Source organism: Zootoca vivipara, chromosome 13 (assembly GCF_963506605.1).
Source record: "Zootoca vivipara chromosome 13, rZooViv1.1, whole genome shotgun sequence".
Lineage (NCBI taxonomy): Eukaryota > Metazoa > Chordata > Lepidosauria > Squamata > Lacertidae > Zootoca > Zootoca vivipara.
Genome location: NC_083288.1, coordinates 15,076,892 through 15,145,476, shown reverse-complemented (window position 1 = coordinate 15,145,476; position 68,585 = coordinate 15,076,892). Strand labels below are relative to the sequence as shown.

The 68,585-nt window shown below is 43.2% G+C and overlaps 3 protein-coding genes across 3 annotated transcripts; all 3 read right to left on the bottom strand.

Annotated features, from left to right (window-relative positions):
• Positions 1-26,486: 26,486 nt before the first annotated feature.
• On the bottom strand, positions 26,487-33,225 carry LOC132593084 (vomeronasal type-2 receptor 26-like). Its single transcript, XM_060282049.1, has 5 exons — positions 32,971-33,225; positions 30,569-31,417; positions 29,475-29,624; positions 28,161-28,287; positions 26,487-27,385 (listed from the first exon to the last, which is right to left on the bottom strand). Exons 1-5 carry the CDS (start codon positions 33,223-33,225, stop codon positions 26,487-26,489), a joined length of 2,280 nt encoding a protein of 759 aa, XP_060138032.1.
• A 3,193-nt stretch (positions 33,226-36,418) lies between these two features.
• Positions 36,419-46,022, bottom strand: LOC132593083 (vomeronasal type-2 receptor 26-like). The gene is made up of 5 exons (XM_060282047.1): positions 45,474-46,022; positions 39,619-39,689; positions 39,336-39,468; positions 38,088-38,214; positions 36,419-37,317 (listed from the first exon to the last, which is right to left on the bottom strand). The coding sequence occupies exons 1-5, from the start codon at positions 46,020-46,022 to the stop codon at positions 36,419-36,421; spliced, it is 1,779 nt and encodes a 592-aa protein (XP_060138030.1).
• A 3,572-nt stretch (positions 46,023-49,594) lies between these two features.
• LOC132593082 (vomeronasal type-2 receptor 26-like) lies at positions 49,595-67,977 on the bottom strand. Its single transcript, XM_060282046.1, has 8 exons — positions 67,909-67,977; positions 65,894-66,163; positions 63,365-64,213; positions 58,436-58,585; positions 57,290-57,416; positions 55,620-56,514; positions 49,969-50,251; positions 49,595-49,654 (listed from the first exon to the last, which is right to left on the bottom strand). Exons 1-8 carry the CDS (start codon positions 67,975-67,977, stop codon positions 49,595-49,597), a joined length of 2,703 nt encoding a protein of 900 aa, XP_060138029.1.
• Positions 67,978-68,585: the final 608 nt, after the last annotated feature.

Genomic DNA, 68,585 nt, shown 5'->3' with positions numbered 1-68,585 from the left:
ATTAAAGATACGCAGGGAAGGCACCAAGCAAGCCTCCTTAGGGAAAACTGGTTTTATTTATCCTTTAGCCCTCATTTATTTTTTGAATCTTCCTCAATCTAAGAAGTCCATTTCCTCATTCTGCTGTTGGTGACAAAGAACAGCTGCCTACTAACTTCCACGGTCCCTCCTTCCTTCCCTCCGGAGCAACAAACACCTTATTCTTAACAAGAGGCTCATGAAAAACCTTTCGGTGGAAGGAGCTCTGAGCCAAAAGCCACATGCTGTCCTGATGCAGGACAAAACTAGCCATTGGCATTATCCTGGACAAGATAGGCCATTGGCCTGATTCAGCATGGTCATCTTCCATTCTTATGTAGTGTAGAGAAAATATCTTGAATCAGGCTGGAAAGCCAGTGATGAGCTGCACCTATTATCTATAAGTGCAAAAACATTCTCTTTTCCTATCTCTCATGGATGTAGGAATTATGCCTCACCTGGTGAAAGCTTTGGTGCCACACCATTCTGTCATCAATGGAAATCAGCTGGCCTGGGAGAGCCTCCCCACCCAGTCTTCCAACCTTGACTCTCATGAAGGAGTTGTTTGGAAAAGTGACTATGTTGGTAATATCAAAGCCAGCTTCTACTTCCCTGCTCTCACTGAAAGATACCATTTCTCCAGCAGAGTTGTTAAAGGAGACACTGCTAAGGAAGGGATGGAGCTGTATTGGGGAAAAAATAGGAAAAAATATGGCTCTCCTTATTGACACTCAGGATGCCTCCAACATTCAGTACTAGCAGATACTGCTATGCAAACAGAATCCACTCATTGGAAATGGTTCGTAAGGGAGCATTGACAGAGAGAGCCAATGATTTCCTTTCTCTCCTAAAGGGAAACTCCTAATGCATTCCCGACCAAGAAGAAATTAGAAAAAAATCTATGGCTTTCAGTTCCCACTGCTTGGATATTTCCCACCCCACTGAAGAGAATCATAGGGTAACCAGCCTCATATAACCAGCATGCAGACATCTAATCAACACATGAAGGGGGTTAATGCCATGGAGTAAGCTGTCCTATCAGTCTTCGTCTATGTCACTTCACTTTGGGAGGAAATGGGCAACAAAGCCTTTTGGCTTTGGGGAAACTCAGCCTACATGTGAATTCTGTGAACTGCTCTCACCTTCTCCTCTCATTGTAGGCTTGGATCCTCCCCTTAACTTGTGTGCAGAGAAACTGCTTGTAAAGGAGCAGGACAGAGCAAGGTCAGATCCTCCTTCGCCAACAGTTTCTCTGCAAACGTAGGTACTTATTAACAAAGAAGCAGTACAGTGCAGGATTCACACCTACTGCTTAACAGCTGGAGGAGCAGTTTATCTTCGTACGTTAAGCGGAGCATCCTAGTCTACAGTCAGTACTTGAAAATTATCAGCGTAGTCTTCTACATTTCACTGCCCGTGTCCAATAAATTATATGTTATGATAGGCATTACCTGCCAAGGCTGCAGTTTCTGAAGCTCCTGCATCCCTCCTTCCACCGCTGCCCTGTATTTGGTCCCGGGCAAGAGCATGGCATGTAGAGTATGTGCTACAGCATAGACAGCATTATAGACACTGTAGCTGTGGCTTGTTATGCTCATCTCAAAGCCAGAGGAAGGGAGATTTTCCAGCTTTTCCTCGCCAGTGCAGGTGTCACTGGCTTGCTCCTCTGTATTGGAGGTTGGAAATAAACAGAGAAATACCTGTGCCCAAAACTGCTTGAGAAAACCATTTCCATTAGTCTCAAAAGGATTCTGTACCTGAAGAAAGGCTTTGAATCCTCGTACCACATTTGAATGAACTGCAAAGGAGAGGGAACCCTGGAAGACTTGCATATCCCAGCTCATTTGAAAGGTCAGTGCTGTGAAATCCAGCTGTGCTGTCAGAATCCACACCTTGCCCACAGATATTTTGGTGGTATTTTCCATATCACCTAGTGTTAGCATTGTTTGCAAGCGAATCATGGACCTTGTTCCTCCATAGCAAACAACAACCTTGGCTTTACTTTCCATAATAACATGATAGATTTGGGTCAAATGGGAATACGTGACATAATATTCAGCCAAATCAGTCATTTTCAGGGTTTTCTCTGAGAAGGCCAAGCAAATGCCTCTCTGGGACAGCAGAGTTTTCAGAGTCTGAATAAATCTCTCTCCACTGTCATTATCTCCAGCAAGCAACCCAACCCAAGCCCAACCAAAGTGCAGAAGTAACTCAACAATCCCAGTGTACTGATGGGCTTCATTGGGCACCATCCTGTAGAAGGGAGTGGATTGGCTTTGACCAGGATCTTCTGGAGCAAAGGAACCATAAGTGAGCTAAAAGGAATAAAGAGGCATAATTCATAAATGTAGAAGAAGAACTGTATGTGTATTCAGGGCCTGCCTGCCTGCCATGGAGACAAGATGAGCCAGTTGCCTCAAGAAGGAGACTCCAGAAAGTTGGGAGGTTGTCCGATCTGGCCTCCATTGGGTGCAGCCCTGCTTTGCTCTCCTTTCTCCTCATTTTCTATCTCCAGTTCATTTTCCTTGCTTTCCTGCACTGCTGCTGTCCCTCTCCCTAATTTGCCATCTTCATTTCATCCCCTTTGGTTCATCACAACATTTCACCTCCTCATTTTATGACGCCCTACCTTCCCTTTCTTTCCAAACCTCTATTGTGTCACAGACGCACAGAATCTAACAGAAATGCCAGAATGTGTTCACAGCTGCCTCCTGACAGGCAGGCTTCCAGGTTTGCAAAAGAACAGCTTAAGTCTCCAGACAGTAAGCCATAGGCAAAGTTGGAAGAAATGTCAATTCGCAGAATTGAATGTGGAGGGTTTTGTTTTGTATTGTTTTTTGAGGGGTTGTAGTAAGGAAGCAAGGTGAGATGAGCTGTCTCCCACAGGCACAGTACCTTCTCAGTCAGGAGGGTGAAAAGCAGGAATGGTGTGGGAGTGGTGTTCCCCGAGCCCCAACTGTGGGATAAGTTGCAGCCTTATACATGTTTAGCTCTAGTTAATGCATGAGGGTGTAAAGGCCTTGGAGTAGTAAGCTGCTGTTGCCAATTTTGTGTAGGTCATGCCTCCTTCGCCTCCGGTGAAAAGAGGGTATGTTTCTGCCAACACATGAGCCAAAGTGCATAGTTTGTTGGCCAATCCAGACCATTCTCTGCATGCACCAGTTGAAGCCCAGTGGAAGACAAAGCTACTGACATTTGTTTATAATTGGCCCAGGAAACAGGACCATTTCCAAACATAAAGAGAAAGTCACCTACTGAAAATCTTCAGAGCTTTGACTTTTCAAAGCTCTAATTTGTCTGAACCTCATATTTCTAAACGGCTACCTTCTCCCATACTACCCACACGTTTTGGATTATTGGGTTGAGGCCAGGTCACACCTAATACATTCCGCTGCCTGAGATAGAAACCTAGACCTAGAGCAGACATGTTTAAACACTTCTGGTGGCTCACTACTATCTGACTGTTTCATGCTACACGTTACTTAATTTGCAAAGCCCACTGGAAACATTTTGTGAAGAGCAGGGCCATCCTCCTTTTTCAGTCACATCTCTACCAAACATTTTTGGATAGAAAAGATCATGTTGGTTGAGTGTGAAGAGTCCAAGGCAGTAGCTTACCTGGGGAATCTTGTAGATGCTCAATATGTCTCCCATGTAGATGGAGGTATCAAAGTCCAGTCCCCCAATAACTGCCACCAGGTGTTTCTGGGTGTTGCACTTATAATTGGGTATAAGTGTGGAGGGAAGGTTCAGAGCAGCCCTGTAGGTCATTCTTTCATTGAAGTAACTGTCATAGATGTGGAATCCCAAGGTGATATTAGGTAAGATCTTGGGGTTCTCATTGATCTCCTTGACAGTAAACACCAAGGCCAGAATATGCTGGTAGTTCTTTGGCACAACACTGCAATGAGAATTTCATGCTATATTTTAGAAATATATGCTATGCTATTTGACAGCGGGGGGGGGGGCTCAGGACAATTCTTCAGCATTTTAGTGCAAATTGTGCCCTAATGTATATGCAAATGAGTTTCCTCTAAAGGAATACATTGCATTCCATTTGTACTAATATATGCATTTTTAAGGGAATTTTACATTCGTATATGCATTTTTGTATACATGACATGGCTGGAAAATAGCATGGCAAAATCTGGAGAAGTGTAAATTTCAAATGATGGCTCTGTTTTGGTTTTGATAACTTTTTAGAGCAAGCAAATTTTGGTAGGTTCATGTTTAAATGTGAACTGATTTGTATCTTGCCTCCATCCCTAATAAGGGAATACTGGTGTTTACTTTGGGGCCCTACCTATCACTTGGCAACATTTTCTAAAGATTCAAGAGATGCTGTTGCTGACACCAGCCTATAAGGTTTTTACCTCAGACCAAATTCCCTAAACCGCCACTACTGTCTAATCTGCCTCTGACCCCGAACTTCTTCCGAATATGTTTTGGGCTTCTTGGACAGTTGTGGTCATGTAAGAAATCTGCTTTGATGACATTAATCTGGTAAGAACTGGGCAGGTTCCTACCCTGAAATAGACACCAGCTCACCTGTTCTGCTTCAACAAAAAATATGGTTAACACACTGGGGATAAATAGCTTAATATTCAAGCCACTTTCACCTCAGCTTTCTCTGGTCTTTGCCTCACACCTCCCTCCTTCCTTCTCCCAACTGACAGTTAACTGCCGTTTCTTGGCTGACCACAACCTTCAGCCAATCACAGTCTGTTGTTGTCCAGGCCAATTGGAATGAATAGACCTGATCCAGCCCCTGACTGTAAATGAAATTCCCTCTCTTCCCCTGTCACCAGTCAGCTGTCATCGAACAAGCCTGCACCACAGTGACTGTACAAGGCTACAAACATTGACAGTACCACACAGACATCAACAGAATCCAAAAAATATTTTGAAACCACAAAGCTGAATAATAAATATGATATGATATATGATATACCACCTTTCATCCGAAGATCTTAGACATTTATTTACAGGAACTGATCTGATCCAACAAAAAAGCCAGGTAGCCAGGCTTAATGGAGTAGTTCTCATCATTTTCAAACCTGTGGCACATTTTAAACTAGGAGGGTCAAATAGGACTAGCCTGGCTTGGATGAGAACATCTAAATGAGAATTTCACCTCAGAGGAGAGGTGAGCTTTTAAGACGCTTCACCCCAAACTTTCAGAAGTGAAGTTCAATATTCAGAACAGAACAAATGGGCTTTCCATCTTAAACAAGGTAAGTTTAAGTTGTGGCTCCTTTTGTGAAACTCTTCTTGGAAGAAATTTGGTGGGGTGTGGGGAGGAGAGAACACATCAATGAAATAAAGACTCGTCTCATCTCACGAACAACACATTCAGATCACCATTTCCCTCCTTCCAAGCCAACTCTTCAGGTTTGAAACGGTCCCCCACCCCCACCCCGCACTGACACAGCTGCCTGGAAGTAAATCCCAGTGAAATCAGTGGGACTTGCTTTACAGGAAGCCTGGTTAGAGCTGGGGGATGTTTCTATATCACCTGATTACTTGATACATGAAGTATTTACAAGGCATTAAGAAGTTGATGGGTAGTTAGCCTTTCTTTGAAGTCTGCTTTGTCAAAAGAGGTAAAGAGGTGAGAAGCAAGTCCGCCAACAATAAGATCACCAGGTTGGTAGTATTCGTGTGGAATTCTGGACAGATCATGGATGGTGCAACTTGTATGTTTGCACACCATATGTGGCAGATGAAAGAGAATGGGCACAACAAACAGCAACATACTGAGGCAAATATTCTTTCTCATCAGACACCCTCATTTCCATCTAGAAAATGAACCTTAGCTTCAGAACCATGCTCAGTACAATATTCTGCCTTGACAGGAGCAGCATTTCCCTACCAATTCACAGATTAAAGTCCTATTTTACACCTCAACAAAGAGAAAGCAGAAATCCTCCCTCTTCCTCTCCCTTGCTTTGAATGGTAGGAAGGGGTTTTATGCCCATGTTTAGACTTTGGCTGGTATTGTCTGGAAATCTATCGAGACATTATCCAAGGGAGAGTTAGTCATGATGAGACTGATAATTACAGCTGTGATAATAACTAGGTCTCTCTACATCAAGAAAAACAAAAATGACAAGGAAAGTAAACCAGCACGTGCTTGTGTTAGTTCATCGAAATTGGTTTCTGTCTGTTTATGGGACAACAAAAGAGCATGCAAAAATAACTTCAAGGAGAAAGAAAAGAGCAGTGTTCCAGTCTGCTATCAATGCTGAAGAGCTTCATCTCACCAGTGGAAATGATCAACCTGACCTCCCAAATCCCCCTCCCCGAACATCTGTTGATTAATTTACTGTACTGACACTTAAATTAAGGCTGAAGAATTGTGAAAAGGGATTGAGTTACGACAGGTGATTTGTGTTAGTAGCAAGGGAAATTAAGTACAGTGGTACCTCCAGTTGCAAACAGGATCCGTTACGGAGGTCCAGCTGTATCCCGAAGTTTTCTCTACTGGAGGTGCTCATTCTGCGCATGCACATGGCACGGTTTAGTGTTTCTGTGCATGCACACGTGGCAGTAGACCGTTTATGCGCATGCGTGCATGGAGAAACACTTCCGGGTTTGCTTAGCCCTAAGAAATCCCTGCTCACAAGCCACGCCACACCCCCAGGTTGTGACCGAAGCTGCGAAGCAAGAGGTAGATGGTGGTTTATACCCTTTTCCTGGAACCTGATACAGTATCCCCCAATAAGACTGATTAATCACGACAGTAGCAGTTCCTCTGAAACTTTATTTACCAGATAATCACATAGAAAGGAATAAGCAGAAGCTTTTTAAGCATTCCAATATATTGTTTTCTCTCATTCAGCTTCTAATTAACCGTCATCTGGTGTTCAAGTCAGGTCTTAGTACTTTGCAGTACTCATGACAGTTTCTTCGTTTCCCAAATGCACCCTAGTGTTGAAAAAGGTTGGGGACCCCTGTCTCAGAGGATTTTTAAAGGAATTGCACATAGGAATTCTAACAGATAAAACACAACATAGTTATACGATGTGGAAAAGGTGAGTTTAATTTGCCCATATTCTGACAGAACAAATAAACAGAGTTGATAGGTTAATTTATTATTTCTTCTTTATTAACTTTTCCCTGCAGTTCAAATCAGGCCTCACCACAATGATGTAGCATTTGGGGGCAAAGATGGAACCAAGTAAACCAGCACTGGAGGCCAAGATGGAGAAGATCTCCACAGCTACCATGTATTTCCCCTTGGTGCTCAGGTAGACCGGAACAAAGGAGACCCAAACACTACAGAACAACAACATGCTGAAGGTGATGAATTTGGCCTCATTAAAGCTGTCAGGCAGTTTCCTGGCAAAAAAGGCCACAACAAAGCTGATAATGGCCAAAAAGCCCATGTAGCCCAGGACACAGTAAAACAGGGCAACTGACCCTTCGTTACAGCCTAGAATGATTTCCCTCATCGCCGAGTGCATGTCAGAATCAGGGAATGGGGGAGAGGTTCCTAACCACACAGTGCAAATGCCCACTTGGATAAGGGAACAAGAAATCACAATGGAGCTTGCCAGTCTTTTCCCCACCCACTTCCTCATTCTGGATCCTGGTTTGGTGGCCACAAAGGCCAGAACCACTGTGATAGTTTTGGCCAGCACACAAGAAACAGTCACTGTGAAAACAAGGCCAAAAGCCATTTGTCGGAGCAGGCAGCTCACTCTTTCTGGTGAGCTGAGGAAGATCAATGGGCAGAGAAAGCAGAGCAGGAGGAAAGTGAGGAGAGTGTAGGTGAGGTCCCGGTTGTTTGCTCTGACAATGGGTGTGTCCTGATGTTTAATGAAGATTACTAGAACCACCACTGTGAGGAGAGAAAGAGAAAGAGCAAACAATGCCAAGCTCATCCCCAGAGGCTCTTTAAAAGTCAGGAAGCTGATGGTCTTTGGAATGCATTGCGATTGGTCCCTGTTTGGATCGTGATCTTCGGGGCACTCAACACAGTCATCCATATCTGGAGAGAAAATAATATATTAACTACTGCTGTGAATATGAAACTCATAATGTTAAAGTAAAAGTATCACAGATATTTCCAGAGTAACCAGATTGAAAGTGATACATAAGAATCCCACCTCATCCTTTGTGTTGGGTTATGTGGAGTGTCCTGTGATGGCTTGCTAACTCCCCATAAACCACATTGTTATTGTTCAGAACAGGTACAGTCCATGACCTTTTTGCACAGCGGTTCCATTCACAGCCCTGTTCCACCCCCACATCCTATGCTGAACCCACTACACCCTGCCTGGGTGTGCGATCACGCATAATTCAGAGGCATGTTTATTTGTTTTTGTCTGTGCTGTACTAAGGAAGGTGTCTAATACCAAGTCATATCACTGATGCATTTAATTTAAAATTGCCTGCTGTATTTTAACCTGTGACAAAGATTATATCATGGGCGACAAACTGAATCTTTTTAGGAGTGGGAATCAGCTGATTCCCTGGTGGCCTGCTGGAATGTGGTGTTAACCAGGGCTATTGACTGTTTTGCTCCGAAGTGCCCTCTCCGATTGCATGGAGCCCGGACAGCCCCGTAGTTTTCCACGGATCTGTGGGCAATGAAACAATCGCTGAGACGGCTGGAGCACCAGTGGCAGAGAACTCATTCCGAATCTGACCAGACATGGGTTAGAGCTCAATGTCAAGCCTACCAAGTGGCAACAGTGACGGCGAAGACAACCTTCTTCACCGCCTCTATTGCATCTGCAGAAAACAGCAGCAGGATACTTTTTCAGGTGGTGCGCAGTTTAGCGGAACCACCTGCTCCATCAGGGCCCAGTACGGGCCACATGATCTCCTGCAATGAATTTGCAAAGTTTGTTGCAGATAAAGTTGCTCAGATTCAGGAAGAGGTAGACTCCACAGTGGGGGTAGGGCTGGGTCGGGAGAGTCCTGTCTAGTCATGTTGCATGGGATCAATTCCAATCTGTTACCTCTGAGGACGTGGACAGGCTGCTCGGATGAGTGAAACCAAACACCTGTCTCCTTGATCCTTGCCCATCATGGCTCATCAAAGCTAGCTGGGAAGGGCTGAGCAATGGTCTTTGCGGGGTGGTGAATGCTTCTCTCTGTGAGGGAGCCTTCCCAGACCGGCTGAAAGAGGCGGTTATCAAACCGCTTCTTTAAAAACTATATTTAGATGCGGGCAATATGACCAACTATTGCCCAGTCTCAAATCTTCCATTCTTGGGCAAGGTAATTGAGCGAGTGGTTGCTGAACATCTTCAGGCACACCTGGAAGAAGCGGACCATTTGGATCCCTTCCAGTCGGGATTCAGGCCTCATCATGGGACTGAAACTGCCTTGGTCGCACTGGTCGATGATCTCTGGCGGGCTAGGGACAAAGGTGAGAGCTGTTTCCTAGTTCTGCTGGATTTCTTAGCAGCTGTTGATACCATCGACCATAACATCCTTCTGAACCGTCTAGAGGGGCTGGGAGCTGGGGGCAATGTTATACAGTGGTTCCGCTCCTTCCTCCTGGGCCGCGTTCAGAAAGTGGTGGTGGGGGATGAGTGCTCAGACCTCTGGGCTCTCACTTGTGGGGTGCCTCAGGGTTCTGTCCTCCCCCATGCTTTTTAACATCTACATGCAGCCGCTGGGAGAGATCATCAGGGGGTTTGGGCTGGGTGTCCACCAGTATGCGGATGATACCCAGCTCTACCTCTCTTTCAAATCAGAACCAGTAAAGGCAGTGAAGGTCCTGTGAGTGCCTGGAGACAGTTGGAGGATGGATGGCGGCTAACAGATTGAGGTTGAATCCTGACAAGACAGAAGTACTATTTGTGGGGGACAGGAGGCGGGCAGGTGTGGAGGACTCCCTGGTCCTGAATGGGGCAACTGTGCCCCTGAAGGACCAGGTGCTCAGACTGGGAGTCATTTTGGACTCACAGCTGTCCATGGAGACACAGGTCAATTCTGTGTCCAGGGCAGCTGTTTACCAGCTCCATCTGGTACGCAGGCTGAGACCCTACCTGCCCGCGGGCTGTCTCGCCAAAGTGGTGCATGCTCTAGTTATCTCTTACTTCGACTACTGCAATGCACTCTAAGTATGGCTACCTTTGAAGGTGACCCAGAAACTACAACTAATCCAGAATGCGGCAGCTAGACTGGTGACTGGGAGCGGCCGCCGAGACCACATAACACCGGTCTTGAAAGACCTCCATTGGCTCCCAGTACGTTTCCAGGAACAATTCAAAGTGTTGGTGCTGACCTTTAAAACCCTAAACAACCTTGGCCCAGTATACCTGAAGGAGCGTCTCCACCCCCATCGTTCAGCCCGGACACTGAAGTCCAGCGCCGAGGGCCCTCTGGCAGTTCCCTCACTGTGAGAAGCCAAGTTACAGGGAACCAGGCAGAGGGCCTTCTCAGTAGTGGCACCCGCCCTGTAGAACGCCCTCCCACCAGATGTCAGAGAGAAAAACAACTACTAGACTTTTAGAAGACATCTGAAGGCAGCCCTGTTTGGGGAAGGTTTTAATGTTTGAGGTACTATTGTATTTTAATATTTTGTTGGAAGCCACCCGGAGTGGCTGGGGAAACCTACCCAGATGGGTGGGGTATAAATTTTATTGTTGTTGTTGTTGTTGCTATCTGCCAATAGGTATGGAGGAGAAATTTGGTATTTATTCCACTTGGATGAGAAAGATATCTAAATTGCACTCCTTGAATCAACACATAAACCAAAGTAAAATTGCCCTTAAAAATGTGTACTTCTCTAAAAAATTGTGATGCAGTTCTCCAATCAAACAATACCGGTAAATACAAAAATGAACACATTACTAATTATTTATTTCCTCAACTTCTAACATGACTTATTTTTGGAAAATTATATATCCTGTGTCTCTTACCCTTCTGGGATGAAATCTTGCCTTGAGGACATGGAGCACAATCATAGCAGCAGAATGGCTCCCCCTCCTTCTTTTCCTTGCTGGAACCAGGAGGGCAACTTGGGTTACATAGAGAAAGGAGTGGAACCTGCTCATTTAAAGAAACAGATAAACAGGTTAGCACATAGAAGTAAGTAGTGCTTTTGGCTTCTTTTTTCTTCCAGCTAGCAGTAGGAAGACACTAAATTACTTATTCGAGTGCTAAACTACTCATTTGGCTATTCATGGTGGGTTTTTTAAAAAAACGAACAAACAACAACATAAATAATGCAGAAACTGACCATGTTTGAGCCCCTTTCAGGCATTCAGAAAGAATGCATGACAGCTGAAATTGGGAAGGGGATTGAGGGTTTATCTTTGCCGGCCCTGCCCCTATTGTCCCCATATATAAAGTAATACCCTGACCACTGGTCCTGTTAGCTAGGGATCATGGGAGTTGTAGGCCAAAACATCTGGGGGGCTGCAGTTTGGGGATGCCTGCCCATGACCCATTCAACAGCCAGAGGATAAGAGTATCAGAGGGAGAGAGAGAGAGATGGATACTGAGCAAGGTACACAGACCTCCTCTTATACTGTAGTGCAGGCATCCCCAAATTGTGGACCACATGACCGTTGCGATGACTTCCAACTCTAAGATTTGATTATTCTTAAACAGTGCAGAGAAAAATGGCTGGAAAGGCAGGTGTATGCTGGACTGATGATGTGTAAGTACAATAACATTCTCTTTTCCTGTCTCTCATAGATGTAGGAATTATGCCTCACCTGGTGAAAGCTTCTGTGCCAAACCATTTTGTTGTCATCAATGGAGAATTCCTGACCTGGGGCAGCCTCCAAATCCATCCTTCCAACCTTGACTCTCATGAAGGAGTTATTTCGGAAAGTGACCAGGTTGGTAATATCAAAGCCAGCTTCTACTTCCCTGTTCGCACTAAAAGATACTGTTTCCCCAGCAGAGTTGTTAAAGGAGACACTCCTAAGAAAGGGGTGGAGCTGCATTGAGATAAAAAGAGCAACTTTGAAGTAATGCAAATGTCTCCCCTTTCTCACATTCAGGATGCCTCCAGACTGTCAACACGGGGAGGTAGTGCCCTGCAAATATAATCTGTTTTCTGGGAAATGGTTTGTAGGGTGAGCATTCACATATTGAGCCAATGCTCTCCATTGGCTCTATAGGTAAAATCGCAATGCATGACTGACCATGCTTGGATATCTACACACACACACACTGCTCAACTAGCCTCATATAACCAGCATGTTTGAGTCTAATAAATACCATACATAAAGGGTTTAATGCCATAGAATAAGATGTTCTGACAGGCTTGGCCTATGTCCCTTCCCCTTACCTTGGGAGGAAATGGGCAACAAAGCCTATTGTTTTGCTCACTCCATATGTGAATTTCGTGTGTGTGGAGTTCCGAGCTGCTTCCTACAGCCACATGGATTTAAGAAGCCTGTTTTTTCAGATAAGAATGTAATCTGAAATTACCATTTTCTATACCAATAAAAGTTTAGAAACTTCTACCATTTTGTCTTCTACTTCTAGAACATTTTTCTGAGGGCTGTGTTCCGGAAAAACTTTTGAACTTTCAATTGTTTTGTAAGTAAACCATGTTACGATCTGCTAAGCATGTGATCTATTTTTGCGCTAGGGGATATTCTGGGATTCAATGGAATGGGCATATTTTAAGGTTTTACATCCTGTATTTCCATGCTTCTGTTTGCTGCATGTTTTGCCATGCAAGGGAAGATGCTCACAAAAAACTGGATGGCAGGATTGGGTCCTCCTGCTTAACAGCTGTAAGCAGAAGAGTCTGATTCTTCATTGAGCTAGTCCTCAGCGAATGTGGAGCTTAAAAATTTTCAGGGTACTGTTTTACATATCACTGCCTATATCAAATAAATTATATCTCATGATAGGCATTACCTGCCAAGGCCGAAGCTCCTCCATATCTCCTTCCACCTCTACCCTATATTTGGCTTCTGGCAGGAACATGGCATGTAGAGCATGTGCTATGGCATAGACAGAATTATAGAGACTGTAGCTGTGGCCAGACATGGTCATCTCAAAAGCAGATGATAGAAGGTCTTCCAGCTTCTCCTTGCCAGTGCAGGTGTCACTGGCCTGCTCCTCTGTACTGGAGTTTGGAAATAAACAGAGAAAGACTTGTGCCCAGAACTGCTTGACGAAGCCATTTCCATTTGCCTCAAAATGATTTTGTGCCTCAAGAAAGGCTTTGAATCCTTGTGCCATATTTGAATGAACTGCAAAGGAGAGGGAACCCTGGAAGACTTGCATATCCCATCTCATTTGATAGGTTAATGCTGTGAAATCCAGCTGTGCTGTCAGAATCCACACCTTGCCCTCAGATGTATTGGTCACATTTTCCATTTCACCTAGTGCTAACATTGTCTGCAAGCCAAGCATGCACTTTGTTCCTCCATAGACAACCACCACTTTGGCTTTACTTTCCATAATAGTTTGATACACTTGGATGAGCTGGAAACGCATGTCATAATAATCAGCCAAGTATGTCGTTTTCAGCTTTGTCTCTGCGAAGGCCAAGCAAATACCTTTCTGGGAGAGCAGAGGTTTCAGTGTTTGAACAAATCTCTCTCCACTTTCTCTAGCAAGTAATCCAACCCACGTCCAACCAAAGTGCAGAAGTAACTCAACAATCCCAATGTGCTGATGGGCTTCATTGGGCACCATCTTGTAGAAGGGAGTGGATTGGCTTTGACCAGCATCCTCTGGAGAAAAGGAGCCATAAGTGAGCTAAAAGGAAATAAAGGAACATCATCTATAATTGCAGAAGACTGGGCATGTGCATCCAGGGCCTGCCCACCCAGGAGACAAAATGAGCAAATTGCCCCAAGAAAGCAGGTTCTAGAAAGCTGGGAGGGGTGTGTGGAATAATAATGAATGAATGAATGGGAGGAGGAACGACCATGCCTACCATGAGACACTGAGGTTCTGTTAAAAACTCTTTACTCACAAGAGATTCGCAAAGGGCCCCCTCTAAAGAACTTCTTATCTGTGCAAAAGAATATATATGCCACCACTGCAGCTAGAATTTTACTAGCCCAGAAATGGAAATCAGCAGAGTTGCCAACAATTGAAGACTGGAGAACAAAGTTGCTAGAATATTCGGAATTGGCGAAAATGACCGGAAGGATAAGGGACCAAAGAGGTTTCAGACAGACTGGTGTAAATTTATTGATTACTTTAAAAACCATTATAAAGATGTGAAGACACTGACAGGCTTGGTTTAATACCTGTGATTCAAAATGTTAGAGTCTGACCATTATTAAGAGAGGTTTAAAACTTACATAAAGGCCAGAGGTGGTTCTAGAAAAGCAGTAAATTGAGTATAGAATTTAAAACCAATAGAAGAGATGGAGGGAAGTCACAGGCTCGGCGGAGTATCAGTATTAATTTGAAAAATGTAAAGTATGATTATGGAATGTATTTTTGTTATGTTTTCTGTTATTTTTTGTTATTTCTTTGTTATTGCAAAAAAATAAAATAAAAAAAGAATGTATTACAACCTGAGTTTAATTGCTGGAGACACTAAAAAGGACACATAGCAGCTGTGAGGAGTAAACGTGCTAGCTGAATTGGTTAATCCTCCCTAAGAGGCTCCTTTCCTCTTAGTTGCAATTAGATGGCTAGGAACAGCGTTATTATGAAAGAATATATTAGAATCCCATGCTGACCCTGGATTTATAGGGTCTGGGTAACTCGGAATGGCAGGGAATAATTAAAAGAGCATTGTGCATGCTTAAAAGCTTCATGAATATTAGTTAACATGCCCCAGGCAGAGATACAGCTTATTTACATGAACATGGGATGTATGTAAATAGACATGGGATGTATGTAACAGCTGGGGGCACATATCAAGAAGAAGGCATATCAGAAAATTCTGTAACTACAGTTTCCTGACAAATAGGATACTGCAGAAAGGAATTTCAGACTGGTTAGGACAGGGGAAGGCAACCTAAGGCCCGGTGGCCGGATGCCGCCCAATCGCCTTCTAAATCTGGCCCGCGGATGGTCCAGGAATCAGTGTGTCTTTTACATGAGTAGAATGTGTCCTTTTATTTAAAATGCATCTCTGGGTTATAAATGGGTCATAGGAATTTGTTCATTTCCCCCCAAAAAATATAGTCCGGCCCACCACATGGTCTGAGGGACGGTGGACTGGCCCACAGCTGAAAAAGGTTGCTGACCCCTGGGTTAGGATATAAATTATCTATGTGTACACAACAGCCTTGGGGTTTTTTGGCCGCATAGCGCTGTTCAACAATAAATCTGGTTAGACCTGATCTTTGGTGTAAGGCTCCTTTTTCTCACAGAAAAATTTGAATATCTCCGGGGAGGATCCCTGGGGCATTTTTGTCCCACAGGGTGTATTTCTCAGCCTCCACCTCCTCCTCCGCCATCCATCCATGCCCAGTTTCCTGCACTCCTGCTTTCCTCTCCTCCCTCCTCCTTTTCTTTCTTCTCTTTTTCCTCTATGCTTTCCTGTGTTGCTGCTTTCCTCTCCCCTGTTTCCCCCCCCCCACTTTCTTTCACCACAGTGTAACGGATTGACACAGTTTTGAAATACAGTGGTACCTCTACGTACAAATAACTCTACTTGCGAATTTTTCTACTTACAAATGGAGCTCCGTCCGCCATCTTGGATGCAGTTTAGATAGGATTTTCTCTACTTACGAATTTTTAGATAGGGTTGCTTCGACTTACGAATTTTTTCTCCCAATGCATTCCTATGGGATTCGACTTACAAATTTTTTCGACTTACAAATGTGCGTTCGGAACACATTAAATTCGTAAGTAGAGGTACCACTGTATTTATTCCTACCTGGCTGGAAAAGAGTTAATCCACCTCCAGCCTGACTGACATAACATTCTGATGGGGGCGGGTCTGTTCCCAGTTTAAAAGGAGGGAGTAGCGGTTTTGTCAGTTAAGGAGAGGGGGAGGGAGTGGATAGATGTGAAGAAGAAAGTGGAGAGGCCAGGATAGTGGGAATCTAGATGAGGTTCAGGAAGGCTTGATGTTAAGGGTTTGACAGAGATTACCTACAACCGAAATGCTTCTTATAAACTCATGAAACGTTAATTAAATAACTATGTTCTAAGGTTAATAAAATTCTTCTCTTTTGTGCCAAGAAGTATCGTCATTATTTTTCCAGCAAGGTATCAGGACTCACAGAAGTGGTAACTCATTAGAGGACAAAATTTACCTCAGGAAAGGAGGCAAAAGTCCATGTCTTTTAGAGTAACACGGAGGAGGCTTAGAAAGATAACCTGGAGTGTCAACAAGTTGCCAGCGTGGAAAGGGGCCAACTTTTACAGTAAGGGGAATCAGGCCGAGAGGGACCCTTTACTGGCGACAGGAGGTTATTCTAACAAACAGTCTAGAGTTTTTCTTCGATACCAGGCCACGTGAGCTGGAGGGAGAGTCTCTTTACTTATAAACTCCCAAGAATAAAGTGGTTTATTTGGGAGGCGACGGGAAAAGAGTGTGTGTGGCTTCACCTCTGGATTCCTGTGTCGCGTTTTAGTAATAGAGAGAGGGACATTCGTCACACACAGCATTTCAGCTCCTGATTTCATGGCGTCTTCCCTTCCTTTCCTCTCTCAAACCACTAACACACAAAATCCCCCTCAAGTGCCACAAGGTGTGGGCAGCTGACTCCTGATAGGCAGGCTTCCAGCTTTGCAAGAGAGCAGCTTCAGTCTCCAACCAGTAGCCCACGAAGCAAAAGTGAGAGGGTGTCAGTTGGCAGAATGGAATTTGGATACATGTTTTTAGGTGTGTGTGGATAAGGAAGTGGATGAGATGAGCACTCTTCCATCATCACATTACCTTCTCTCCATCCCAAGACACTTTTCAGTCGGTGGGAAAACAAACCAACAAAATACCGAACTCACTCAAGGGATCGGGAGAGCCGGATTGTGGAGAGTGTTTTTAGGGCTGCATTTTGTTCCTGAATAGGATATTCCTAATCCATGCTCTAACTCAGCAGCGTTAGCAAACTGCAAAAACTTAGTTGGTCTTTAAGGTGCTACTGAAGCAAACTGCAGTTTGACAGGGGTATCATTTTCTGGTTTACCTCAGGCAGCAAAGGGTCTTGGGCTGGCCCTGTGTGCATTTCTAATGGCTGTGGTGGTAAAAACATATATACTCGAGTACAAGCCTATTTTTTCAGCACCAAAAATGTGCTGAAAAAGCCATCCTGTGGAAAAAGCACATGAGAAAAACCACATTCCTGCAGCTCCCTGGCATGCAATACAGTGGCAGACCCTCCAAGTGTCCCTATTTTCCAAGGACAGTCCAGATTTACAGTTATCTAACCCCTGAGCCATCTGAAGACAGTCCATATAGGGAGGTTTTTTTTTAATGTTTAATATTTTATTATGTTTTTACATACGATGAAGCCAGCCAGAATGGCTGGGGCAACCCAGTAAGATGTTTGGGGTATAAACAGTAAAATTATTATTATCGGGACTAGATGGTCCCCTGCCCTCGCCCATAGATATACGGATTTTATCCAAGAAAAGTTTCCGGGTGATCAGCCGGACGTAGGAATAGTCCCGCGTGATCCTATTAAGTGTATGAATATTTTTTCTTATCTGATAGAAGTTTTAAATCGCTTTTTTACTTCTCCAGCCTATGGAGTTAAAAACGATTATTTTAAATTTGGCGCCCCTTGGTTCAACTCCTCTTGTAAACAAGCCAGACTCCATCTACATACGATATACAATGATTATAAACTCTCCAGAAATCGACCAAACGGGATTGGTATTTAAATCGTTGGCAGACTATAATTTCTGCCTCAAAATCTCATAACTCCCGGAAATTTTGGTCCTTAATAAAGGGAAGAAACAGGAAATATCCCTTAACGGTGATCCCGGCCCCCACGTGGGAGCAGTTCCTGAGAAAATATTTCGCAGTGGCAGAAGCTCCGGCCACTCACTGGAGACCTTCTAATCCCCTTCCTGTCTGTCCTAACACCGACCCTGCTGAAATCCTAGAATTGATAGCTGAGCTGAAAACTGGTAAGGCCCCTGGGCCGGATTTGGGCCCTGTTGAGGCTATAAAGCTACATTCTGCATGGTGGGCAGGGATTTTAGCTAAAGCCTTCGACGCAATAAATGCCATGGGCATACAAGGAACGTGGAAGGAGGCCATTATAATTCCTATCTACAAAAAAGGCCCCCCCGGTGACCCAGGGAACTACCGCAATATCAGTCTGCTATCGTCCATTGGGAAAATATATGCCCGTTTTTTGCTGGCAAGGTTGATGAAGTGGTCAGTCGAGGCTGACCTGATCGGGCACGAGCAAGCTGGATTTAGACTAAACCGATCCACAACAGATCTTTATCACTTAGCCCGGAAATACTCGACACCTCGACGGGGCCAACTTTGCGCAGCTTTCATAGATTTGAAAGCTGCGTTTGATAGTATTCCAAGGAAATTACTATGGGATAAACTTGCCTGTTGGGGAATAGATAGAAGGCTGCTGTGGCTTATCTCCCAACTTCATGCTGGGTCCGTGGCCAGGGTGAGATTAACCCCTGCTGGAGACCTAACGAACCCAGTGCCAGTAAATAAGGGAGTACGCCAGGGCTGTATTTTAGCGCCACTTCTTTTGAACTTATTTATCAGCGATATGAGGAACCCATTAGCCGACTCACAAAAATTTATCCATGCCCCTCGTATAGCAGATTATAGTTGTCTCTACGCAGATGATGCAGTGCTACTCTCTTACTCCAGAGTGGGTTTAAGGAGGGCACTAAAGATTTTTGCAACTTATTGCCATCTTAATCATCTGTCCATCAACCACACCAAGTCCAAAGTACTGATATTTTCAAGGAGTCGAAAACTATTATTATTATGGAATAGGATATCCCTATGGAGGGGTGCCATCATCAGCTGAACCCGAGACGCCAAGCTAGATAGAGGAGACATGTAGCATTCACTGCTCAGACCTCCAGCAGAGAGAAATGGCCAGTGTGCCTAGGAGTGGAGGAGAGGAATGGCTATAAAGCAGACATGTTTTTATTATGCCAGTGGCTTAATGCTACCTGACAGCTTGTAAATGCATTGTATTTAACTGTGCAAAGCACACTGGGAACACTTTTTGTGAAGGGCAGGATCACTCTCCTTTGTCTCCCACAACTATTTCTCTATTATACAAATCCTTTCTGAACAGAAAACATCATAGTGAATGAGTGTGAAATGCCCAAGGCAGTATCTTACCTGGGGAATCTTGTAGGTGCCCAAGATGTTTGCCAGGTAGACGGAGGTATCAAAGTCCAGTCCCCCAATAACTGCCATCAGGGGTTTCTGGATGTTGCACTTGTAGTTGGGTATAAGTGTGGAGGGAAGGTTCAGAGCAGCCCTGTAGGTCATCCTTTCATCAAAGTAATTGTCATAGATGTGGAATCCCAGTGTGATATTAGGTAAGATCTTGGGGTTCTCATTGATCTCCTTGACAGCAAATACCAAGGCCATAATATGCTGATAGTTCTTTGGCACAATACTGCAATGAGAATTTTATGCTGTATCATTGGTGGATATGCTATGCATTTCCCCCCCCCAAAGTGGCCTCTTTATGATTCTTCAAATTGAAACAGCATGATTTTCAAATGATGACTGTGTTTTGGTTTTGATATATTTTAAGAGTAATTTTTTGGTAGCTTTACATTTAAATATGAACTGATTTGCATTTCCCCCCCTTCCCAATAACAGAATATTGATATTTACTTTTGAGTTCAGTATATACTTGACAACACCTTTTGAACATGCAAGAGATGCTCTTGCTGACACCAGCCTCTAACGCCTTTTGTCTTATACCAACTTCCCTAAGCCTCCACTCCTGTCCAGTTCACACACAGATTAGTTTAGCAGCTAGGTACAATCTGCCTCTGAGTGGCAAACACCTCAGAATATATTCCTGGCTACTTCGACAGCTGAGCTCCTTTAAGAAACGTGCTTTTATAATGTTCTCCTGGTAAGATCTGAGCAGAATTTTAGCTTAATGTAGGGTTCATTCAGACTTCCCCTAATCCTGCCATTTTCCTCCGGGAAAACCTGATCTTTACCACTCAATTGGAACTCACACCTCCCTCATCACTTCCCCCAGCTGACAGTTAACTGAATTTCTTCACTGATCACTACCTTCAGCTGTATACAGTCTGAATATATCTGATCCAGGCCCTGTCTATAAATTATAAACGCAATTGTCTAGCCTGATTTAGATGAGAACATTAGCGGCTCTTTGAGCACCACCTCAAAGGAGAGGTGAACCTTTAAGACGCCTCACATGAGAGTTTCTCAGGTAAAGATTAAGAACAGAGAAGGGCTTTCGATCTTAAACTAGGGAGGTTTAATCTGTGAGTCCTCCCCTAGTTCAACTCTCCTTGGAAGAGATTTGGTGGGATGTGAGGAGGAGAGAACACATCAACAAGACCAGGCTCTCTCATCTCTCTGTCACATTCAGATCTGCATCTCCATTCCTCCAAGCCAACTCTTCAGCTTTGTAAATGTCCCCATCTGCCTAGATATAAATGCCTATATCTGCCTAGATATAAATGCCACTTAAATCCATGGAACTAGCTTCTGAGCAGACCTGGTTAGAGCTAGGGGATATTTCAGTATAATCTAATTATTTGACATTTGAAGTGTTTACAAGGTATTTAGAAGTTGATGGGTAGTTAGCCTTTTTTCAAAGTTTTCTTCATCAAAAACAGTAAGGAGGTGAGAAGCAAGTCCGCCAACAATAAGATGACCAGATTGGTAGTATTCATGAGGAATTCTGGACAGATCATGGATGGTGCAACTTGTATGTTTGCACACCATATGTGGCAGGTGAAAGAGAAGAGGCACAATAAACAACAGCATACTGAAGCACATATTCTTTCTCATCAAACACCCTTATTTCCATCCAGCACATGAACCTTGCTTCACAACCACCCTCAGTACAATATTCTGCCTTATGATGAATGGCATTCTCTAACAATTCACAGATTAAAATCATATTTTACAACTTGATTAAGAGAAAAGTGAAAATCCTTCCTCTTCCTCTGTCCTCTCTCTTGCTTAGAATGGCAGGAAGAGGTTTTCATACCCATGTTTTGACATTGGTTAGTATTCTCTGGAAATCTACTGAGACATTATCCAAGGGAGACTTAGTCATGACAAGAGTGGTAATTATGGGTGAGATTATAACAATCTCTCTTTATATCAGGAACATAAGAAAATGACCCAACAACAAAGAAACCCTCGCTTATGATTTCTCATCCAAAGTGGTTTTTGTATGTTTATGGGACAAGAAAAGGGCATGCAGAATTAACAGCAATGGGGAAGAGAAGAACAGTTAGCCAGTCCCATATCAGTGTCGACCAGTGTAAATGATTAATCTGACCTCATAAAATTTCCCACCCGAAAACCACTTCATTAGTTTTCTGACAATTATACCAAGACAAAAGAATTGTGAAAAGGACTGAGCTTTGTTTGGGTTGGTTGCAGTAGAAATTGGAGTTCTTGGTAAAGTCCAGAAATAAACAGTAAATTGCAAGAACTCGAGCCAGAAGAAAAATGGATTTCAAATAAATCTTCACAAGGTTTTATTTGCGTAATGAGGAGTTCAAATTGGAGTCAATTGAAGGCAAAGAAAGATAATAATAATAATAATAATAATAATAATAATAATAATAATAATAATAATTTATTATTTATACCCCGCCCATCTGGCCGGGTTCCCCCAGCCACTCTGGGCGGCTTCCAACAAAACAGAAATTCTAAAATACAGAAATCCATCAAACATTAAAATACAGAAATCCATCAAACATTAAAAGCTTCCCTAAACAGGGCTGCCTTGAGATGCCTTCTAAAGGTCTGGTAGTTGTTCTCTTTGACCTCTGGTGGGAGGGCATTCCACAGGGTGGGTGCCACTACCGAGAAGGCCCTCTGCCTGGTTCCCTGTAACTTGGCTTCTCGTAGTGAGGGAACCGCCAGAAGGCCCTCGGAGCTGGACCTCAGTGTCCGGGCAGAACGATGGGGGTGGAGACGCTCCTTCAGGTATACCGGACCGAGGCCGTTTAGGGCTTTAAAGGTCAACACCAACACTTTGAATTGTGCTCGGAAACGTACTGGGAGCCAATGTAGGTCTTTCAGGACCGGTGTTATGTGGTCTCGGCGGCCGCTCCCAGTCACCAGTCTAGCGGCCGCATTCTGGATTAGTTGTAGTTTCCGGGTCACCTTCAAAGGTAGCCCCACGTAGAGCGCATTGCAGTAGTCCAAGCGAGAGATAACTAGAGCATGCACCACTCTGGAGAGACAGTCAGTGGGCAGGTAGGGACTCAGCCTGCGTACCAGATGGAGCTGATAAACAGCTGTCTTGGACACAGAATTGACCTGCGCCTCCATGGACAGCTGTGAGTCCAGAATGACTCCCAGGCTGCGCACCTGGTCTTTCAGGGGCACAGTTACCCCATTCAGGACCAGGGAGTCCTCCACACCCGCCCGCCTCCTGTCCCCCACAAACAGTACTTCTGTCTTGTCAGGATTCAATCTCAATCTGTTAGCCGCCATCCATCCTCCAACTGCCTCCAAGCACTCACACAGGACCTTCACCGCCTTCACTGGTTCTGATTTAAAAGAGAGGTAGAGCTGGGTATCATCAGCATACTGATGGACACCCAGCCCAAACCCCCTGATGATCTCTCCCAGCGGCTGCATATAGATGTTAAAAAGCATGGGGGAGAGGACAGAACCCTGAGGCACCCCACAAGTGAGAGCCCAGGGGTCTGAACACTCACCCCCCACCACCACTTTCTGAACGCGGCCCAGGAGGAAGGAGCGGAACCACTGTATGACAGTGCCCCCAGCTCCCAAACCCTCTAGACGATCCAGAAGGATGTTATGGTCGATGGTGTCAAAAGCCGCTGAGAGATCCAGCAGAACAAGGAAACAGCTCTTACCTTTGTCCCTAGCCCGCCGGAGATCATCGACCAGTGCGACCAAGGCAGTTTCAGTCCCATGATGAGGCCTGAATCCTGACTGGAAGGGATCCAAATGGTCCACTTCTTCCAGGCGTGCCTGAAGTTGTTCAGCAACCACTCGCTCAATCACCTTGCCCAAGAATGGAAGATTTGAGACTGGGCGATAGTTGGCCATATTGGCCGGATCTAAAGATGGTTTTTTAAGAAGCGGTTTAATAACCGCCTCTTTCAGCGGGTCTGGGAAGGCTCCTTCATGGAGAGAAGCATTTACCAACCCGCGAAGCCCATCGCCCAGCCCTTCCTGGCTAGCTTTTATAAGCCATGATGGGCAAGGATCAAGGAGACAGGTGGTTGGTTTCACTCGTCGAAGCAGCCTGTCCACATCCTCGGAGGTAACAGATTGAAATTGATTCCACAAAACTTGACTAGACAGGACTCTAGCACTCCCCCGCCCCGGCCCTGCTCCCACGGTGGAGTCTACCTCTTCCCGAATCTGAGCGACTTTATCTGCAAAAAACTTTGCAAAATCATTGCAGGAGATCATGTGGCCCGTACTGGGCCCGGATGGAGCAGGTGGTTCCGCTAAATTGTGAACCACCTGGAAGAGTCTCCTGCTGCTGTTTTCTGCAGATGCGATGGAGACGGCGAAGAAGGTCCTCTTCGCCGTCGCCATTGCCACTTGGTAGGCTCGAAGTTGAGCTCTAGCCCGTGTCCGGTCTGATTCAAAATGAGTTTTCCGCCACCGGCGCTCTAGCCGTCTCAACGACTGCTTCATCGCCCTCAGCGCCGGGGAAAACCACGGGGCTGTCCGGGCTCCATGCAATCTGAGAGGGCGCTTCGGAGCCAGACAGTCAATAGCGCTGGTTAACTCCGCATTCCAGCGGGCCACCAGGGAATCAGCTGAAAGGCCATTGACATGGGATAAAACATCCCCTACCACTCTCTGGAAGCCAATTGGATCCATTAAGTAGTGGGGGCGGACCATCCGAATCGGTCCCACCTCCCTGCAGAGGGGAAGGGTTGCGGAGAAGTCCAGTTGCACCAGAAAGTGATCTGACCATGGCACTTCTTTTGTTTCACTTTTACTTAATGTCAGATCACCAACATCCATAGAGGTAAACACCAAGTCCAAGGCATGTCCGCGGCTATGAGTTGGGCCAGACTTATTCAGGGACAGCCCCATGGTGGCCATGCTTTCCACGAAGTCCCGAGCGGCTCCTTGTAAGGTCGTGTCGGCATGGATGTTAAAATCCCCTAAGACAACCAAGCTAGGTGTCTCCAGGAGCACATCCGACACGACCTGAAGCAGCTCGGGCAGGGAATCCTTGGTGCAGCGGGGAGGTCGGTACACCAAAAGGAATCCTGTACTGCCCCTATTGCCCAACTTCCAGAACATGCACTCAGAAAACTCCGTCTTACCAATAGGATGCCTGGTGCAAACTAATGACTTCCTAAAAATCACTGCAACCCCCCCTCCCCGCCCAGATGGCCTGGGTTGCTGTGCATAAGAGAAACCTGGTGGACAAGCAGCGCCAAGAACGGGCCCATCGGCTTCATCCAACCAGGTCTCTGTCACACATGCCAGGTCAAATCCTCCATCCACAATCAGGTCGTGAATGGCAGTGGTCTTATTCATCATCGACCTGGCATTGCACAGCAGCACCTTCAGGTCATGTGGGTATCCCTTGCTGATTCCAATATCCGTCTGGTCAGAACCAGACCCGGAGGCAGGGATAGTCCTCAGACAACGACTAAGTCTGCCTCCTCGGTAATGACATGGTCTGGTCTTAGCGTAACTCCTCCTCCTACCCGTGACCACTGAGATCGGTTGTCCCAGTGCATCACCCCCTGTGGAATCTGCCCCAGCCATTTTGCTTGCTGGGACCCCCTCCCGGGCAGCCCTGACCCCTCCCCTTAAAAACAAAATAAAACCTCTGTAAAAAAACAGCAAAGAACAGAACAAAAGAAAAACACAAAAAACACAATAAAACAAAAAACAATAAAAATTACAAATACACTAAAATTTAACAGATTCCCACACCCGACTAAAAATCCCTCCCTAAAACCTATGTAAATCAAAAAATACAGTAAAACAATACAAAGACAGAAAATTACGAACTAAAATTGACCCCTCCCCTTAAAATCAAATTTAAAACCAATACAGAAAACAAACTAATACAATAAAACAATACAAACAAAGACAAAATTACAAACTAAAATTAACCCCTCCCCTTAAAATCGAATTTAAAACCAATACAGAAAACAAACTAACAGACTAAACGATAAACAAAAACCAAAAACAATAAAAGTTACAAAAGTTACAAAAATCAGGACAAAGCCCCGTTTCGACAATTCTTCGCCAGCAAAGATTCACAGGTCAGAGTGTACCAAGTCTGTTACAGGTACCAAAAAAGGAGAATGCTTTGGATGTCAGGATCCAGGTTTAGGGCTTGAACTCGTTGGTGAGAGATTCCCACAAACAACTATTTGCGTTGCTGATAGAAAAGACCTCACAACTAGTTGGTGGAAGTAATATATAGAAGTAATAAATAAAAAGTAGTGAATGGTGGTATTTTCCAATAAAATGGAGCTTAATTTCACTCAAGTTCAAAACGCTTTTACTCCAGAATATTAATTCAGAAGCTTTCTGCCCCATTAAAACCCATTAAACCCATTAGGAATACCAAACTTGTTATTCATTGAATTTTAAGTTTAACACCCCCCCCCCCGCCGCCGCCAGGAATGGTCTAGCATATATTGCCAATAACTACAGGCATCCCCCAGAGCACACAAAAAAATAACCAAATAATTTAATTAACCCATAAATGGACGGAGAGAGCTGGGGAGTTCTCATGGCTTGTGAGGGTAGAGACGGGAGGTGCAGCGGGGGTTTATTTACGCTGCTCAGCCCCCACCCCAACCTGAGAACTAATGCACACATTTCCACACATCCTCCAGCCTCCAGCCAGCCCCCCAAATTCCAGATGTGGGTATTTTAGGTGCAGTATATTAGAGCTGGAATGGAGAGAGCAGTAGAGAAGACATTCAAAGGGATTAGAGGGTGCTCCCCACTTATCAAATCTTCAATTGGGGGGGCACTGGAACATAACCTTAAGTAAGTGGGGACTCGCTATACTCAAATCTCTGAGACTGCTTAATCATGACAGTAGCAACTCTACTGAAACCTTACTTGCAGGAAAATAAGCTGTAAAGCAAGAAGACCTATATAAAAGTTTTCTCTAAGTGTATTGTTTTTTTCATGTTCAGATTGTAATCAATTACCCTCTGAAGTTCTAGTCAGGCCTCAATATTCTGTGGTACTCATGACAGTTTTTTTGTTTTCCAAATAAACCTTAGGGTTAAAACCAGTTCAGGGACCACTGTCTCAAAGAGACCACAGGGGATTTTTAAAAGAAATTGCACAGAGGAATTGCAACATGTAAATACAACATAATTTAATGTTGTGGATAAAGAGAGATTACATTGCTCACATTATAGAAGAAAAAAAAACCCAAAGACAATAGGATAATTTATTATTTCCTCTTTATTAACTGCTCCTTGCTGTTCAGATCAGGCCTCAACAAAATGATGTAGCATTTGGGAGCAAAAATGGAGCCCATTAAGCCAGCACTGGAGGCCAAGATGGAGAAGATCTCCACAGCCACCATGTATTTCCCCTTGGTGCTCAGGTAGACCGGAACAAATGAGATCCAAACACTACAAAACAACAACATGCTGAAGGTGATGAATTTGGCCTCATTAAAGCTGTCAGGCAGTTTCCTGGCAAAAAAGGCCACAACAAAGCTGATAATGGCCAAAAAGCCCATGTAGCCTAGGACACAGTAAAACAAGGCAACTGACCCTTCGTTACAGCCTAGAATGATTTCCCCCATCACAGAGTGCATGTCAGAATCAGGGGAAGGAGGAGAGGTTCCTAACCACACAGCGCAAATGCCAGCTTGAATAAGAGAACAAGAAAACACAATGGCGCTTCCGAGTCTTTTCCCCACCCACTTCCTCATTCGGGACCCTGGTTTGGTGGCCACGAAGGCCAGAACCACCGTGATAGTTTTGGCCAGCACAGAAGAAACAGTTACTGTGAAAACAAGGCCAAAAGCCATTTGTCGGAGCAGGCAGCTCACTCTTTCTGGAGGGCTGAGGAAGATCAATGGGCAGAGAAAGCAGAGCAGGAGTGAAATGAGGAGAGTGTAGGTGAGGTCCCGGTTGTTTGCTCTGACAATGGGTGTGTCCTGATGTTTAATGAAGATGGCTAGGACCACCACTGTGAGGAGAGAGAGAGAGAGAGCAAACAATGCTAAGCTCATCCCCAGAGGCTCTTTAAAAGACAAGAAGCTGATGGTCTTTGGAATGCATTGTGATTGTTCCATGTTTGGATAGTGATCTTCGGGGCACGCAACGCAATCTTCCTTGTCTGGAAAGAAAGTACAGTAATGCATTCAGATTTCAGATGTTAGAAGAGCAATGTTTACTGCTGTGAGTATGGACCTCTTAAAGTTTATTGAAAATAATCCCAGATATTTCCAGAGTAACCAGATTGAAAGTGATGCTTGAGAACCCCACCTCAGCACTTTGGCCATGTCGGGTGTCCTGTGAGGGATTGCTAACTCCACATAAACCACATTGTTATTCTTCAGAACAGGTACTGTCCATGGCCATTTTACACAGGGGTTCCATTCCCAGCCCCATTCCACCCCCACATACTACAGTATGTTGAACACATTCAACCCAGGTGTATGATCACACATCATTCATAGACATGTTTATCTCTTTTTGCCTGAATTAAGGAAGGTGTCTCATACCAAGTCATATCACTGGTGCTTTTAGTTCAAAATTGCCTGATGTATTTTAACCTGTAACGAAGATTTGATCATGGGTCACAAACCATTGTTTTTTTAGAAGATGGTCCATATTCCGTTATGGGAGCTATCTGCCAATAGGTATGGAGCAGAAATTTGGTTTTTATGCCACTTGAATAAGAAAGTTACCTACATTGCACTCCTTGAACCAACACATTGACCAAAGTAAAGATGCCGTTAAAAATGTGTACTTCTCTAAACATTTGTGATGCAGTTCTCCAATCAAACAATATGTACAAAAATGCACACACCACCACTGATTTATTTATCCTTTCCCTCAACTTCTAACATGACATGCGGTTTGAAAATTATATATCCTGTGTCTCTTACCCTTCTGGGATGAAATCTTGCCTTGAGGACATGGAGCACAATCATAGCAGCAGAATGGCTCCCCCTCCTTCTTTTCCTTCCTGGAACCAGGAGGGCAACTTGGGTTACACACCGAAAGGGGTGAAACCTGCTCATGTATATAATGGGGAATAGGGTAAGGAAAAGCTTTTTCTCCCTCTCTTATAACACTAGTGTAATAACCAAGGTACCATTCTTACAGCACTAGAACTCAGAGGTATCCAATGAAGCTAAATATTGGATTGATTAGGGACACTTTTTCACGTAGTTTAGCTAAAACTATGAGATACAATTCTACAGGAGACAGTTATGGGCATCAGCTTGGCTGACTTTAAAACATTATTCGAAAAACCAATGGAGGAGAAGCCTTTTGGAGGCCACCGCCCTTGGTGGAGGGTGTGCTTTTACTCAATGGTCAGAGGCAGTATAGTGCTGAATACCAGTTGTCGGAAACCGCAAAAGGGGAGAGAGGTCCTCTGATCATGTCCTCTTTGTGGGTTTCCTACAAGCGTCTGGTTGGCCACTTTCAGAACCTTATTTATTTATTTAACCATATCACAGGGCAGTTTACATTATAAAAACATAAAAAGGAAAAGCATGAAAAACAGAAGCAGTAACATCCCAGTTTGAAAGACCATAAATAGTTTAATTCAGTAACGGCTTGGGAGAAGAGGAATGTTTTCACCTGGTGCCTATAGATATGTAGGGAGGTGCCAGGCAAGCCTTCTTGGGGAGAGCTGATCTTCCCCAATCTAAGAAGCCCCTTTCCTCATTCTACACTTGGGGACAAAGAATAGCTACCCACAAAGCTTCACAACCCCTACTTCCTTCTCACCCATCAGCATTTGAACTGCAAGGACAAACACCTTCTTCTTCTTCCCAAGAGGCTCATGAAATGCACTTGGACGAAAAGAACCCCAACCAAAAGCCACATGCCATATCCAGATGCTGGACAAGTCTGGCCAATGGGAATATTCCTCACTAGTTGAGCATTGATCTGAGCCAGCAAGATCATCTTATGTTGAAATTCCTGTATCCTGGACAACATGACTTTCGGGATGACTTCCAACTCTATGATTCTATCATTCTTAAGCAGTGCAGAGGAAAAAGTTTCTAATCTGGCTGGAAAGGCAAGTATGTGCTGGACTGATGATATGTAAGTAAGTAGAATAACATTCTATTTTCCTATCTCTCATAGATGTAGGAATTATGCCTCACCTGGTGAAAGCTTCTGTGCCACACCATTCTGGTGTCCTCAAGGGTGAAATGCTGGCCTGTGGCAGCCTCCCCACCTACCCTTCCAACCTTGACTCTCATGAAGGAGTTATTTGGGAAAGTGACCAGGTTGGTAATATCAAAGCCAGCTTCTACTTCCCTGTTCGCACTAAAAGATACTGTTTCCCCAGCAGAGTTGTTAAAGGAGACACTCCTAAGAAAGGGGTGGAGCTGCATTGAGAGAAAAAGAGCAACTTTGAAGTAATGCAAATGTCTCCCCTTTCTCACATTCAGGATGCCTCCAGACTGTCAATACGGGGAGGTAGTGCCCTGCAAATATAATCTGCTTTCTGAGAAATGTTTTGTAGGGTGAGCATTCACATATTGAGCCAATGCTCTCCATTGGCTCTATAGGTAAAATCGCAATGCATGGCTTAGATATCTACACACACACACTGCCCAACTAGCCTCATATAACCAGCATGTTTGAGTCTAATAAATACATATAGGGTTTAATGCCGTAGAATAAGGTGTTCTGACAGGCTTGGCCTATGTCCCTTCCCCTTACCTTGGGAGGAAATGGGCAACAAAGCCTATTGTTCTTCTCACTCCATATGTGAATTTCGTGTGTGTGGAGTTCCGAGCTGCTTCCTACAGCCACATGGATTTAAGAAGCCTGTTTTTTTCAGATAAGAATGTAATCTGAAATTACCATTTTCTATACCAATAAAAGTTTAGAAACTTCTACCATTTTGTCTTCTACTTCTAGAACATTTTTCTGAGGGCTGTGTTCCCCCAAAACTTTTGAACTTTCAATTGTTTTGTAAGTAAACCATGTTACGATCTGCTAAGGATGTGATCTATTTTTTTTGTGCTAGGGGATATTCTGGGATTCACTGGAACGGGCATATTTTAAGGTTTTACATCCTGTATTTCCATGCTTCTGTTTGCTGCATGTTTTGCCATGCAAAGGAAGATGCTCACAAAAAACTGAACGGCAGGATTGGGTCCTCCTGCTTAACAGCTATAAGCAGAACAGTCTAATTCTTCATTGAGCTAGTCCTCAGTGAACAGCTTCTCTGCACACAGAGAATGTGGAGCTTAAAAAGTTTCAGGGTACTGTTTTACATATCACTGCCTATGTCAAATAAATTATATCTCATGATAGGCATTACCTGCCAAGGCCGAAGCTCCTGCAAATCTCCTTCCACCACTACCCTATATTTGGCTTCAGGCAGGAACATGGCATATAGAGCATGTGCTATGGCATAGACAGAATTATAGAGACTGTAGCTGTGACCAGACATGTTCATCTCAAAAGCAGATGAAATTAGATCTTCCAGCTTCTCCTCTCCAGTGCAGGTGTCACTGGCCTGCTCCTCTGTACTGGAGTTTGGAAATAAACAGAGAAAGACTTGTGCCCAGAACTGCTTGACAAAGCCATTTCCATTTGCCTCAAAAGGATTTTGTGCCTCAAGAAAGGCTTTGAATCCTTGTGCCACATCTGAATGAACTGCAAAAAAGAGGGAACCCTGGAAGATTTGCATATCCAGGCTTATTTGCAAGGGCGGTGCTGTGAAATCCAGCTGTGCCGTCAGAATCCACACCTTCCCCTCAGATGTATTAGTCACAATTTCCATTTCACCTAGTGCTACCATTGTCTGCAAGCAAAGCATGGACTTTGTTCCTCCATAGACAACCACCACTTTGGCTTTACTTTCCATAATAGCTTGATAAATTTGAATGAACTGGCAATGCACGTCATAATAATCAGCCAAGTATGTCGTTTTCAGCTTTGTCTCTGCGAAGGCCAAGCAAATGCCTTTCTGGGAGAGCAGAGGTTTCAGTGTTTGAACAAATCTCTCTCCACTTTCTGCAGCAAGCAACCCAACCCATGTCCAACCAAAGTGCAGAAGTAACTCAACAATCCCAATGTGCTGATGGGCTTCATTGGGCACCATCCTGTAGAAGGGAGTGGATTGGCTTTGACCATCATCCTCTGGAGAAAAGGAGCCATAAGTGAGCTAAAAGGAAATAAAGGAGCATCATCTATAATTGCAGAAGACTGGGCATGTGCATCCAGGGCCTGCCCACCCAGGAGACAAAATGAGCAAATTGCCCCAAGAAGGCAGGTTCTAGAAAGCTGGGAGGGGTGTGTGGAATAATGAATGAATGAATGAATGAATGGGAGCAGGAACGACCATGCCTATCATGAGACTCTGAGGTTCTGTTAAAAACTCTTTACTCACAAGAGATTCGCAAACGACTCCCTCTGCAGAACTTCTTATCTGTGCAAAAGAATATATATGCCACCACTGCAGCTAGAATTTTACTAGCCCAGAAATGGAAATCAGCAGAGTTACCAACGATTGAAGACTGGAGAACAAAGTTGCTAGAATATTCGGAATTGGCGAAAATGACCGGAAGGATAAGGGACCAAAGAGGTTTCAGACAGACTGGTGTAAATTTATTGATTACTTTAAAAACCATTATAAAGATGTGAAGACACTGACAGGCTTGGTTTAATACCTGTGATTCAAAATGTTAGAGTCTGACCATTATTAAGAGAGGTTTAAAACTTACATAAAGGCCAGAGGTGGTTCTAGAAAAGCAGTAAATTGAGTATAGAATTTAAAACCAATAGAAGAGATGGAGGGAAGTCACAGGCTCGGCGGAGTATCAGTATTAATTTGAAAAATGTAAAGTATGAGTATGGAATGTATTTTTTGTTATGTTTTCTGTTATTTTTTGTTATTTCTTTATTGCAATTTTTTTAAAAAAAAGAATGTATTACAACCTGAGTTTAATTGCTGGAGACACTAAAAAGGACACATAGCAGCTGTGAGGAGTAAACGTGCTAGCTGAATTGGTTAATCCTCCCTAAGAGGCTCCTTTCCTCTTAGTTGCAATTAGATGGCTAGGAACAGCGTTATTATGAAAGAATATATTAGAATCCCATGCTGACCCTGGATTTATAGGGTCTGGGTAACTCGGAATGGCAGAGAATAATTAAAAGAGCATTGTGCATGCTTAAAAGCTTCATGAATATTAGTTAACATGCCCCAGGCAGAGAAACAGCTTATTTACATGAAGTTTTTGGGAAGTTTTTTAAAATGTTTAATATTTTATTATGTTTTTACATATGATGAAGCCAGCCAGAATGGCTGGGGCAACCCAGTAAGATGTTTGGGGTATAAACAGTAAAATTATTATTATGGAATAGGATATCCCTATGGAGGGGTGCCATCATCAGCTGAACCCGAGACGCCAAGCTAGATAGAGGAGACATGTAGCACTCACTGCTCAGACCTCCAGCAGAGAGAAATGGCCAGTGTGCCTAGGAGTGGAGGAGAGGAATGGCTACAGAAATGTTTTTATTATGGCGGTGGCTTAATGCTACCTGACACCTTGATGCTACACATTCTATTTAATTGTGCAAATCACACTGGGAACACTTCATGTGAAGGGTAGGATCACTCTCCTTTGTCTCCCACAGCTATTTCTCTATTATACCAATCCTTTCTGAACAGAAAACATCATAGTGAATGAGTGTGAAATGCCCAAGGCAGTATCTTACCTGGGGAATCTTGTAGATGCCCAAGATGTTTGCCAGGTAGACGGAGGTATCAAAGTCCAGTCCCCCAATAACTGCCACCAGGGGTTTCTGGATGTTGCACTTGTAGTTGGGTATAAGGTTAGAGGGAAGGTTCAGAGCAGCCCGATATGTCATCCTTTCATCAAAGTAATTGTCATAGATGTGGAATCCCAGTGTGATATTAGGTAAGATCTTGGGGTTCTCATTGATCTCCTTGACAGCAAATACCAAGGCCATAATATGCTGATAGTTCTTTGGCACAATACTGCAATGAGAATTTTATGCTGTATCATTGGTGGATATGCTATGCATTTCCCCCCCCTAAGTAGCCTCTTTATGATTCTTCAAATTGAATCAGCGTGATTTTCAAATGATGACTGTGTTTTGGTTTTGATATATTTTTAAGAGTAATTTTTTTGGTAGCTTTACATTTAAATATGAACTGATTTGAATTTCCCCCTTCCCAATAACAGAATATTGATATTTACTTTTGAGTTCAGTATATACTTGACAACACCTTTTGAACATTCAAGAGATGCTCTTGCTGACGCCAGCCTCAGAACTGAGCAGCGTTTTAGCTTAATGTAGGGCTCATTCAGACTTCCCCATGTCCTGCCATTTTCCTCCAGGAAAACCTGATCTTTACCGCTCAATCGGAACTGACACCTCCCTCAGAACTTCTCCCAGCTGACAGTTAACTGACATTTCTTCACTGATCACTGCCTTCAGGTGAATACAGTCTGAATATTTCTGATCCAGGGCCTTTCTATAAATTATAAACACAATCGCCTAGCCTGATTTAGATGAGAACATCAGGGGCTCTTTAAGCACTACCTCAAAGGAGAGGTGAACCTTTAAGACCCCTCACATTAGAGTTTCTGAGGTGAAGATTAAGAACAGAGAAGAGCTTTCGATCTTAAACTAGGGAGGCTTAATCTGTGAGTATAACTCTCCTTATAACCCTAGTATAACTCTCCTTGGAAGAGATTTGGTGGGATGTGAGGAGGAGAGAACACACCAACAAGACCAGGCTCTCTCATCTCACTGTCACATTCAGATCTGCATCTCCCTTCCTCCAAGCCAACTCTTCAGCTTTGTAAATGCCCCTCTCCATCTGCCTAGATATAAATGCCGCTTAAATCCATGGAACTAGCTTCTGAGTTGGCCTGGTTAGAGCTAGGGGATATTTCAGTATCATCTAATTATTTGACATTTGAAGTGTTTACAATGTATTTAGAAGCTGATGGGTAGTTAGCCTTTCTTTGAAGTTTTCTTCATCAGAAACAGTAAGGAGGTGAGAAGCAAGTCCGCCAACAATAAGATGACCAGGTTGGTAGTATTCACGAGGAATTCTGGACAGATCATGGACAGTGCAACTCGTGGTATGTTTGCACACCAGATGTGGCAGATGAAAGAGAAGAGGCACAATAAACAACAGCATACTGAAGCACATATTCTTTCTCATCAAACACCCTTATTTCCATCCAGCACATGAACCTTGCTTCACAACCACCCTCAGTACAATATTCTGCCTTATGATGAACAGCTCTTCCCTAACAATTCACAGATTAAAATCATATTTTACAACTTGATTAAGAGAAAAGTGAAAATCCTTCCTCTTCCTCTGTCCTCTCTCTTGCTTAGAATGGCAGGAAGAGGTTTTCATACCCATGTTTTGACATTGGTTAGTATTCTCTGGAAATCTACTGAGACATTATCCAAAGGAGACATAGCCATGATGAGAGTGATAATTATAGGTGAGATAATAACAAGCTCTCAGAAAATGACCAAAAAACCAAACCAACCCCTTCTTCTGATTTTTCATCCAAAGTGGTTTCTCTCTGTTTATGGGACAACAAAAGCGCATGCAAAATTAACAACAATGAGGAAGAGAAGAACAGTTAGCCAGTCTCTTATTAATGCTGACCACTGCAAATGATTAATCTGACCTCCCAAAATTCCCCACCTGAACACCACTTCATTAGTTTTCTGACAATTATACCAAGACAAAAGAATTGTGAAAAGGACTGAGTTTTGTTTGGGTTGGTTGCAGTAGAAATTGGAGTTATTGGTAAAGTCCAGAAATAAACAGTAAATCGCAAGAACTCAGGCCAGAAGAAAAATGGATTTCAAATAAATCTTCACAAGGTTTTATTTGTGTAATGAGGAGTTCAAATAGGAGTCAATCCCAGTATTGAAGGCAAAGAAAGATAAATTCCAGTAAAAATCAGGACAAGGCCCCGTTTCGACAATTCTTCGTCAGCAAAGATTCACAGGTCAGAGTGTACCAAGTCTGTTACAGGTACCAAAAAAGGAGAATGCTTTGGATGTCAGGATCCAGGTTTAGGGCTTGAACTCGTTGGTGAGAGATTCCCACAAACAACTATTTGCGTTGCTGATAGAAAAGACCTCACAACTAGTTGGTGGAAGTAATATATAGAAGTAATAAATAAAAAGTAGTGAATGGTGGTATTTTCCAATAAAATGGAGCTTAATTTCACTCAAGTTCAAAACGCTTTTACTCCAGAATATTAATTCAGAAGCATTCTGCCCCATTAAAACCCATTAAACCCATTAGGAATACCAAACTTGTTATTCATTGAATTTTAAGTTTAACCCCCCCCCCCGCCGCCGCCAGGAATGGTCTAGCATATATTGCCAATAACTACAGGCATCCCCCAGAGCACACAAAAAAATAACCAAATAATTTAATTAACCCATAAATGGACGGAGAGAGCTGGGGAGTTCTCATGGCTTGTGAGGGTAGAGACGGGAGGTGCAGCGGGGGTTTATTTACGCTGCTCAGCCCCCACCCCAACCTGAGAACTAATGCACACATTTCCACACATCCTCCAGCCTCCAGCCAGCCCCCCAAATTCCAGATGTGGGTATTTTAGGTGCAGTATATTAGAGCTGGAATGGAGAGAGCAGTAGAGAAGACATTCAAAGGGATTAGAGGGTGCTCCCCACTTATCAAATCTTCAATTGGGGGGGCACTGGAACATAACCTTAAGTAAGTGGGGACTCGCTATACTCAAATCTCTGAGACTGCTTAATCATGACAGTAGCAACTCTACTGAAACCTTACTTGCAGGAAAATAAGCTAGAAAGCAAGAAGACCTATATAAAAGTTTTCTCTAAGTGTATTGTTTTTTTCATGTTCAGATTGTAATCAATTACCCTCTGAAGTTCTAGTCAGGCCTCAATATTCTGTGGTACTCATGACAGTTTTTTTGTTTTCCAAATAAACCTTAGGGTTAAAACCAGTTCAGGGACCACTGTCTCAAAGAGACCACAGGGGATTTTTAAAAGAAATTGCACAGAGGAATTGCAACATGTAAATACAACATAATTTAATGTTGTGGATAAAGAGAGATTACATTGCTCACATTATAGAAGAAAAAAAACCCAAAGACAATAGGATAATTTATTATTTCCTCTTTATTAACTGCTCCTTGCTGTTCAGATCAGGCCTCAACAAAATGATGTAGCATTTGGGAGCAAAAATGGAGCCCATTAAGCCAGCACTGGAGGCCAAGATGGAGAAGATCTCCACAGCCACCATGTATTTCCCCTTGGTGCTCAGGTAGACCGGAACAAAGGAGATCCAAACACTACAAAACAACAACATGCTGAAGGTGATGAATTTGGCCTCATTAAAGCTGTCAGGCAGTTTCCTGGCAAAAAAGGCCACAACAAAGCTGATAATGGCCAAAAAGCCCATGTAGCCCAGGACACAGTAAAACAGGGCAACTGATCCTTCGTTACAGCCTAGAATGATTTCTCTCATCACAGAGTGCATGTCGGAATCAGGAAATGGGGGAGAGGTTCCCAACCACACAGTACAAATGCCCGCTTGGATAAGGGAACAAGAAAACACAATGGCGCTTCCAAGTCTTTTCCCCACCCACTTCCTCATTTGGGACCCTGGTTTGGTGGCCACAAAGGCCAGAACCACCGTGATAGTTTTGGCCAGAACACAAGAAACAGTCACTGTGAAAACAACACCAAAAGCCATTTGTCGGAGCAGGCAGCTCACTCTTTCTGGAGGGCTGAGGAAGATCAATGGGCAGAGAAAGCAGAGCAGGAGTGAAATGAGGAGAGTGTAGGTGAGGTCCCGGTTGTTTGCTCTGACAATGGGTGTGTCCTGATGTTTAATGAAGATGGCTAGGACCACCACTGTGAGGAGAGAGAGAGAAAGAGCAAGCAACGCTAAGCTCATCCCCAGAGATTCTTGAAAAGACAGGAAACTGATGGTCTTTGGAATGCATTGTGATTGTTCCATGTTTGGATAGTGATCTTCGGGGCACGCAGTGCAATCTTCCTTGTCTGGAAAGAAAGTAATGCATTCACACTTCGGATGTTAGAAGAGTAACGATTACTGCTGTGAGTATGGACCTCTTAAAGTTTATTGAAAATAATCCCAGATATTTCCAGAGTCACCAGATTGAAAGTGATGCTTGAGACCCCCACCTCAGCACTTTGGCCATGTCGGGTGTCCTGTGAGGGATTGCTAACTTCACATAAACCACATTGTTATTCTTCAGAACAGGTACTGTCCATGGCCATTTCACACAGGGGTTCCATTCCCAGCCCCATTCCACCACCACATACTACAGTATGTTGAACACATTCAGCCCAGGTGTATGATCACACGTCATTCATAGACATGTTTATCTCTTTTTGCCTGAATTAAGGAAGGTGTATCATACAAAATCATATCACTGGTGCTTTTAGTTCAAAATTGCCTGCTGTAATTTAACCTGTAACAAAGATTAGATCATGGGTCACAAACCATTGTTTTTTTAGAAGATGGTCCATATTCCGTTATGGGGGCTATCTGCCAATAGGTATGGAGCAGAAATTTGGTTTTTATGCCATTTGAATAAGAAAGTTACCTACATTGCACTCCTTGAACCAACATATTGACCAAAGTAAAGATGCCGTTAAAAATGTGTACTTCTCTAAACATTTGTGATGCAGTTCTCCAATCAAACAATATGTACAAAAATGCACACATCACCACTGATTTATTTATCCTTTCCCTCAACTTCTAACATGACATACAGTTTGAAAATTATATATCCTGTGTCTCTTACCCTTCTGGGACGAAATCTTGCCATGAGGACATGGAGCACAATCATAGCAGCAGAATGGCTCCCCCTCCTTCTTTTCCTTCCTGGAACCAGGAGGACAACTTGGGTTACAGACCGATAGGGGTGACACCTGCTTATGTAAAAAATGGGGAAGAGGGTAAGGAAAAGCTTTTTCTCCCTCTCTTATAACAATAGAACTCAGAGGTATCCAATGAAGCTAAATATTGGATTGATTAGGGGCACTTTTTCACATAATATAGCTAAAACTATGAGATTAAATTCTACAGGAGACAGTTATGGGCATCAACTTGGCTGACTTTAAAACATTATTGGAAAAACTAATGGGGGAGAAGCCTTTTGGAGGCCACCGCCCTTGGTGGAGGGTGTGCTTTTACTCAATGGTCAGAGGCAGTATAGTGCTGAATACCAGTTGTCGGAAACCGCAAAAGGGGAGAGAGGTCTTCTGATCATGTCCTCTTTGTGAGTTTCCTACAAGCATCTCGTTGGCCACTTTCAGAACCTTATTCATTCATTCATTTTACCATACCACAGGGCAGTTTACATTATAAAAACATAAAAAGGAAAAGCATGACAAACAGAAGCAGTAACATCCCAGTTTGAAAGTCCATAAATAGTTTAATTCAGTAACGGCTTGGGAGAAGAGGAATGTTTTCACCTGGTGCCTATAGATATGTAGGGAGGTGCCAATCTAAGAAGCCCCTTTCCTCATTCTACACTTGGGGACAAAGAATAGCTACCCACAAAGCTTCACAGCCCCTACTTCCTTCTCACCCATCAGCATTTGAACTGCAAGGAGCAAACAGCTTCTTCTTCTTCCCAAGAAACTCATGAAATGCACTTAAATGAAAAGAACCCCAAGCCAAAAGCCACATGCCATATCCAGATGCTGGACAAGTCTGGCCAATGGGAATATTCCTCACTAGTTGAGCATTGATATGAGCCAGCAAGATCATCTTATGTTGAAATTCCTGTATCCTGGACAACATGACTTTCGGGATGACTTCCAACTCTATGATTCTATTATTCTTAAGCAGTGCAGAGGAAAATGTTTCGAATCTGGCTGGAAAGGCAAGTATGTGCTGGACTGATGATATGTAAGTAGAATAACATTCTCTTTTCCTATCTCTCATAGATGTAGGAATTATGCCCCACCTGGTGAAAGCTTCTGTGCCACACCATTCTGTTGTCCTCAAGGGTGAAATGCTGGCCTGTGGCAGCCTCCCCACCTACCCTTCCAACCTTGACTCTCATGAAGGAGTTATTTGGAAAAGTGACCAGGTTGGTAATATCAAAGCCAGCTTCTACTTCCCTGTTTGGACTAAAAGATACCGTTTCCCCAGCAGAGTTGTTAAATGAGACACACCTAAGAAAGGGGTGGAGCTGCATGGAAAGGAAAACAGTAAGTCTGAAGTAATGCAAATGTCTCACAATACATATATAATACATACATGAAACTTTTAATGCTGTAGAGTAAGGTGTCCTGACAGGCTTGGCCTTTGTCACTTCCTCTTACCTTGGGAGGAAATGGGCAATAAAGCTATTTGTTCTGCTCACTCTAAATGTGAATTTGGTGTGTGTGGAGTTCTGAATTTAAGAAAAAAACAGAGATACAACCTAGGACACTTTCATACAATAACCCAAGCCAGGGAAATTGCTGGCATGGCAGTTAAAGAAAAAACAGAGTGAAAATTTAATAAATAACCTGAAAGTAGAAGGGAAAATAGGAGACAATCCAAAAGATTTAAGGAAATAGTTTATTATTACACAGAGCTATATTGAGCCGGTTAGGAACACAGAGAAAAAAAACAGAAGGTTATTTAAAGCAGAACAATGTACCAATAATTCTGAAGGAGAAGATTAGTTATTTGAATGCGCCAGGGTGGCTATCTAAAGAACTTTTAACTGAGTTAAGATTTAAAAGGGATATGTACAAAAAATGGAAAAAGGGGGAAATCACCAGAGAGGAATTCAAACATATAGCCAGCACGTGTAGAGACAAAGTCAGAAAAGCTAAAGCACAGAATGAACTCAGGCTTGCTAGAGAGGTTAAAAGCAACAAAAAGGGCTTTTATGGGTATGTCCGTAGCAAAAGGAAGAACCAGGAAACAGTGGGGTCACTTAGAGGAGAAGCTGGTGAAATGCGAACAGGGGACAGAGAAAGGGCAGAACTCCTCAATGCCTTCTTTGCCTCAGCCTTCTCCAAAAAAGAAAACAATGCCCGACCTGAAGAATATGGAGCTGATGATTCAGCAGGGGAAACACAGCCCAGAATAAGTAAGGAGGTAGTACAAGAATACTTGGCTAGTTTAGATGTATTCAAGTCTCCAGGGCCAGATGGACTACATCCAAGAGTATTAAAAGAACTGGCAGAGGTGATTTCAGAACCACAGGCAATAATCTTTGAGAATTCCTGGAGAACAGGCGAAGTTCCAGCAGACTGGAGGAGGGCAAATGTTGTCCCTATTTTCAAAAAGGGGGAAAGAGAGGACCCAAACAATTACTGCACAGTCAGCCTGACATCAATACCAGGAAAGATTCTAGAGCAGATCATTAAGCAAACGGTCTGTGGGTACCTAGAAAGAAATGCTGTGATCACTAAAAGTCAGCATGGGTTTCTGAAAAATAAGTCATGTCAGACTAATCGGATCTCATTTTTTGACAGAATTACAGTACAGTCCTGGTAGATGAAGGGAACGCTGTGGATGTAGCCTATCTTGATTTCAGCAAGGCCTTTGACAAGGTGCCCCATGATATTCTTGTAAAGAAGCTGGTAAAATGTGGGCTAAACAATGCTACCATTCAGTGGATTTGTAACTGGCTGACTGACCGAACCCAAAGGGTGCTCATCAATGGCTCCTCCTCATCCTAGAGAGTAGTGACTAGTGGGGTGCCACAGGGTTCTGTCTTGGGCCCAGTCTTATTCAACATTTTTATCAATGACTTGGATGATGGGCTTGAGGACATCCTGATCAAGTTTGCAGATGACACCAAATTGGGAGGGGTGGCTAATACCCCAGAGGACAGGATCACACTTCAAAATGACCTTAGCAGATTAGATAACTGGGCCAAAGCAAACAAGATGTATTTTAACAAGGAGAAATGTAAAGTACTACACTTGGGCAAAAAAATGAAAGGCACAAATACAGGATGGGTGACACCTGGCTTGAGAGCAGTACATGTGAAAAGGATCTAGGAGTCTTGGTAGACCACAAACTTGACATGAGTCAACAGTGTGATGCAGCAGCTAAAACAGCCAATGCAATTCTGGGCTGCATCACTAGGCGTATAACATCTAGATCAAGGGAAGTAATAATACCACTGTATTCTGCTCTGGTCAGACCTCACCTGGAGTACTGTGTCTAGTTCTGGGCACCACCGTTCAAGAAGGATACTGACAAGCTGGAACATGTCCAGAAGTGGGCAACCAAAATGGTCAAAGGCCTGGAAATGATGCCTTATGAGGAACGGCTTAGGGAGCTGGGTATGTATAGCCTGGAGAAGAGAAGGTTAAGGGGTGATATGATAGCCATGTTCAAATATATAAAAGGATGTCATATAGAGGAGGGAGAAAGGTTGTTTTCTGCTGCTCCAGAGAAGCGGACACGGAGCAATGGAATCAAACTACTGTACAAGAAAGAAGATTCCACCTAAACATTAGGAAGAACTTCCTGACAGTAAGAGCTGTTCGGCAGTGGAATTTGCTGTCAAGGAGTGTGGTGGAGTCTCCTTCTTTGGAGGTATTTAAGCAGAGGCTTGACAGCCATCTGTCAGGAATGCTTTGATGGTGTTTCCTGCTTGGCAGGGGGTTGGACTGGATGGTGCTTGTGGTCTCTTCCAACTCTATGATTCTATGATTCTATGAACAATGATGGAGATGCAACAGGCCTAAATATAAGCTCCACCTTTCCCCCAAATTCAGACTGTGAAAAGTTAAAGTGCAGCTTATATTCGCAACCTTATGATATGCAGCCAGGATCATGGGCCAAACAGCGCCAGGAGCGTGGCAAAGCAGCACCTGCCCTGTGCATAGTCCCACGTCCTCTCCCCCGAGGCTGGGAAGGGATAAGGCCACTGGCAATGCAGATCAGCTCCCCACCCCCCAGTATGCAATCAGGAGCAGCGAGGAATGAAGCGGCTTATATTCAGGTATTTTCCCTTTCTCTCTCCCCCCCCTCCAATCTTAAAGGTGCAGCTTATATTTGGGTGCAGTTTATATTCGGGCCAATACAGTACAAGATTTTCTGCCACAACCACTTAAAGATATAATGAATGGAATATTAAATACAGGGAAACTGCCAGAATCTCGGAAAGAGGAATATATTACATTGATTCCAAAATAAGCTCCAGATTTATTGTCAGTTAAAAATTACAGGCCAATCTCTTTATGAAATAATGATTACAAACTATTCACCAATATTTTGGCAAATAGAATGAAAAAGATTTTAAAGGATTTCATCCATCAAGATTAAGCTGGCTTTCTTCTTGGCCGGCAGGTGAAGGATAAAATGATAAATATAATTGATTTAATAGAATATCTGGAGGCCAGGATTGATAAGCAAGCGGCATTAACGTTTATAGATGCAGAGAAGGCCTTTGACAACGTTTCCTGGACTTTTATTGGGGGGGGGGATTAGAACTGATGGATTTTGAAGAGACATTTCATAGAGGAAATGATGCAATTTATTCAGAACAAAAGGCAAAGCTGATTGTGAATAATGTAATAACGGAAAGATGTAAAATAATGAAAGGAACAAGACTGGGATGTCCCCTATTGCTATTACTGTTTATTTTAGTACTAGAGACACTGACACAAAATATAAGATCCGATGAAGAAATAAAAGGGATAATGGTGGGAAATAAAGTATATAAACCTAAAGCTTTTGCAGATGACCTTGTGATAACAGTAGAAAACCCGATTGTAAGTCTACCGAGGGTCCTGGAGAAGATTAATGAATTTGGCCAAGTAGCAGGCTTCAAGCTTAATAAGAGCAAAACGAAAATGCTGGTGAAAAACATGAGAGAACACAATAAAAAAGAACTACAAAATACCACTGAGTTGATAATAGATATAAAGGTTAAATATTTTGAAGTTTGTTGACAGCAAAGAATATTAATGTCTATAAGGATAATTATTTAACTATGTGGAAAGAAATAAAAAGAAATTTGGAGGTACGTGGGAAGATTATCATTTTGGGAAGGATATCTGTGATTAAAATGATCATATTGCCAATAATAATGTTTTTGTTTCAATCGATTCCAGTGATCAGTGGGGCAGGGCCCTTTAAGGAATGGCAAAGAGATATTTCAAAATTTATATGGCAGGGGAAGAAATAAATGTAAACTATTAATATATTCTAAAGATAGAGTGTCTTTTCCCTTCCAGATTCAAGATTATATTATGAGGCATCCTGCCTTTGCTGGTTTTGGAAATGGATAACATTACAAAATACAGATATTTTGGATTTGGAGGGTTATGCCAACAGCTTTGTTTGTGATGCGTATCTATGGTATGCAAAAGTTAAGGTACACAGAGGATTCCTAAACATAGCTGCCAAGTTATCCCTTTTTTACAGGGATTTTCCCTTATGCTGAATAGGCTTCCTCGCGAGAAAAGCGAAAACTTGGCAGCTATGTTCCTAAACCATGTACTGTAATAAGAAAATCATTATATGTGGTATGGGAGAAATATAAAAATTAGCTAGAATAGAAAACACCATGGTGGTTCTCCCCATTAGAAGCAATCTCTGTGAAGAAATTGAGTATGAGAAAAGGCTGGGCGACATATAGGGAGTTATTAGGAGAGGAGGGGCACCAGCTGAAATTGAAAAAAATTGAGGACATAAGAGATCTTTTAACAGATTGGTTACAGTATCACCAGCTGAATTCTGTCTTTAAAATAGGTTTTGCTACTAAGCTATCAAGGTTTGAGAAAGAATGGTTGGAAAAATAATTTCCTGGTGTGCTCTGGTCCATGGGGTCACAAAGAGTCGGACACGACTAAACAACAACAACAAGATTAGCAAATTAGTAAATTAGCGGGAGGCACTGTGGTCTAAACCACTGAGCCTAGGGCTTGCCGAATAGAAAGTCGCTGGTTCGCATCCCCACGACGGGGTGAGCTCCCGTTGCTTGGTCCCTGCTCCTGCCAACCTAGCAGTTTGAAAGCACGTCAAAGTGCAAGTAGATAAATAGGTACCGCTCCAGCGGGAAGGTAAATGGTGTTTCCATGTGCTGCTCTGGTTCTCCAGAAGCGGCTTAGTCATGCTGGCCACATGACCCGGAAGCTGTACGCTGGCTCCCTCGGCCAGTAAAGCAAAATGAGTGCCGCAACCCCAGAGTTGTCTGTGACTGGACCTAACGGTCAGGCATCCCTTTACCTAAATTAGCAAAAATGTATAGGACAAGTTCAAATGTTTGTTGGAAATGTAAGGAAAAGGAAGGCACCTTTTATCATATGTGGTGAATCTGTAAAGTGATAAAGGAGTTCTGGGAAATGATATACAGTGGTACCTCGGGTTACAAACATTTGGGTTACAGACTCCACTAACCTGGAAGTAGTACCTTGGGTTAAGAACTTTGCCCCAGGATGAAAACAGAAATCGCGTGCTAGCGGGGCGGCGGCAGCAGGAGGCCTCATTAGCTAAAGTTATACCTCAGGTTAAGAACAGTTTCAGGTTAAGAACGGACCTCCGGAACAAATTCAGTTCGTAACCAGAGGTACCACTGTAGAATGAATTTAAAAAACGGTTTAAAATAACTTTTGTTAAAAACCAGAAACCTTTTTGTTAGGAATTGTAGGTGCAGAGATACTGAAGGAACTGAAAAGACAGTTTATGCGTGCTACAACAGCTGCAAGGATGCTTCTTGCCCAGAGATGGAAAGACAACAGGATACCTACTAGGGCAGACTGGCAGGTGAAACTATTGGATTATGCAGAGATGGCAAGATTAACCAGGAAAATCAGAAATCAGGAGAATCAAAACTTCAACAAAGAATGGGACAAATATATATTGTAATTGAAAGACCAATGTAAACACTTGAACTTGTCAGGCTTTAAATAACTCTTGAAATGATGCATATAATTTGGATACAATGGAGGATGATAAATTAGATGGATTTATAATATGCAGTTTAAAACATTATTTAAAGAATCCACGGAGGGGAGGAGGGAAATATTGAGATTCGGAAGAATCTTGTGCAAGTTTTAATATTTGTAATAGTATTATGCATGTGAATGAATTAGTAAAAACAAATAATTTTTTGTTTTTTTTAAAAAAGCAAGATGGTCTGATACTTCACTGTGCTATTACTTAATGAGCAGCTTCTCTGCACACAAGGGGAGAATGTGGAGTTTGAATTAGGCATTACCTGCCAAGGTTGAATCTCCTGCATCTCTCCTTCCACCACTACCCTATATTTGGCTCCAGGCAGGAACATGGCATGTAGAGCATGTGCTATGGCATAGACAGCATTATAGAGACTATAGCTGTGACCAGTTATGCTCATCTCAAAGCCAGACAAAGGGAGATCTTCCAGCTTCTCCTCTCCAGTGCAGGTTCCACTGGGCTGCTCCTCTGTACTGGACTTTGGAAATAAACAAAGAAAGACTTGTGCCCATAACTGCTTGACAAAGCCATTTCCATTTGTCTCAAAGGGATTTTGTGCCTCAAGAAAGGATTTGAATCCTTGTACCACATTTGAATGAACTGCAAAGTAGAGGGAACCCTGGAAGGCTTGAATATCCCAGGTCATTTGATAGGTTAATGCTGTGAACTCCAGCTGTGCTGTCATAATCCACACCTTCCCCTCAGATGTTTTGGTCACATTTTCCAATTCAGCAAGTGCTGCCATTGTTCGCAAGATAGGCATGGACCTTGTTCCGCCATAGACAACCACCACCTTGGCTTTACTTTCCATAATAGCTTGATAAATTTGGATCCAGTGCAAGGGCGTACCCACCACGGGGCAAGTTAGGGCAGCTGCCCTACTCTAGAAGCAGGGCTGGTGGGCAGAGGCGGAGCACAGCCCGGCGGAGCGCGAGTTCGCCATTCCCGCCGCGCCGCGCCGCACCCTCCCTCCAGCTCCCCGGCGCGCCCTCAGGCAAGGCCAAGCGCGGCGGGGAACCAGGGAGCACGGCGCGGTGGGCGGGAACGCCGAACTCGCGCTCTGCTGGGCTGGGCTCCGCCTCCGCCCACCAGCCCTGCTTCTAGGGAGGGGCACAGCCCGGCGGAGCGCGAGTTCGCCGTTCCCGCCCGCCGCGCTGCGCCCTCCCTCCAGCTCCCCGTCGCGCCCTCTGGCAAGGCCAAGCGCGGCGGGGAACCAGAGAACGCGGTGCGGCGGGCGGGAACGCTGAACTCGCGCTCCGCTGGGCTGGGCTCCGCCTCCGCCCACCAGCCCTGCTTCTAGGGAGGGGCACAGCCTGGCGGAGTGCGAGTTCGTCGTTCCCGCCCACTTTGTGGCCCCTCCCCTTCCGTACCTTGGCCCCTCCCCTTGCCCCCCCCTAGTTTTGATCCTGGGTACGCCCATGATCCAGTGGAGATACATGTCATAATACTCAGCCAAGTATGTCGTTCTCAGGTTTGTCTCTGCGAAGGCCAAGCAAATACCTTTCTGGGAGAGCAGAGGTTTCAGGGCCTGAATAAATCTCTCCCCACTTTCATTTCCTCTAGCAAGCAACCCAACCCACGTCCAACCAAAGTGCAGAAGTAACTCAACAATCCCAGTGTGCTGATGGGCTTCATTGGGCACCATCTTGTAGAAGGGAGTGGATTCGCTTTGACCATCATCCTCTGGAGAAAAGGAGCCATACGTGAGCTAAAAGGAAATAAAGGAGCAACATCTATAAATGCAGAAGCAATAAGTATGTGCATCCAGGGCCTGCCCACCCAGGAGGCAAAATGAGCCAGTTGCCTTAAGAAGGCAGGTTCCACAAACCTGGGGGGGGGGGTTGCACTCCTGCTTTCCTTTCCTCCCCACTCCTTTACTTTCTCCACTTTCTCCTCTATGCCTTTCTGTGTTGCTGCTTTTTTCTCCCATTTCTTTCACGTTGCTTCATCTCAGCATTTCAGCTCCTGATTTCATGGCGTCTTCCCTCCCCTTCCTCTCTCAAACCACTAACACACAGAATCCCCATCAAGTGCCACAATGTGTGGGCAGCTGACTCCTGTTAGGCAGGTTTCCAGCTTTGCAGGAGAGCAGCTTCAGTCTCCAACCAGTAGGCCATGCAGCAATGGTGAGAGGGTGTCTGTCGACAGAAGGAAATTTGGATAGAGTCAAACCTCGGTTTACACCTACCTCTGTTTGCGACCGCTTCAGCGAGCGACCACCACGGACCCAGAAGTGTTTACATCCAGGTTCCGCGGTATCGGATGCGCAGACACGATCTGCGCAGCTCGCGCATGCGCAGAAGCAATCTGCACAGCGTGTGCGTGCGCAGAAACGCTTTATCGGCGCTTCGCGTACGCGCAGAAGCATGCCTTCGGCGAGCGGCCACTTCGGCGAGCAACCGCCTCCGCGGAACAGATTGCAGTCGCAAACCGAGGGACCACTGTACATGTTTTTAAGTGTGTATGGATAAGGAAGCGAGGTTAGGTAAGCACTCTTCCACCATCACATCTTCTTTCTATCCCAAGACACTTTTCAGTCCGTAAAACAAACAAACAAAATACCCAACTCACTCAAGGGGTCGGGAGAGCAGGACTGGAGAGTGTTTTGGGGTCTGCATTTTGTCCCTGAATCGGATTTTCCTAATCCATGCTCTAACTCAGCAGCACTAGCGAACTGCAGTTCGACAGGGGTATCGTTTTCTGGTTTACCTCAGACAGCAAAGGGTCTTGGGCTTGTGTGCCTCTATAATGGCTGTGGTGGTAAATAATAATATTAATAATAATAATAATTTATTATTTATACCCCGCCCATCTGGCCGGGTTCCCCCAGCCACTCTGGGCGGCTTCCAACAAAACACCAAAATACAGAAATCCATCAAACATTAAAAGCTTCCCTAAACAGGGCTGCCTTGAGATGCCTTCTAAAGGTCTGGTAATTGTTGTTCTCTTTGACCTCTGGTGGGAGGGCATTCCACAGGGTGGGTGCCACTACCGAGAAGGCCCTGTAACTTGGCTTCTCGTAGCGAGGGAACTGGCAGAAGGCCCTCGGCGCTGGACCTCAGTGTCCGGGCAGAACGATGGGGGAGGAGACGCTCCTTCAGGTATACTGGACCAAGGCCGTTTAAAAACAAATGTGTTGGCAGGGTGAGAGGGGAGGAGGTATTTTCACTTCACTCTCCCCTTCTCCATGGCTGCTACAGCACTCTCCTTTGGAAAAACCACTTGAGGAAAACTACATTCCTGCAGCTCCCTGGCATGCAATACAGTGGCAGACCCAAGTGTCCCTATTTTCCAGGGACAGTCCCGGATTTACAGCAGCCACCCCAGTTTCCCCCCATTGATCCCACAGTGTCCCAATTTTCCTTAGGATGTCCCTCTTTTCATCAGAGAAATGTTGGATGGCCCAATCCATCTGGACACTTCCGTATAAGGAAGTTTTTAAAAAATGTTTAATGTTTTATTATGTTTTTATGATGGAAGCCGCCCAGAATGGCTGGGGCAACCCAGTCCAATGGGTGGGGTATAAATAGCGTAGTAAAAATATTATTATGGAATAGGATGTCCCTATTTTCACGCGAGAAATGTTGGAGGCTATGATCCTTGGCAGCTTCACAGGGAGAGGAATGGATGAAAAGCCAGCAGTCGGTGTCCCAAGAGAATTTCCAATGTTCAATATTCACCCTTATTTATTTCTACAACATTTTCTGGGAGGGTATGTGATTGATTCCTATTAAAACAACAGTGACCGACTGGAAACTCCCTGAGATCTGCAGTGGTCTTGATTCTGCCTAAGGCATGGTGCTGTCTTTCCCTCAGCCACTACAGCTGCTGTTTCCTCCAGCTACTGCTGGGAATGAAAATATTCTGCAGATGAATGCCTCCGATGGAAACAGGGCAACCTCCCCTGTTTCAGGAAATTGACTGGCAGCTGCGGTGTGCTGACTTGCCAGTGGGTAAGAATAAATAGGAAAACGTTATTTGCTTGCACATGACTTTCAAAAGAAGTTCACCACCACAAGATTATTGATGGCACTCTAGGTTCCCTTTAACATTTTATTGGTATGATCCCCAGTTCGCAATGAGTTGCAGTAAGGTTCCACCAGTCCATGCCATATCCCCTCCAGCTCAATTAAATGGGTTGAGCCTGTATTGGGGGGGGGGGGGCTGGAAGCTTCAGTTGGTACAGAAGACACCTGCCAGGAATTTTTTTGGATAGATACTAGTCTCATTTCAAGGTTGAATATTGATCTTTACAAGCCGTGAATTGCCTGGAACTCATATGTCTAAAGGACCGCCTTCCCCCATACCATCACATTTTTTGGATCTGTGAGTGAGACCCAAGACATTCTGCTGCCTGAGATAGAAACTGACTGGCCCTGCCATTCAATCTTCTTTCAGTACTGCCATTGGGATGCCATCATCAGCTGAACCCGAGACACCAAGCTAGATAGAGAAGACACTGCTCAGACCTCCTGCAGAGATAAATGGCCAGTGTGCCTAAGAGTGGGGGAGAGGAATGGCTACCTGGAATGGCTACCTGGAATGGCAGACATGTTTTTATTACGCTGATGGCTTAATGCTACCTGACAGCTTGATGCTATGCATTGTATTTAACTGTGCAAGCACACTGGGAACACTTTTTGTGAAGGGCTGGATCACTCTCCTTTGTCTCTCACAACTATTTCTCTATTATACAAATCCTTTCTGAACAGAAAACATCATGGTGAATGTGTGAAATCCCCAAGGAAGCATCTTACCTGGGGAATCTTGTAGATGCCCAAGATGTTTGCCAGGTAGACGGAGGTATCAAAGTCCAGTCCCCCAATAACTGCCATCAGGCGTTTTTGGATGTTGCACTTGTAGTTGGGTATAAGTGTGGAGGGAAGGTTCAGAGCAGCCCTGTAGGTCATCCTTTCATCAAAGTAATTGTCATAGATGTGGAATCCCAGTGTGATATTAGGTAAGATCTTGGGGTTCTCATTGATCTCCTTGACAGCAAATACCAAGGCCAGGATATGCTGGTAGTTCTTTGGCACAATACTGCAATGAGAATTTTATGCTGTATCATTGGGAGATATGCTATGCATTATTATTTTTTAAATGGGCTTCTTTATGATTCTTCAGTATTTCAGTGAAAATTGTGCCCTAATATACACATATCTGCAGAATACTTTCCCCATAGGAATGCATTGTATTCCACTTCTATTCCACTTACACTAATATATGCATTTTTAGCAACACTTTACCTCCAGATATTCATTTTTGTTTATATTGTTTAGCTGGAGAACTGCATGGAACAATTTGGAGAAGTGTGAATTTCAAATGATGGCTGTGTATTATTTTTGTTATATTTTTAGAACAACTTTTTTTTATAGATTCACATTTAAATATGAACTGATTTGAATTCCCCCCTTTCCAATAATGGAATATTGATGTTTTCTTTGGGGTCCATCATATACTTGACAACACTTCTTGAAGTTCTAAGAGACACTCTTGCTGACACGAGCCTCTAAAGCCTTTTATCTCATACCAACTTCCCTAAGCCTCCACTTCTGTCCAATTAATTCAAAAATTGGTTTAGCAGCTAGGTACAGTCTGCCTCTGACCGGCAAACTCCTCAGATTATGTTCCTGCTTGCTTGGACAGCTGAGCTCATTTAGAAATCTACTTTTATAATGTTCTTCTGGTAAGAACTGAGTAGCATTTTAGCTTAATGCAGGGCTCATTCAGACTTCACCATGTGTCCTGCCATTTTCCTCCAGGAAAACCTGATCTTTGCTGCTCAATCAGAACTGACACCTCCCTCAGAACTTCTCCCAGCTGACAGTTAACTGACATTTCTTCACTGATCACTGCCTTCAGGTGAATACAGTCTGAATATATCTGATCCAGGGCCTGTCTATAAATTATAAACACAATCGCCTAGCCTGATTTAGATGAGAACATCAGGGGCTCTTTGAGCGCCACCTCAAAGGAGAGGTGAACCTTTAAGACCCCTCACATGAGAGTTTCTGAGGTGAAGATTAATAACAGATAAACAGAGAAGGGCTTTCGATCTTAAACTAGGGAGGTTTAATCTGTGAATCCTCCCCTAGTTTAACTCTCCTTGGAAGAGATTTGGTGGGATGTGAGGAGGAGAGAACACATCAACAAGACCAGGCTCTCTCATCTCACTGTCGCATTTAGATTTGCATCTCCCTTCTTCCAAGCCAACTCTTCAGCTTTGTAAATGCCCCCCACCCCATCTCCCTGGAAGAATATCACACTGAAATCAGTGGAACTAGCTTCTGAATAGGCCTGGCTAGAGCTAGGAGATATATCAGTATCATCTGATTATTTGACATTTGAATTCTTTACAGGTTATTAAGAAGTTGATGGATAGTTAGCCTTTCTTTGAAGTTTTCTTCGTCAAAAGGAGCAAAGAGAAGAGAAGCAAGTCCGCCAACAATAAGATGACCAGGTTGGTAGTATTCATGTGGAATTCTGGACAGATCATGGACAGTGCAACTCGTGGTATGTTTGCACACCAAATGTAGCAGATGAAAGAGAAGGGGCACAATAAACAGCAGCATACTGAAGCACATATTATTTCTCATCAAACACCCTTATTTCCATCCAGCACATGAACCTTGCTTCATAACCACCCTCAGTACAATATTCTGCCTTATGATGAACAGCCCTTCTCTAACAATTCACAGATTAAAATCCTATTTTATAACTTGATTAAGAGAAAAGTGAAAATCCTCCCTCTTCCTCTGTCCTTTACCTTGCTTAGAATGGCAGGAAGAGGTTATAATACCCATGTTTTGACATTGGTTAGTATTCTCTGGAAATCTACTGAGACGTTATCCAAGGGAGACTTAGCCATGCAGAGAGTGATAATTATAGGTGAGATAATAACATGCTCTCAGAAAATGACCAAAAAAACCAACCAACCCCTGCTTCTGATGTTTCATCCAAAGTGGTTTCTGTCTGTTTATGGGACAACAAAAGGGCATGCAGAATTAACAGTAATGAGGAAGAGAAGAACAGTTAGCCAGTCTCTTATCAATCCTGACCAGTGCTAATGATTAATCTGACCTCCCCAAATGTTCCACCTGAACACCAGTTCATTAGATTTCTGACAATTATGCCAAGACAAAAGAATGGTGAAAATGACTGAGTTTTGAAGGTGTTTTGGGTTGGTAGGAAGGAAAAATAGGTATCAACAAAGGAGAATGTCCTGGATGCCAACATCCAGGTTTGGGGCACAAACTCTTTGGTGAGAGATTCCCTGCCAAGATTTTAAATCACAAAATAGGCAGCAAATTAAACTGTGGAAATATAGGTTGCTAGACCTTTAAAATATGACTCCCCTCTTCCCTTAGCATAGAATAAGACCACACATTCAGTAAGTTAGGAATACAGTGGTACCTCAACCTACGAATTTAATGCATTCAGAATGCACATTCGTAAGTCGAAAAAAATTGTAAGTTGAATCCCATAGGAATGCATTGGGAGAAAAAAATTGTAAGTCGAAGCAACCCTATCTAAAACTTCGTAAGTTGAAAAAAATCCTATCTAAACCGCATCCAATATGGCGGACGGAGCTCTGTTCGTAAGTTGAAACATTCGTAAGTAGAGTTATTCGTAAGTCGAGGTACCACTGTACTTATAAACTCTTGAAAGGCGAGGTTCGTGTGCTTTTCCGCATAACAGTCAGAAAACACAGGCAGCAAAACGTGGCTTATTTACAATGCTGGAAGTTCACATTATTGGTATAGGAATGCAAGAGAGGCTTCTAAGAACCAAGTGGTCTGAGTATGAGGAAACCAGCTCTGACCTAAAACGTTGTGCTTCTCAGGTAGAGTGAAGGAGAGCAAGAGGCCTGATTACCAATTCCCTCCCAAGGTGAGCTATGCCTGGCACAACAGCTTGCTCTGTAGCCTTATACCTGTCTTTATTCAACGTTAGCATATTGGCCTTGGAGCCTTTCCGGTAAATGTTGGGACCGTGTTTTGGTTTCAACTGGTTTCCATTGATTTGGAATCAACTGGTTTCCATTGATTTGGAATCAACTGAGCTATTTTCTGATGTTGTAGGAGGAAGGGGAAATCCTGGCTCATGCCTGTGTGCAGTATCTCCAAGGCATGGCAGAAAATAGCAGAGTAGCTGATACGTGGAAAAGTAATTCCCGTGCAGCTCCCATACAGAGCCCAAAGTAAGATACGCAGGCAGCAGACTTTCTTTAGTAATATTTTACTGAGGTTCTTAAAGTATAAGAGTGGTTATAAAGTCCAAAATTCTTGCTGGATGCCCTTACAAGAGTCAAAACTTAACTCAAAAGTGCGTATCCAGTTAGAGAAACAAGAGAGACAGGAAGATTGTACAGGAGAAAGAGAAAGAGAAAGGATACAGAACTGCTCAGTAGCATGAGTTTTGGACCTTTAGTGTCACATGACCCCAGCTGCAGAGAAGCTTTGAGAAAGTTCAATAAGATTGTGGACCCATAAAACTTACAATCCATGACACACAGACTGGTCCCTAGTGGCAAAAAGGGGTGTAGAGAACCCTCCACCTTCCTTCTCTCTCAACTTCTTTACATGGTTTGCAGCAATGGGAATTTAGCCCTGGGAAGATATTAAGAAACCACACCTTCTCTACAAGCACAAACAACTATTTTTTGATCCTGATAGAAAAGCACCTCACAACTGGTTGGTGGGACAGTATATAGAAGTAATAAATAAAAAGTAGTGTGTGGTGGCATTATATTTTAAAAATGGAGCTTAATTTCATTACTGTTCAATATGCTTTTACACCAAAATATACATTCAGAAGCATTCTGCCCCATCTTATAATAATAAGCCCATTAAAAATACCACAATTGTTATCCATTGAATTTTAAATTCAAAAAAACTCAACAGGAATGGTCTATAATAATAATAATAATTTATTATTTATACCCCGCCCATCTGGCTGGGTTTCCCCAGCCACTCTGGGCGGCTTCCAACAGAAAAATAAAGCACAATAATCTATTAAACATTACAAGAAAACAATACAAAACAAAACAAAAAATTACCAACAAAATAAATTTAAACAAACGCAAATTAAACACATTCAAACCTATAAGACATTTAAAAACATTTCTTGCTGCTGAAATTATATGCAGCAACAACAGCAGGCCTCTCTGCAGGCAGGCAGACTATGGCTGTGTTGGTGAGTGCAGGCCCCGCCCCCTAGGCCAGGTGGAAATGGCAGAAAAGGGAGCGGTCCCCCAGGCACTCACAGGCAGCAGCATATATTACCCATAACTACAGGCATCCCTCACTGAACACAAATAACTAAATAATTTAATTAATACCCAGAAATGGAAAGAGAGAGATGGAGAGTTCTCATGGCTGGTGAGAGTAGAGACAGGAGGAGCAGCAGGGGGTTGTTTACACTGCTCAGCCCCGCCCCCCCACCTGAGAGCTAATGTGCTTGGAAGAGCACACAGCCTCCAGTCAGACCCCAAAATTCCAGATGTGGGTCTTTTAGGTGCAGTTTTTTTTTGATCTGGAATGGAGAGAGAGCAGCAGAGAAGACATTCCAAGGGATTAGAGCAGGGGTCTCCAAACTAAGGCCCGGGGGCCGGATGCAGCCCAGTCGCCTTCTAAATCCGGCCCGCGGATGGTCCAAGAATCAGCATGTTTTTTCATGAGTAGAATGTGTCCTTTTATTTAAAATGCATCTCTGGGTTATTTGTGGGGCCTGCCTGGTGTTTTTACATGAGTAGAATGTGTCATTTTATTTAAATTTAAAATGCATCTCTGGGTTATTTATGGGGCATAGGAATTCGTTCATATTTTTTCCAAAATATAATCCAGCCCCCCACAAGGTCTGAGGGACAGTGGACCAGCCCACTGCTGAAAAAGTTTGCTGACCCCTGGATTAGAGGGTGCTTCGCACCTATCCAATCTTCATTTATGTGGGGGGGGGAGGGACACCGGAGCATAACCCTAAGTAAGTGGGGACTCGCTATACTTAAATCTCTGAGACTGCTTAATCATGACAGTAGCAACTCTACTGAAACCTTACTTGCAGGAAAATAAGCTAGAAAGCAACAAGACCTATATAAAAGTTTTCTCTCAGTGTATTGTTTTTTTCATGTTCAGATTGTAATCAATTACCCTCTGAAGTTCTAGTCAGGCCTCAATATTCTGTGGTACTCATGACAGTTTTTTAGTTTTCCAAATAAACCTTAGGGTTAAAACCAGATCAGGTAGGGAGCCCTGTCTCAAAGAGACCACAGGGGATTTTTAAAAGAAATTGCACAGAGGAATTGCAACATGTCAATACAACATAATTTAATGTTGTGGATAAAGAGAGATTACATTGCTCATATTATAGAAGAAAAAAAACACCCAAAGACGATAGGATAATTTATTACTTCCTCTTTATTAACTGCTCCTTGCTGTTCAGATCAGGCCTCAACAAAATGATGTAGCATTTGGGAGCAAAAATGGAGCCCAGTAAGCCAGCACTGGAGGCCAAGATGGAGAAGATCTCCACAGCCACCATGTATTTCCCCTTGGTGCTCAGGTAGACCGGAACAAAGGAGATCCAAACACTACAAAACAACAACATGCTGAAGGTGATGAATTTGGCCTCATTGAAGCTGTCAGGCAGTTTCCTGGCAAAAAAGGCCACAACAAAGCTGATAATGGCTAAAAATCCCATGTAGCCCAGGACACAATAAAACAGGGCAACTGACCCTTCGTTACAGCCTAAAATGATTTCCCTCATTGCAGACTGCATGTCAGAATCAGGGAATGGGGGAGACATTCCTAACCACACAGTGCAAATGCCCGCTTGGATAAGGGAACAAGAAAGCAAAATGGCGCTTCCAAGTCTTTTCCCCACCCACTTCCTCATTCTGGATCCTGGTTTGGTGGCCACAAAGGCCACAACCACCGTGATAGTTTTGGCCAGCACACAAGAAACGGTCACTGTGAAAACAAGGCCAAAAGCCATTTGTCGGAGCAGGCAGCTCACTCTCTCTGGTGGGCTGAGGAAGATCAATGGGCAGAGAAAGCAGAGCAGGAGGAAAGTGAGGAGTGTGTAGGTGAGGTCCCGGTTGTTTGCTCTGACAATGGGTGTGTCCTGATGTTTAATGAAGATGGCTAGTACCACCACTGTGAGGAGAGAGAGAGAAAGGGAAAACAATGCTAAACTCATCCCCAGAGGCTCTTTAAAAGACAAGAAGCTGATGGTCTTTAGAATGCATTGTGATTGTTCCATGTTTGGATAGTGATCTTCGGGGCACGCAACGCAATCTTCCTTGTCTGGAAAGAAAGTAATGCATTCAGATTTCAGATGTTAGAAGAGCAATGATTACTGCTGTGAGTATGGACCTCTTAAGGTTTATTGAAAATAATCCCAGATATTTCCAGAGTAACCAGATTGAAAGTGATGCTTGAGACCCCCACCTCAGCACTTTGGCCATGTCGGGTGTCCTGTGAGGGATTGCAAACTCCACATAAACCACATTGTTATTGTTCAGAACAGGTACTGCCCATGACCATTTTACACAGGGGTTCCATTCCCAGCCCCATTCCACACACACCCCATACTACAGTATGTTGAACGCATTCAGCCCAGGTGTATGATCACACATCATTCATAGACATGTTTATTTCTTATTGCCTGAATTAAGGAAGGTGTCTCATACAAAATCATATCACTGGTGCTTTTAGATCAAAATTGCCTGCTGTATTTTAAACTGTAACGAAGATTTGATCATGGGTTACAAACCATTGGTTTTTTTTAGAAGATGGTCCATATTCCGTTATGGGGGCTATCTGCCAATAGGTATGGAGCAGAAATTTGGTTTTTATGCCACTTGAATAAGAAAGTTACCTACATTGCACTCCTTGAACCAACACATTGACCAAAGTAAAGATGCCATTAAAAATGTGTACTTCTCTAAACATTTGTGATGCAGTTCTCCAATCAAACAATATGTACAAAAATACACACATCACCACTGATTTATTTATCCTTTCCCTCAACTTCTAACATGACATACAGTTTGAAAATTATATATCCTGTGTCTCTTACCCTTCTGGGACGAAATCTTGCCTTGAGGACATGGAGCACAATCATAGCAGCAGAATGGCTCCCCCTCCTTCTTTTCCTTCCTGGAACCAGGAGGACAACTTGGGTTACAGACCGATAGGGGTGACACCTGCTTATGTAAAAAATGGGGAAGAGGGTAAGGAAAAGTTTTTTCTCCCTCTCTTATAACAATAGAACTCAGAGGTATCCAATGAAGCTAAATATTGGATTGATTAGGGGCACTTTTTCACATAATATAGCTAAAACTATGAGATTAAATTCTACAGGAGACAGTTATGGGCATCAACTTGGCTGACTTTAAAATATTATTGGAAAAACTAATGGAGGAGAAGCCGTTTGGAGGCCACCACCCTTGGTGGAGGGTGTGCTTTTACTCAATGGTCAGAGGCAGTATAGTGCTGAATACCCGTTGTCATTCATTTTACCATACCACAGGGCAGTTTACATTATAAACACATAAAAAGGAAAAGCATGACAAACAGAAGCAGTAACATCCCAGTTTGAAAGACCATAAATTCAGTAACAGCTTGGGAGAGACCTGGTGTCTATAGATATGTTGGTAGGTGCCAGGCAAGCCTTCTTGGGGAGAGCTGATCTTCCCTAATCTAAGAAGCCCCTTTCCTCATTCTACACTTGGGGACAAAGCTTCACAGCCCCTACTTCCTTCTCAGCCATCAGCATTTGAACTGCAAGGACAAGCACCTTCTTCTCCTTCCCAAGAGACTCATGAAATGCACTTGGACGAAAAGAACCCCAACCAAAAGCCACATGCCACATCCAGATGCTGGACAAGTCTGGCCAATGGCAATATTCCTCACTAGTTGAGCATTGATCTGAGCCAGCAAGATCATCTTATGTTGAAATTCCTGTATCCTGGACAACATGACTTTCGGGATGACTTCCAACTCTATGATTCTATCATTCTTAAGCAGTGCAGAGGAAAAAGTTTCTAATCTGGCTGGAAAGGCAAGTATGTGCTGGACTGATGATATGTAAGTAGAATAACATTCTCTTTTCCTATCTCTCATAGATGTAGTGATTATGCCTCACCTGGTGAAAGCTTCTGTGCCACACCATTCTGTTGTCCTCAAGGGTGAAATGCTGGCCTGTGGCAGCCTCCCCACCTACCCTTCCAACCTTGACTCTCATGAAGGAGTTATTTGGAAAAGTGACCAGGTTGGTAATATCAAAGCCAGCTTCTACTTCCCTGTTTGGACTAAAAGATACCGTTTCCCCAGCAGAGTTGTTAAATGAGACACTCCTAAGAAAGGGGTGGAGCTGCATGGAAAGGAAAACAGTAAGTCTGAAGTAATGCAAATGTCTCACAATACATATATAATACATACATAAAACTTTTAATGCTGTAGAGTAAGGTGTCCTTACAGGCTTGGCCTTTGTCACTTCCTCTTACCTTAGGAGGAAATGGGCAATAAAGCCATTTGTTCTGCTCACTCTAAATGTGAATTTGGTGTGTGTGGAGTTCTGAGCTGCTGCCTACATCCACATGGATTTAAGAAAAAAAACAGAGATACAAACTAGGACACTTTCGGACCATAACCCAAGCCAGGGAAATTGCAACCTAACAGCAGTTTAATGAAAAAACAGTGAAAATTTAATAAATAAACTGAAAGTACAAGGGAAAATAGGAGACAATCCGAAAGATGTAAGGAAACTTTTTGTTATTACACAGAGCTATATTGAGCCAGTGAGGAACACAGAGAAAAAAATAGAAGGTTATTTAAAGCAGAACAATGTACCAAAAATTCTGAAGGAGAAGATTAGTTATTTGAATGCTCCGGTATCAATGATGGAGATGCAACAGGCAATAGGCCAGGCTAAAGCTGATAAATCGCCAGGACCAGTTGGACTATCAGCTAAGTATTATAAGAAATTACTATATTGGCCTAAATATAAGCTCCTCTTTTCCCCCAAATTCAGACTGTGAAAAGTTAAAGTGTGGCTTATATTCGCGACCTTATGATATGCAGCCAGGAGCATGGGGCAAACAGCGCCAGGAGCGTGGCAAAGCAGCACCTGCCCTGTGCATACCGTGTTTCCCCTTTTTTAAGACACCGTCTTATAACTTTTTTCCCTCAAAAAAACACACAGTGGCTTATTTTCAGGGGGTGTCTTTTTTTAAAAAAAAAAGTGCTGGTACAACTGGGACCCACTGGCTCAGGATGCTCGGTGCTCTCTTCTGCACATTGCTGGGCGCGTTGTTGGCGCTGCCAGTTCCGAGCGCCTGCAGGGTGGGGTGGGGGTGGCAGTGCTTTAAACCCCCAACCCTGTAGAAAGCAATGGAAGTTATGGACTGTAACAATCCTTAAGAGGCGCAGGTCTTAAAAAACCCCTGGTATCACCCTTGAAGCACAGCCTTCCAAAGTCAGGGGGGAATAGGTCTGTTTAGACAAAGGAAAGGATCGGGGGTGATTCTGTGCCCTGGGACCCACAGAACTACTTTAAAAATCCCAACCTGGGGGGGGGTCAAATAGTGAAGCCCCATAGCCCTGTAGCAACAGAAGGCACATTCTGAAGCACCCGAGCTGTTCGGTTCCATAAAAAATCCAGGAATTGTAAAATTAACAACAATAATGGGGGAGCACTCTATCCAAAGAGTTAAGAAGGAATGGGAAAGTGTTGAGTTATATATGGAAAAATATGGAAAGGAAAGTTAGTTAAAGATAAAAAATAAATAATTATCGCAAGGGGAAAAATAACATCATAAAGGGTAATAATATTAAATATAAAATAGACAACACAACAGAAAAAGCAAGTATATGACTAAATGAGATCGCACAGGAGTGAGGGAAGTGGGGAGAGAGGGAGGGGGGTAAGGAATGGAAGGAGGCAATGGTTGGAGGAGGGTATAGGGGGATGAATTAAAGGAAAATTAAGACTGAGAAGCGCATGGTTTTTGTTTTTTAAAGATGCAAAGGCTTGCAATCAGCCAAAGTATAGAGCCCAACTTCTAGGAGACTGCGATCTACTTGCGGATTTATAAACTGGAGGTGATCTACCCCCGTTATATTGGTGTTCAGGTCAGAGTTGTTTTTAGAGAGAGGAAATATCCCATTTTTGAGGTTAAAGTAAAAGTTCCTGACCTTTTTTTTATAATGAGGAAATGCTGCTAAAACTCCGTTCTTCATTCCACGAAGGGGAGAGGGGGCGGGGCCGGGTGCTCAAAGACAAAAGAAATGGAAAAGGAGATAGCGATCAAATCCAGCCTCGCATTCATGCAGCCGTCGGGAGAGGCAGGGGCTGCAGCCGAGTGCTGCTTCACAAACAAACGGGGGAAAGTGCTTAGAACCCAGAGAATCCAGCTGAAAAACACGAAGCAGCAACAGCAATTGCACACACACCATCCCAAGCCAGCACAGTAACCAAGTCCCAAAAGCAAGAAAGGACTCAGCAAACACTGCTGCGGCCGGCGTTGCTGCTGCTGACTCGGGGAGCTCAGTGATCTCTTCCGCACAGCGCCTATCACTATGGCTTATTTTCGGGGTACGGTTTATATTTCTCAAATGCTTAGAAATGCTGCTATGGCTTATTTTATGACTACGCCTTAAAAAGGGGGAAACACGGTAGTCCCACATTCTCTCCCCCAAGGCTGGGAAGGGATAAGGCCATTGGCAATGCAGACCAGCTCCCCGCTCCCCAGTAGGCAGCCAGGAGCAGCAAGGAATAAAGCAGCTTAGATTCAGGTATTTTTCCTTTCTCTCTCCCCCCCCCCTCCAATGTTAAATGTGCAGCATATATTTATATTAGGGCCAATACAGTACAAGATTTTTCTGGCACATCCACTTAAGGATATAATGAATGGAATATTAAATACAGGGAAACTGCCAGAATCTCGGAAAGAGGCATATATTACATTGATTCCAAAATAAGATACAGATTTACAGGCCAATCTCTTTATGAAATAATGACTACAAACTATTTGCCAATATTTTGGCAAACAGAATGAAAAAGATTTTAAAGGATTTCATCCATCAAGATTAAGCTGGCTTTCTTCGCAGTCAGCAGATGAAGGATAACATGAGAAATATAATGTGTTTTTGTTTTGTTTCTTGTTTTTATGGGATAGAATCCAATTTCATTGTAATTACACAATGACAATAAAGAAATCTAATCTAATCTAATATCAGGAATCCAGGAATGATAAGCAAGCAGCATTAATGTTTATAGATGCAGAAAAGGCCTTTGACAATGTTTCCTGGACTTTTATGGGGGGGACACATTAGAAACAACGGATTTTGGAGAGACATTTTATAGAGGAAATGATGCAATTTATTCAGAACAACAGGCAAAGCTGATTGTGAATAATATAATAATGGAAGATGTAAAATAATGAAAGGAATAAGACAGGGATGTCCCCTGTTGCCAGTACTGTACTGTTTATTTTAGTACTAGAGACACTGGCATAAAATATAAGATCAGATGAAGAAATAAAAGGGATAATGGTGGGAAATAAAGCATATAAACCTAAAGCTTTTGCAGATGACCTTGTGATAACAGTAGAAGACCCGATTGTAAGTCTACCGAGACTCCTGAATTTGAGCAAGAAACAAGCTTCAAGCTTAATAAGAGCAAAATGAAAATGCTGATGAAAAACATGACAGAACACAATAAAAAATAACAACAAAATATCACTGAGTTGATAATATAAAGGTTAAATATTTAGAAGTTTGTTGACAGCAAAGAATATTAATGTCTATAAGGATAATTATTTAATTATGTGGAAAGAAATAAAAAGAAATTTGGAGGTATGTGGGAAGATGAATCTATCATTTTGGCGAGGATTGTGATAAAAATGATCATATTGTCAATAATATTGTTTTTGTTTCATTTGATTCCTGTAATCAGTGGGGCAGGGCCCTTTAAGGAATGGCAAAGAGATATTTTAAAATTTATCTGGCAGGGGAAGAAACCAAGAATAAAACATAAACTATTAACAGACTCTAAAGATAGAGGTGGTTTTCCCCTTCCAGATTTAAGAATATATTATGAGGTGTCCTGCCTTTGCTGGTTTTGGGAATGGATAACATTACAAAATACAGATATTTTGGATTTGGAGGTTTATGCTAACAGATTTGGTTGGCATGTGTATCTATGATATGAAAAAGTTAAGATACACAGAGGATTCCTGAACCATGCAATAAGAAAATCTTTATATGTGGTATGGGAGAAATATAAAAATTAGCTAGAACAGAAAACACCATGCTGGTTCTCCCCATTAGAAGCGATCTCTGTGAAGAAATTGAGTATGAGAAAAGGCTGGGCAACATATAGGGAGTTATTAGTAGAGGAGGAACACCAGCTGAAATTGAAAAAAACTGAGGACATAAAAGACCTTTTAACAGATTGGTTCCAGTATCACCAGGTGAATGATGTCTTTAAAATTGATAAAAGAAAAGGTTTTGCTACTGAACTATCAAGGTTTGAGAAAGAATGGTTGGAAAATAATGTGAAATTGTTTTCTAAAATGTATAAATTGTTATTGGAATGATTTACTAAAGATGAAGAAGTTAAATCGGTTATGATTCAATGGGCAAGAGACTTTAGGTATAATATACAGTTTACAGCATGGGGGAAACCATGGAGAGGGGATTTGAAATTTGTGGCGTGTTATACTTTAAAAGAAAATTATATGGAAATGATGTATCGCTGGTTTTAACCCCGAGGAAATTAGCAAAAATGTATAGGACAAGTTCAAACGTTTGTTTGAAATGTATGGAAAAAGTAAGTCACCTTTTATCATATGTGGTGGAATTGTAAAGTGATAAAGGAATTCTGGGAAATGATATACAATGACCTAAAAAAAAGGTTTAAAATAGCTTTTGTTAAAAAACCAGAAGCCTTTTTTGTTAGGAATTGTACTGATGGAACTGAAAAGATAGATTATGTATGTTACAACAGCTGCAAGGTCGCCCCCCCCCCACATGCACTCAGTCTTGTCCGCACTTTCTGTGCTTGTCGGAAGTCAATTGCACCACTATTTCCCCCCATTTATTTATTATTATTATTATTATTATTATTATTATTATTATTATTATTTACCTGCCAAGGGTGAAGCTCCTGCATCTCTCCTTCCACCACTACTCTATATTTGGCTCCAGGCAGGAACATGGCATGTAGAGCATGTGCTATGGCATAGACAGCATTATAGAGACTATAGCTGTGACCAGTTATGCTCATCTCAAAGCCAGACGAAGGGAGATCTTCCAGCTTCTCCTCTCCGGTGCAGGCTTCACGGGCCTGCTCCTCTGTACTGGAGTTTGGAAATGAACAGGGAAAGACTTGTGCCCATAACTGCTTGACAAAGCCATTTCCATTTGCCGCAAAAGGATTTTGTGCCTCCAGAAAGGCTTTGAATCCTTGTACCACATTTGAATGAACTGCAAAGGAGAGGGAACCCTGGAAGGCTTGCATATCCCAGGTCATTTGATGGCTCAATGCTGTGAAATCCAGTTGTGCTGTCAGAATCCACACCTTGCCTTCAGATGTCTGGGTCACATTTTCCATTTCACCTAGTACTACCATTGTTCGCAATGCAAGCATGGACTTTGTTCCTCCATAGACAACCACCACCTTGGCTTTACTTTCCATAATAGCTTGATAAATTGGGATCAACTGGAAATACATGTCATAATACTCAGCCAAATGTGTCGTTTTCAGGTTTGTCTCTGCGAAGGCCAAGCAAATGCCTTTCTGGGAGAGCAGAGGTTTCAGGGTCTGAATAAATCTCTCCCCACTTTCTGCAGCAAGCAACCCAACCCATGTCCAACCAAAGTGCAGAAGTAACTCAACAATCCCAGTGTGCTGATGGGCTTCATTGGGCACCATCTTGTAGAAGGAAGTGGATTCGCTTTGACCAGCATCCTCTGGGGCAAAGGAGCCATAAGTGAGCTAAAGGGAAATAAGGGAGCATCATCTATAAATGCAGAAGGACTGGGTATGTGCATCTATGGCCTGCCCACCCAGGAGGCAAAATGAGCTAGTTGCCTTAAGAAGGCAGGTTCCACAAAGCAGGGGGGGGGGGTTGGCAGTTGTGGCAGATTTCACTGTGTTTCTCAGCCGCCACCCCTGCATGCCCAGTTTCCTGTACTGCTTTCCTCTTCTCTCCACTCCTTTTCTTTCTCCACTTTCTCCTCTATGCCTTACTGTTGCTGCTTTCTTCTCCCCTGTTTCTTTCACTTGGCTTCACCGCATTTCAGCTCCTGACTTCATGGTGTCTTCCCTTCCTCTCTCAAACCACTAACACACAGAACCCCCCCCCCCTCAAGTGCCACAAGGTGTGGGCAGCTGACTCCTGATAGGCAGGCTTCCAGCTTTGCAGGAGAGCAGCTTCAGTCTCCAACCAGTAGGCCATGCAGCAAAGGTGAGAGGGTGTCAGTTGGCAGAATGGACTTTGGATACATGTTTTTAGGTGGTGTGGATAAGGAAGTGGGGTGAGATGAGAACTCTTCTACTATCACATTACCTTCTCTCCATCTATAGACACTTTTCAATCAGTGGAAAATCAAACAAACAAAATACCCAACTCACTCAAGGGGTCGGGAGAGCAGGACTGGAGAGTGTTTTGAGGGCTGCATTTTGTCTCTGAATCGGATACTCCTAATTCATGCTCTAACTCAGCAGCGTTAGCAAACTGCAGTTCCACAAGGGTATCATTTTGTGGTTCACCTCAGGCAGCAAAGGGTCTTGGGCTGGCCCTGTGTGCATCTAATGGCTGTGGTTTTAAAAACAAATGTGTTGGCAGGGTGGGAGGAAAGGAGGTATCTTCACTTCACTCTCCCCTTCTCCATGGCATTTGGTGTGCTGCTACAGCACTCTCCTGTGGAAAAACACTTGAGGAAAACCACATTCCTGCAGCCCCCTGGCATGCAATACAGTGGCAGACCCTCCAAGTGTCCCTATTTTCCAAGGACAGTCCTGGATTTACAGCAGACATCCCAGTTTCTTCCCATTTAATCCCACATTGTCCCACTTTTCCATAGGAGGTCCCTCCTTTCATCAGAGAAATGTTGGATTGCATGGAGTTATCCAATCCCCAATCCATCTGAAGACACTTCCGTATAGGGAAGTTTTTTAAAAAATGTTTAATGTTTTATTATGTTTTTATATCTAACAGAAGCCGCCCAGAATAGATGAGGCAACCCAATCTGATGGGTGGGGTATATAAACAGTAAAAATATTATTATGGAATAGGATGTCCTGTCATTCAATCTTCTTTCAGTACTGCCATTGGGGTGCATTCATCAGCTGAACCCAAGCTAGATAGAGGAGACATGTAGCATTCACTGCTCAGACCTCCTGCAGAGAGAAATGGCCAGTATGCCTAAGAGTGGGGGAGAGGAATGGCTACCTGGAATGGCAGACATGTTTTTATTACGCTGATGGCTTAATGCTACCTGACAGCTTGATGCTACGCATTCTATTTAATTGTGCAAAGCACACTGGGAACACTTTTTGTGAAGGGCAGGATCACTCTCCTTTATCTCTCACAACTATTTCTCTATTATACAAATCCTTTCTGAACAGAAAACATCATGGTGAATGTGTGAAATCCCCAAGGCAGCATCTTACCTGGGGAATCTTGTAGATGCTCAAGATGTTTGCCATTTGGAGCGAGGAATCAAAGTCCAGTCCCCCAATAACTGCCATCAGGCGTTTTTGGATGTTGCACTTGTAGTTGGGTATAAGGTTAGAGGGAAGGTTCAGAGCAGCCCTGTAGGTCATCCTTTCATCAAAGTAATTGTCATAGATGTGGAATCCCAGTGTGATATTAGGTAAGATCTTGGGGTTCTCATTGATCTCCTTGACAGCAAATACCAAGGCCAGGATATGCTGGTAGTTCTTTGGCACAATACTGCAATGAGAATTTTATGCTGTATCATTGGGAGATATGCTATGCATTATTATTATTTTAATGGGCTTCTTTATGATTCTTCAGTATTTTAGTGCAAATTGTGCCCTAATATACACATAACTGCAGAATACTTTCCCCACAGGAATGCATTGTATTCCACTTCTATTCCACTTACACTAATATATGCATTTTTAGCAACACTTTACCTCCAGATATTCATTTTTGTTTATATTGTTTAGCACTGAACAATTTGGAGAAGTGTGAATTTCAAATGATGGCTGCGTTTTATTTTTGATATATTTTTAGAACATTTTTTTTTGGTAGTTTCACATTTAAATATGAACTGATTTGAATTCCCCCCTTTCCAATAATGGAATATTGATGTTTTCTTTGGGGTCCATCATATACTTGACAACACTTCTTGAGGTTCTAAGAGACGCTCTTGCTGACACGAGCCTCTAAAGCCTTTTATCTCATACCAACTTCCCTAAGCCTCCACTTCTGTTCAATTTATTCAAAAATTGGTATAGCAGCTGGGTACAGTCTGCCTCTGACAGGCAAACCCCTCAGATTATGTTCCTCCCTGTTTGGACAGCTGAGCTCATATAAGAAATCTACTTTTATTATGTTCTTCTGGTAAGAACTGAGCAGCATTTTAGCTTAATGTAGGGCTCATTCAGACTTCACCATGTGTCCTGCCATTTTCCTCCAGGAAAACCTGATCTTTGCTGCTCAATCGGAACTGACGCGTCCCTCAGAACTTCTCCCAGCCGACAGTTAACTGACATTTCTTCACTGATCACTGCCTTCAGGTGAATACAGTCTGAATAGATCTGATCCAGGGCCTTTCTATAAATTATAAACACAATCGCCTAGCCTAATTTAGATGAGAACATCAGGGGCTCTTTGAGCGCCACCTCAAAGGAGAGGTGAACCTTTAAGACCCCTCACATGAGAGTTTCTGAGGTGAAGATTAATAACAGATAAACAGAGAAGGGCTTTCGATCTTAAACTAGGAAGGTTTAATCTGTGAGTTCTCTTGTTAAACTCTCATTGGAAGAGATTTGGTGGGATGTGAGGAGGAGAGAACACACCAACAAGACCAGACTGTCACATTCAGATCTGCATCTCCCTTCTTCCAAGCCAACTCTTCAGCTTTGTAAATGCCGCCCCCCTCCATCTGCCTAGATATAAATCCTGCTGAAATCAGTGGAACTAGCTTCTGAGTAGGCCTGACTAGAGCTAGGGGATATTTCAGTATCATCTGATTATTTGACATTTGAATTATTTACAAGTTATTAAGAAGTTGATGGATAGTTAGCCTTTCTTTGAAGTTTTCTTCATCAAAAGCAGTAAGGAGGTGGGAAGTAACTCCGCCAACAATAAGATGACCAGGTTGGTAGTATTCATGTGGAATTCTGGACCGATCATAGACATTGCAACTTGTGGTATGTTTGCACACAGAAGGTAGCATACGAAAGAGAAGGGGCACAATAAACAGCAGCATACTGAAGCAAATATTCTTTTCCATCAAACACCCTTATTTCCATCCAGCACATGAACCTTGCTTCACAACCACTCAGTACAATGTTCTGCCTTATCGTGAACAGCACTTCTCTAACAATTCACAGATTATACTCCTATTTTACAACTTGATTAAGAGAAAAGTGAAAATCCTTCCTCTTCCTCTGTCCTCTCTCTTGCTTAGAATGGCAGGAAGAGGTTTTCATACCCATGTTTTGACATTGGTTAGTATTCTCTGGAAATCTACTGAGACATTATCCAAAGGAGACATAGCCATGATGAGAGTGATAATTATAGGTGAGATAATAACAAGCTCTCAGAAAATGACCAAAAAACCAAACCAACCCCTTCTTCTGATGTTTCATCCAAAGTGGTTTCTGTCTGTTTATGGGACAACAAAAGTGCATGCAGAATTAACAACAATGAGGAAGAGAAGAACAGTTAGCCAGTCTCTTATTAATGCTGACCAGTGCTAATGATTAATCTGACCTCCCCAAATTTCCTACCTGAACACCACTTCATTAGATTTCTAACAATTATACCAAGACAAAAGAATGGTGAAAAGGACTGAGTTTTGAAGGTGTTTTGGGTTGGTAGGAAGGAAAAATAGGTATCAACAAAGGAGAATGCCCTGGATGCCAACATCCAGGTTTGGGACACAAACTCTTCGGTGAGAGATTCCCTGCCGAGATTTTAAATCACAAAATAGGCAGCAAATTAAACTGTGGAAATATAGGTTGCTAGACCTTTAAAATATGATTCCCCTCTTCCCTTAGCATAGAATGAGACCACACATTCGGTAAGTTAGGAACTGGTCATACTTATAAACTCTTCAAAGGCAAGGTTCATGTGCTTTTCCGCATAACAGTCAGAAAACACAGGCAG

Coding starts and splice junctions, on each gene's coding strand:
- LOC132593083 (XM_060282047.1), bottom strand. CDS start 46,022: ATGGAAAGTAAAGCCAAGGTGGTGGTTGTCTATGGCGGAACAAGGTCC. Junction 39,690..45,473: donor AGGAGATTCAACCTTGGCAG/GTAATGCCTAAT, acceptor TCTTAAATTCAG/AACTCCACACACACCAAATT. Junction 37,318..38,087: donor CAAGATTTCGTCCCAGAAGG/GTAAGAGACACA, acceptor CTTTCTTTCCAG/ACAAGGAAGATTGCACTGCG.
- LOC132593082 (XM_060282046.1), bottom strand. CDS start 67,977: ATGGCTATGTCTCCTTTGGATAATGTCTCAGTAGATTTCCAGAGAATA. Junction 56,515..57,289: donor CAAGATTTCGTCCCAGAAGG/GTAAGAGACACA, acceptor CTTTCTTTCCAG/ACAAGGAAGATTGCGTTGCG. Junction 49,655..49,968: donor GCATCTACAAGATTCCCCAG/GTAAGATGCTTC, acceptor TTCTCTATCTAG/CTTGGTGTCTCGGGTTCAGC.
- LOC132593084 (XM_060282049.1), bottom strand. CDS start 33,225: ATGGCCTTGGTATTTGCTGTCAAGGAGATCAATGAGAACCCCAAGATC. Junction 31,418..32,970: donor GCATCTACAAGATTCCCCAG/GTAAGATACTGC, acceptor ATTTCCTTTTAG/CTCACTTATGGCTCCTTTTC. Junction 27,386..28,160: donor CAAGATTTCATCCCAGAAGG/GTAAGAGACACA, acceptor CTTTCTTTCCAG/ACAAGGAAGATTGCGTTGCG.